Raw genomic sequence first — 70,116 nt, 5'->3', positions numbered from 1 at the left:
TACAGATGATAGCTGAGTCACACTTGTTTGTAGGGGATCAAAGAAGGCTTTGGGAGGGAAGTGACGTTAGAGGTGACTTTGAAGGATTAGAGGAATGTTGCAGACAGATGTAGGGATAGAAGTAGGTGTAAGCCGAGTTTCTCGTGAGACAGCTCCAGTTGGGTTACGGAATACCAAGGAGTTTTGTGTGAGCAAAACCTGCAGGGTTATGAGGATGGGCAGAGAGAAGCAGCTGAGGATATGGGGTTTAGTCCATTACAGAAAAAAGAGGAGGCCAGCCCCTACGAAGTTCCCAGTATTGGGCATGTACAGAACACTGAGGTACCAGTAGCTGCTCTAGGTGCTACAGATGTAGTGGGGGCCAGCACAAAGGTCTATCTCAGGGAGCTAACATTCTAATTGGGGAAACGAGCAATAAACAAGGAAACCAATGAACAAGAAGATTGTGGAGGGTGCTAAGTGCTGTTAGGAAAACCTCACAGGGTGCTGAGATCAGCATGACTGGGAGGCTGGGGGCTCTTTTCATTGTGGAGTCCTGAGGACAAGAAGCCAGACACAGAAGGTCCAGAGGGAAAGAGAGCAACACAGAAAGAAAGCAAGTGCAAGGCTGCCAAGGGACAGAGAAGCTGGGTGTGTTTGAGGAACTCAGAGGAGACTGGAGGACCTGACTCCAGAAGAGGCCGGGAGAGAAAGCAGGTGAGGCCAAGGATGCTGGCGGGGGCTGTGCAACAGGACCTGGAGACCAAGCCATGAGTTTGAATTTTATTATGAGAGTAATGGAAGACCCCAAAAGAATGTAAGCAGGATGAGACATGACTTTCATTGCTTTTGACTACTCTGCTGGCTAGATGGAGAGTGGGTTGGAGGAGAGGGAGCAAAGATGGAAACAGGGACACCAGTCTGGAGGCGACTGCAGTCATCCAGGAGAGAGCCCTGCATGAGGGCGGGAGTGGCGCAGGTGGGAGAGGTGCATGGATTCTGACTGGACTTTGAAAACTTATGCAGACAGGGTATTTTCTGGCTGATTGGATGCAGTGGATGAAGAAAGGAGAGGGATCCAGGATTACATCAGGGGCTTTGGCCTGAGCAACCTGAAGGACAGACGTGCCATTACCAACATGGGAAGATGAGCAGGTTCTCTAGGAAACACCAAGGGGTGAGTTATGGTGGTGTTACTTTTCAAATAGCATGGTGGCATCAAGTAGGTATTTGGCTAAATGTACACAATCATCTGTGTACCACCTTCATGTGACACTGGAACAATTATTTATATAAGAATTTTATTTATGTCAATTTTAAGTAGGCTGACATTAGCTCCATGCTAACCAATCTTATCTATAACATCAAGGGTTTTTCAGACTTCTAGTATTTTTTTTTTCTGAATACAATAAGTAATGACAACCATAGTGCTCAAGTCTGCCTGTAATTCCACCCTGACATTCTCTCCTTCCCCAATCTGCAGCAGAGTCTGGGTACCTAGCATGGACAAACTTGTACTGGGCATTGGCTTTGGCACCCAGGAACCTCTGAGGGCCTTCAAAGGGACCACAGTGGGGCACAATGGGAAAGAGACCTTGTCCAATAGCTCTGCAAGGCCCCGGGGGACAGCCACCTAACTGCCTCAACCGGCCCTGCTCAGCCCTCTGCTGGGTGGAGGGTTCACAGAGTGGAGCCCACCACCCTTTCCTGAGGTTCATGCGCCCTCTGGTGGTAGGGTTCCCCATCTCTGTGCACTGGGGGCTTCCTTGTTTCCAGGCTAAACAGAAGACAGAGACCCTCTGCCTCGGATTCACCGAAGGGAGGGGATAAATGGTCAGACTAACTTTAAGCTCCAGACCAAGGAATAGATGCTTCTGAGGCTTGGACTCAGGCTGGACTGGCCAGGCAAGGACCACCACAGGTCACACCAAAAGAAGAAGGAGTGTGGTGCGCAGGAGAGGGGACTTTTGTTTTGTATAGAAGGTCACCAATGCAGAGAAAAGCAAATTCATGGCCATATGCAAATAGAGCAATTTACCTTCAATGGGTATTTTCAAATGAAAATAAAAAACATTCCAATTTAAACATTTTAAAATCAAGAGCAGGAAACATCAGGCTGTGCTGAATAAATCCAACACATAATGGAAAATGTACTTCAGTTCTTATATTATAGCCAGTTATAGGAGAGAGGTGGGGGCGGCGGCCAGCAACAGACAGGAGAGTCACGCTCTTACAGAGAAAGCAACCCAAGAGAGGGTGGGTGAGGGGCTGGCCAGAGACAGACACTGCCTAGGCTGACATCCAGGTCCTCACACAGGCATACACACACACACACACACACACACACACACACACACACACACGACAAGCTGCACAGATATTCCTTCTGTTGTTCCTTCATCCTTTTCTCAATGAACAAACTGTCTTTAGATGAGAATATATTATTGCTAAACAGACACTTGCAGACCAATGTGCAAGGGAGTCTCACATAGAAAAGCTGTGGTAGGACTCGGAGAAGGGGCCTGTGAATTTAATCTCAGAAGAAAAAGTGGCAGAAAAGGGTAATCCAGGCAGAGGGAACAGCATGAGAAAACACCTGAAAGCATTCCAAGACCTTAACACTAACTTCTCAAAAAAGAAGTTTTCATCACCTCTAAAAATGAATTCAATGTAATTTTATTAAGAGCAGGAAATCTAGACCTTCCTCTAATGGCAATCCAATAGTCCACTCTCGCTGTCGTCAAAAAAGAAAAAAGTTCAACCCCAAAATTAACAGTAATTAGCCTGAGACATTGTAAATGTGGCTCTACAGTCTGAAATTTAATGGCATCTTTTGTCAAAAATAGTCTTTTTTCCACTTTAGTCTCATGACTACAACACTAGAGTGCTATCCCTATAGTATTTACTACAATACAGTCATCAAAAATATCTGAAAAAAATTCTTAGACCTTGTGAAATACTGCATCCATCCACTTCTATAAAAATATGAGCCACACAAAGATCTAAAAGAGTGCTGCTTGCCCAGATCCAGAACAGAGAAAGTTAGTGTTAAGGTCTTGGAATGTGAACATATTGTTTGTAGTGCTATCCATTCCTCTCCTGAGATTTTCATTTACTACTGGAAATCCTTAACCAATTATAATAGCTTTTTCCTCTTTATTTTCAAAATGACTTCCTTTGCTTTGCTTAGACACTCTGTGCTCTCTTTTTTTTGGGAGGGGGGGCGGGTGACCATAGTTCATCTAAATGCAGCTTTTTCTGAACCTTAAAGATAGAATCCTGTTTTTAATGAACTGAAGTAGCAAAATCACCTTTTTCATTATTTTAGGAAATAGCTATTGCCAAAGCGAAGGTGTAGATAATGCCTAGTCTTGTTACATAATGGGGATGTGGTTTGCAGAATTTTCTTTATAAAATTGTAGTTTCAAGGGATGTCAGTGTTTATGCCACTTTTCCAGTTCCAAAATGATTCCATTCCATTGTAGAAATTTGAAGTATGTAACTTGAAATCCTTAATAAAATTTGGATTTAATTTTATTAAAAAAAAAAAGAAAGAAAATACCTGAAAGCTGAAGAGAACATAGACATTCGAGACACGGCAAAAAGTTGTGAGAGATTGGACCCAAGGATATCTGGGGAAAAGAAAACTGGAAGAGGGTGGGAGCTGAGCCCTGGAGTCTGTGTCTTGAACCAATGAGCTCCCCATGCAGTCCAGAGAAGGTGCCTGCCTTGCCCTGGGGAAAACCAAATCCAAGACACAATGTCCATCCCATGATGTGGGCTGGAAATCAGGCACCTGTTGGGGCTGGGCTGATGGTGAACCAGGCTCCAGGGAGAACACTGCAGATTTCTTGCTGAAATCAAGGCAAAAAATTTCAGTGCAGTCATCCCCCTGCTTCTGGCCGCAGTATCATCTTACGCCTGCAAAAATTACATTTTGTCCTGGTTCCAAGACACGGTAAAAACCGAACTCAGTGCAACCTTAGCAATGAGGTTACTGGCAAGGAGCTGGCTGGGTCTCCAAAGACTCTTCCTGTTGCGTGGGGTTCTCTTGAGGCAAAGGGGTTTAGAGCTTTTTCTCCAAGCCCAATACCCAAAGGGGGGGATGTACACAAAGCACTGCTCCATCATGAATGCAGCTCTCTCCTGCTGCAACTTTCAGGGACCAGGACCTAGGCATGTGTCATGTTGCAGATCTGTCCAGGTGAGTCTTCCCCTGGTTAAGATTTCTTCCTCTAAGCTAGGGAAGAGGTCAAGAGACTACACTAAATGTAAAAGAAGCCTGGCCAGAAGGATGAATTCACATAAAAAGGAATGGTAATGCCAAAAGCACAGGCAACAGAAGCAAAAGCAGATGAATTGAATTACAACAAAATTAAACACTTCTGCATACCAAAGGACACAATCCACATGGTCACACGGTAAAAAAGCAACGTAGAGAATAAGGAAAATAGTTGCAAATCATATCTGATAAGGGTTTAATATCCAGAATATATAAAGAACTTCTACACCTTGACACTCCAATTAAAAAATAGCCAAAGAATTTGAATAGACATTTCTCCAAAAAAGACATACAAATGGCCAATAAGCTTGTGAAAATATGCTCAAAATCACCGCTCATTAGAGAAATGAAAATCAAAACTACAATAAGATTCACCTGACACTCATTAGGATAGCTACAAAAAACAAAGAAACTAAGTGATGGTGAGAATGTAGAGAAATTGGAAGCCCTGTGCATTGCTGGTAGGAATGTAAAATAATGTCACTGTTTTGGTGACACACAAAAAAGAAAATGGTTCTTCAAAAAATTAAAAATAGAATTACTAAGTGATCCAGCAATTTCATTTCTGAGTATATGCCCAAAAAACTGAAAACGGGGTCTCAAAGAGCTATTTGTATACCCATGTATACAGGAATATTCACCATAGCCAAATGGTGGAAACAACTCAGGTGTTCATCAAGAAATGAATGACTAAGCAAAATGTGGTGATCTGTACAATCAAATATTATTTGGCCTTAAAAAGGAAAGAAATTCTGACACATACTACAACATGGATGAGTATTGAGGATGTTATGCTGAGTAAAATAAGCCAGACACAAAGGACAAATACTGTATGATAGCACTTATATGAGGTCCCTAGAGAAGTTAAATTTATAGAGACAGAAAGTAGAATGGTTGCTTCCAGGGGCTGGGTAGAAGGAGCAATGGGGAATTTTTATTGGGGACAAAGTTTCAGTTGTGCAAGGTGAAAAATTCTCAAGATTGTTTTCACAAAAATGTGAATATACTTAACACTACTGAACTGTACACTTAAAAGTGATTACGATGGTAAATTTTATGTGTATTTCACCACAAGAAATACATGAATAAATAAGTGGTGTGCATGTGAACAGGAAGGCCTCTGAGTCTGCACCTAGATTTTCTTGCCCCCTAATTAGTACTTTTCCTTTAGGCCCCTGATCATGTTATAATGCCCAGCTGAAAGACCTGATACTCCAGGAGATCTTTCCCAACTCCCCCAGCAGAGCCAATGCTTCTGTCAAGGCATGACTGCTGTCAGGGAGAAGCATGAGAGTTTTGGTCAGCTGTGTTTCTTTGCTCATTCATCCATTCATTCACTCATTCATGTGTTCACTTACTCCCCCAATGAATAAATGTTCTCTGAATGCTCCTCAGTGCCAGCTATGTCACTGAGGCTGCAAATAGACACATGAGGGAGACTGTCTTGGCCTTGTCCACAGTCAGGAGGGGAAACCAAGTCCACTAAAACTGACCGCACATTACAAAACCAGGACAGAGAGGCTCTGCGCTGTGGGAGCCTACAGAGGAGATAATTGACTAGTGTGGGAGTGGTTGCCGTCAAGTGGGCCTTCTGCGAGAAGGTGGTGCCTGAGCTAAGCCCTGAAGGACCCATAAGGCTTAGGCAGGCAGGGAGAGGTGGGAGAGTGTATTTCAGACCGAAAGAGTTCTGGATAGGGGCGAAGAAAAGTAGTCTTTCCTTCATATCCTTGCGTTTCACATCTGCAGGTTCAACCAATGGCAGATTAAACATATTCAGGAAAAAAAAAACAGATCAAAATAATACAAAGAAAAGATACAATATAACAGCTATTTACATAGCACTGACATTGTATTAGGTGTTACAAATAATCGAGAGATGACTTAAAGTATGGGAGGATGTGCATAGGTTATATTCAAATACTACGTCATTTTCTATCAGGGACTTGAACATCCACAAATTTTGGTATCCATGGGGACTCCTGAAAGCAATCCCTGATGAACACTGAGGGACAACCATATAGCGAAAAGAGAGGGATTAATGGAGGGAGGGAGAGAATGTGAACAGCAGAGTTGAGCAATAACCACAGATAGCTCAAAGGAATTTGTTAACTCATAGGTGCCTCTAATGCAGATATTAACTTGAAGAGTCTCCCCACCACCAGCAGTTTTCAGGGCCTCTTTAGGAATGCTCTTCGTAGGGGAGGGATGGCCAGAGCTGCCAGCTACCTCTGTCTCCAGGTGGACAAATGCCAGTTGCCTTGCTCCTCACTCCCTGCCCTGGAATGGACCAGAAGCCGGGTCTATCTCCTTGGTCCACAGAAGACTGCAGAGATCCCATCCTGGCTAGCAGACAGACAGATCAATCTACAGAACAGGAGCTGGAGTATCTGATGGGGAGGAATAACCCTGAGTGGGCACCCTTCTACCCCCTCCCAACAACACTATCACATCCCTTGGCCTGTCTTGGGAGACAGACACTGGGTACCTGATCTAAATGTCTATAGTCGGTGCTCGAAGTACATGCATGCGCAGGGAAAAAGGGAGTATTCAGAACACATGTTAGAAAAAGTGGGGGCCAGAACCAAGGGAGGAGTCACTATGTGCAAAAGAGCCAGAGGGGGGCAGTACTGCAGCAAGGTGTATGTCATTTTGCAAGTGGCCTTCTTCAGAGCAGATCATTGCCCAGGCTCCCAGTCCCAGGACAGACTCCTGGAAGACAGCTGCTCCCTTCTCCCTTCCTCAGACTTAGGCAGGCGGAAGCTCTCAGAAGCCCAGCCAACACAATCTGTACTCTCCACAAACTTGGGCTAAATTTGGAGGTGGAATTTTGGATGTTTAGGCCAAAAACCCGGGGTCAGAGAGGCTTTTGGGAGAATTCAGGGAACATGAGGGTAATGCATGTAAATCCAGAGATCTAAATAGCTCCTCTAGCTTCTGGGATCAAGGCCAAGGATGGAGAGGCAGTTGGGCCCCAGGTCTTATGGGTTGTCAGCAGCAGCCAGCTCGGGGCTGTTCATCCCATCAGACAGGTAGTCATCTTCATTGTTCTGTTTCATCTTGGTTTCCAGAACTGTGATGCGCTGCTTGAGCTTCTGCTGGGCCCCCGTGTACTCAGCCAGCAGGCGGCCAAAGCGAGTGTACAGGGTTTCCATGTTGGTCTCCAGCTGCCCTAGCTTCTCCTGCATGTCGACCTCCATGCTGGTTGCCACTTCGTTCTCATCCAGCAGTCCCTCCTTCATGAGAATCTCCCGACCCCTCTCTTCTAGGACTTTCTTGGCATCAGGGTACTCAGTCACAGCTTCCATAAGATCATCCTTGGACAAGCAGAAGAGATCTGAGTAGCCCAGGCTGCGGATATTAGCTGTGCGTCGATTGCCCATTTTACTGCCCTTAATGTTAAGGATACTGATCTCGCCAAAGCAGCTTCCAGCCGAGAGCAGAGCATACTGAGTCACACCATCATCCGCCACCACTGCCAGTTTGCCCTCCTTAATGATGTACATCTCCTTGCCGATGTCCCCTTTGTGGCAAATGTAATCCCCAGGACTGAAGACCTGAGGACGGAGTTTCAGTACCAGCTCTACCAGCAGGCCAGCCTCACAATCATGGAAGATGCGTACTTTCTTGAGTGTGGACAAGTGGACATTGATGGCTATCTCAGCCCTGAGCTTGGCTGGCAGATTCTTGAGAATTTCTCGCTCATCCACTGTCTTCTTATTGGTCCACAAGTAGTCAAACCACCTAATGACCTTGGCTTCCATCTCCTTGCTGACCTTTCGGAACTGCATGTAGTGTTTCACAGCATCGATCTTAGCCTGGAACTCTGCCCGGGTGGCATTCATGTTGGAGATCATGGAGCCCACATTTCCCACGATGGTGGCAAAGATGAGGACGCCAATCAGGAAGTCAAAGATGACAAATAAGTACTCCTCATCCTTTACAGGGGGTGGTGTCTCCCCAATGGTAGTGAGAGTCAGTGTGGACCAGTAAAGGCAATAGATGTATTCCCTAGCCAGGTAGCCATACTCGGGGTCAGTGATGTTCGGGTAAACCCAGGTGTCGACCCCAAAGCCTATGGATTTGGAGATGGCATAATAGATGCAGGCATTCCAGTGGATGATGACCAAGATGTAGAGGACAAGGTTGCTGATGCGGAAGATGTTAGGGTAGCTGGTGCGTGTCTCTGTCCGGTCAAAGAACTCAAACATGCGGGCAAAGTGCAGCAGGCGGTTGAAGCGCACCTCAGGGCTGTGGATGTCCACAGCAAAATAGATCAGGTCAGTGGGGATGATAGAAGCCACATCCAGCTTGAACTGCAGGGTGTGGATATAGTTGTCTCGCAGTTTCTTGGTATCTTTGACCAGCAGCCCCTGCTCCAGAAAACCTAGTAGAGATGAAAGCCAGCATGTCATCTCTGCCCTCAGGGTATATATATATATATATATCTCCTTCCCTATAGGCTAATATCTCTAGGCAAGGAAACTACTGCTCACTGAAACTTCGTTCCCAAGGAAGGATATAGCTCACATACCAGGGCTGGCCAGAAGGACTCTAAGAGAACACCCCCAGATCAAAACCTCTCTATGCATGTGGGACCATGAGGTTCAAAGAAGGGTACTCACCTACCAGAGTCCCATCCAAGCAATTTAGTCCAACACCATGTCCAGTGGGCTTCCTAAAAATTTGGACTCAGGCTTTCAGATTTACCTGCATCCCAGTTGCTCACTGACCTGTGCGCAATCGGATGAAGAGGTCCACAATGTAGACCACATCTGAGACATAATCCAGCACCAGCCACACCAGGTAGTAGCCTTTCTGTAGGTCACTGAAGCAGGCTCTGTGGGAGGACAGGGCTAAGCTTCACCCCCAAAGCCAGCCAAAGGTCCCTTGGAGGCCCCAAACTGAGTGTTCACTGTGTGCAGGGCTTGGGATGGCTACCAGGGGCATCATTTAGTCACAGTCAGCCTGATGCCAAGAGATACTTATCTACAAGTAACTTCTGCCCCACCCCTCCTCATTACATAACATCACTACATAGACAGCACCACTAACCATTAATTTTCTGTCTCACCCTCTGAACTGTGAGCTCCAGGAAGGCAGGGACCCCTCTTAGTCATTACGGCATGCCCCATGCCTGACCTAGGGCAACAGGATTTGAGCGCTCAATGGCTGTGAGTTGAATGAATGAACAAGTCATTGGAAGAACAAACTACAGCACACAACTGAACCATCTCCATGCTCATCTCTTCAACATACATCTTATTCAACACCCAATAAACAGCACTAGCCAATACACATGAGAGGGAGAATAGTAGTGGGAATGGAGAAAGGTTGGAGGTTGCAGAACTTTTTAAAAGGAAGTGGCAGGATTCAGCAACTGAGTAGGGAGAGGACTGGGGAGAGAGCAGAGTCAGGGACACAGCCCAGGATGATTGTCCAGTGAGTGTACTAGTCAAAGGGGAGAGCCGTTAACTCTGACTACTTGGTCACATTTAGACTCAAACTCCAGCCCCCTCCCCTTCCCACTGAGACTGCAGAGCTGGCCCATGCCAGTGATGTCTCACTCACAGCCTCCAGCCACACTAGGCTATCCCGAGACAGGGTTTTCATACTTGCTGTTTCTTCTGCCCAGAATGCTCCCTCCACCATCCTCAAGTATCTAATTAGCTGCCTCCCTCCCACGAGCTAAGGAATCACCTCCTCAGAGATGCTGATCCTGACTGCCCTTTCTCTAGCCACCAGTCCCTGGCATCATCCTGGTCATTTGTTTCATTTCAGGTTTACAGTCACTGTCCGCCACTAGCCTGGGAGCTCCAGGAGAGCAGAGACCATGGTTGTTGTGCTCACCACATTATCCCCAGCACTGAGCACACATGAGGTTCTCAGTCAAATCCTTGCTGAATGAATGACTGGGATTGGCATGGAGTAGGATGGGGAATGCTGCCAAGGAAAGCTACATGTAGATAGTGGCTTTTGAACTTAGCCTGCAAGGAGAAGAATCTCCATAGGTGGAAAATGGAAGGGAAAGGGAATTTTCTCTAGAGGAAACAGCGTGTTCTGATCCAAGAGTGGTGAATGCTGGGGCTAGGGTGTATCCAGAAGGTGTAGCAAGAGAAAAAGGTCAGGTCCAGAGGAGTTTGAAGGCCATGCTTAGGCCTGGAACTTCATCCTGTGGACAATGGGGAACCACTTAAGGGTTTGTGAGGAGGGAATGGCATCACCAAATCCTAGTTTTCTATCAAGCATGTTTGTTGCAAATGTGGAGGATGCACCCTAGGTGTGTGGAACCACTGTAGTTGTCCCAGACACAGGACAGACAAGAAATCTTCATGGCATATTAAATGGGGAGAGGGTTGGGGTTAACAGAGAAGTTGGAGGTGCCATTGGTACCCAGGGACTGCTGCGCTGTCAATCCCGGAGTCTGAAGACTGGGTTCCTTTGGCCACCCCTCCTGGGCCCTACCCTGCTCACCTGGCCACCAGCAGGCACCAGTTGTAAAGGACGGGCATGGCAATGACAAATAGCCAGCAGTAGTACCAATCCCCAGCTGGGTCCAAGACAAATAGTTCAAATTTCTTCCTGAGAAGACAGACAAAGGCAAGGCTTGGGGATCAGGTCCCCCAGTGTGATAGCACCCCAGCTCCCAGAAACCAGAGGTGCCTGAGAAAGCAAAAGCACTGCCGAAGGGTATATGTGGGGTGAAAGATGGGTTGGCCGAGGGCCACATTTTTCAGGGAACTACAACCTGGTACTGGGCATCTGAGTGGAACTCAGATGGGCGGGGCACCCATCTTCTCATTCTGAACCTAGATAGGTCCATTGCTTCCCATGCACCTTACAGGCCCCTTGCCCAGAGGACATGTCAAGGGGCAGATCTTTCAGTAGCGGTGGGTCTCAGGTCCTGGGAAGGGATTTCCACAGGATGATAATTGGGGCTTAGGCCTATTACCACATCCCTCCCTAAAGAGAGGTGCTCCAGGTGAGTGAGCACCAAGAGCTTCCTGCCCACCTCACCCTCCCTTTTTGGTCATTGGCCTCCAGCCTCCAAATCACTTCCCCAGATGTTGTGTTCTGCTTTGACAAGGGATGTTGTGTCCTGCTTTCTCTCCACTAGCCAGAGGTGGGCAATGTCAGCTTGGCCAGACATCTGCAGTTGCCTTCTCATTCCTCAAAGGACAGACCCTCCAGCTCTGCCTTCTCTGCCCTCCCCATGCTATCCTGCTGCATCATCCAGCCCTTCTCCTCCAGCCCTCTACATGATGTCTTCAAAGATCCACTTCCTCACCCACAGTGGAGCTGAGATTGGCATCCCCTCCAGGGCACTCCCTGAATGCCCCCTCTCAGTATTTCCTGACAACTGGAACTGGGCTATACATTCATGTGCAGCAAGAGGCAACTAAGGCGAGAAAAGACACCAGAAGTTCTCATGGCAAGTAGGCCACTGGCTGTTGGGGAAACAATGGAAACATTCTGGAGGTGAAAACATTGCAAGTCACCCTTGCCCACCACTCTTTACTACAGCAGGGCTTGTCATAGCCCCTGGCAGTAGCATAGAAACCCCAGTGAGCTCTTCCATTGCATGCTTAAAGCCCATTTGAGCCCCATAGGCTGAACAGCTGTACTTGGTGCCTTTGTCCTCGCCATCCTTGTCGCCTTTGCCATCCCCCTGCTGTGTGGTCACAGTCTGGAGTTCAGGCCCACGAAAACGCTCGAGGAATGAGTCAGGCCTAGGTTCCTCCTCTCGGAAATTCTTGTTGGCCCACTCTCTGATGATCCCCACCAGGCGAACTATCCTAGAGGTGAGAGAAAAAGAGCATGAGCCAGAGCCAAGACTCATGCTGTTCAGAGAGCACCAGTCCCCAAGAGCTCACTGTCTGCTAAGGAAGATGAAAGAAGGACAGTGAAACCTACAAACAGGCCAGACCATGATTTCCCGTGTGCTAAAAGCTCGGGTAGAGGCCATAGGGCAGGGGCTGGGGCTCAGGCATGACCCTGAATGCAGTCCAGGGGGAGACTGCTGTCCTGGGAAGACTTCCTATAGGAAGTGCCATCTCAGTTGATGGTGAGAAGAGCAAGCAGGAGGTCTTCGGGGCAAGTTGGAGGTTGTGTTAAGGCAGGAACTATCAGGAGTAAAGATTGCCCTGAGCTTCCTGCTTTCCCTATGGAGCCTCTGACTCTGGGACAGAGAGGCCTTGGGTCCTCTACCTAGGCCTCTCTACTGGGAAGGATATTGCTCTCTGATGCTGAGACAGCCAAATGTGAAGGGAGGCCTCTTCTGGCCCCTCTGAGCTTGCCTGTGTTGGGGTTTGCCCAGACCTCAGGAGGAAATAATTAAGTTTGGCTACCAGTGACAGTGCTCCTTGGAGGTCTTGGTAGACAGGACTAGTGGGACCGTGAAGAGGAGGGCAGTGGTAGCCACCCTGACAGGCCCCATGCATAGGAAGGGGAAGCAGCAGGGTAGTGGTGGGACCCACCTGCGGAAGCCACTCCTTCCCTGCTGTGGGGCATCCACGTCTGCCAGCCTCTGCAGTTCTGAGGAGGTGTCATCGTCAGCTGCAGAGTGTGGCCTGCAGAAAAAAGAGCAGGGTTGACCCAGGGTTCTCAGGGCATGACTTGTCTCCCCTCCTGGGTCATGCTTAGAAATCCCATGTTCTTTTTAGAGGCTGTCCTGAAGACAAAGATTGCTTGCTCTGTGACAATGAGGCAGAGATGGGAAGAAGTAGCAGCCTCTGTACCTTCCCTGATACCATGCAGACTCACCTGCTGCTTATCCTGTGGTCATCTTTGCCATTGGCCTTGATGGCAGGAGGTGCATGATGGTTGTGATTATTGGCTGGGGAGCTCTTCACACCATTGGTTTTTTCGGTCATCCTCCATGTACAACCAGAGCACTTATCTGCCAGGAAGAGGGCCAAGAAGAAGGTCACAGAGGACCCTGACACCCACAGAGAGTGGGAGAGTGGCAAGTGAACAGGATGGATTAGAACCCAGGCCCACTTGGCCAACCTCAGCACCCTCAGGCACTGTTATGGCAGTCAGGGCAGTGGGATTCAGCATTCCCTAAGTGCCAGGCGCCAGGGGCCAAGAAAATGAGGGTACTCCCTCAACCCTAATATGTAATTGTAAATGGAAACAGTGCTAAACTACAAAAAGCGTTTGCTTTTCTATTTTACCCCAGTATTTTTTTTACATATAAACTATCAAAGCTAACACAAAACATAACTAACAAAAACTATTTAAGCCATCTTCCTGTGCCTTCACTTTGCAGATGCCTGGCACATACTTAAGCTGCTGAGCAGCTCCAAGGCAGCCACTGCCCCAAAGCCCTGGCCCAAGCAAGGAAGTGCATCTCCCTGACCCAGAGTAGCTTCCCTCTTCCCTAAGGAGCATGAGCTCTGAGGTGGTCTCCAGTGAGGAGAACTGGAAAGCTGGGTGGCTTGGGGAGGTGTGGGGTAGAGAGCAGCTGCTCTGGGCCAGGGAGACGCACCTCCTCCCTTGGGCCAGGGCTTTGGGGCAGTGGCTGCCTTAAAGCTGCTCGGCAGCTTAAGCCTGTGCCAGGCATCTGCAAAGCAAAGGCACAGGAAGATGGCTTAAACAGTTTTTGTTCGTTTTGTTTTGTTTTAGCTTTGATAGTTTGATAGTGAGGGCTCTCTCCTCTGCGCAGAGCAGGAGAGGGACAAGCGCAGCATTCTGTGCCAGAAAAATCCCTCTGGCTGCTCTGTGGAGCCTGCATTAGAGGGAGAACAAGGGTGAAGGTTGGAGCGGGGAGGAGGCAGGACAAGAGTACCAATGGAGCCCAAGACAAGAGGGCAGAGTGCAGAACTATCTAGGAAGGAGAATGAATGGGACTCAGAGGAGTGGATGTGGGGAGAAATGGAGAGAGTGGGTGGGATCACAAAGAAAGAGGAGACAGAGTGAGGGTCTGGGGCAGAGTTGTGGAGAACCCCAATATTTAAGAGTTGAACAGAGGATGAGGTGTCCACAAAATAGATGGAGAAGGAACAGCCAAGGAGGTAACAATCTAGAGGAGGGACAGGAAATTGTGTCCCACAGTGTCTCTTGCCACAGAGTCAGGAGATACTTGGAGGAGCTCTTCCCTGCCAGGGCTGGTTGGCATGCCCTACCAGGTGTGGGCAGAAATGGTCAGCATGACCCCCAGATTTCCCACAGCCCATGCTGCTGGACCCACAGTCCGGAAGCTGTCCGTGGAGCTCCCTCAACCCCCGCCCAAGCTTGTTCCGGCCTCTGAAGCTGTCACCATGGCGATGGCAGGCATGTCAAACAGCCTCAGAGATGCTCACCTGGTGCTCTCTGCGGGACTGTGGCACCAGGATAGTAACGAGGGCACTTGAGGGAAAGGAACCTGCATCACTGAGTCCCTGCTTGGACCCTGGAGGCAGCAGACCATGGAGACAAAAAGTTTCAGGCAACGCAAACAAAGCTGGAGCCATTCGCACCAGAGTTTCAGGGCTGGCCTCCTGGAAAAGCTGGTGTTGAAGATGAAGCTAGCAGATCAAAAGGGCTGTAATCCAGGGCCAGGCCAGTGCTGGGGGCACAGCATATGTTTACACCCTCTCTAAGGTTCTGTCACAAAGGCAGATTCCCCCACCCCATGACCCTTGCTCCTTCTGTACCAGGAAACAGACCCGTCCCTGAGCCTGACTGCCTGCACACCCTCCCCTTTGTCAGAAACTGGCCCCTCATGCTGCTTGCTAGAAACAAGGCAGTTGGGCTGGTGGGTCTCATGTATACACCCTCTCCAGGAAACCTCAAGTCCCAAGGCTCCAGCTACCATCATGTCAAATCAGCTCCTCCTCAAAGTCACCCACCTCTGAAAGGGGCCTGCCCTCTTCCCAGTCACTCAAGCTGGAAGCCTGGTGTCAACCGTAACTCCTTGTTTCCTTTATCACATCCAAGCAGCCTCTGCCCTGAGTAGATTGCCCCCACAAAAAGCATCAAAGTTCTGTCCACCCATTGCCCTCCATCCCCAAGGCCCTGGACTGGTCTCAAGCCTTCAACATGGCTCTCCAGGCCTGCTGCAGTGGACTCCGGATGGCTCAGTGTTCACTGGGGTCTGGACTGGAGGGGGCGCATGAACACCAGGGTTTACATTACAGGTAAAGCTCTCAGGGGGATGTATCCATCCCCATATCATGAGAACAGAGAAAAAAGCTAAGGGTAGAGCTCTGGGGAGCTGCAACCATGAAAGACAGCTGAGGGGCTGGGTGAGTGAAGGAGAATGAGGCTGGGGATGTGAGAAACATCAGGGAGTTCCCAGGGAAGGCAGACTTTCAGGAAGGGAGATGTCTGCAAGGCCAATGCCCCCCTCCCATATCAGGAAGATAAGTGCTCTATGCCGGGTACTTCTTCCCCCTGAGATGAGAGCTGGAGCGGGCACTGGGTGGAACAATAGGGGCCTCGCTGGGGACCTTATCAAGGGTAGCGTCGAGGAGTGGTGGTCAAAGAGAGCTTGTTTCATGAAGTTTCAAGCGAGGAGTAGGAGGGGACAGACAAGAGATAGAGCACATAGCTCAGTCTTTCTAAGAGAGGAGTAGGAGGGGACAGACAAGAGATAGAGCACATAGCTCAGTCTTTCTAAGAGACTGACCAAGAAAAAGAGGAAAGATAGAGTGGGAACTGGAGGAGGATATGGAGCTGACAAAGGTTCTCTGTCTTGCTGTTGCTGTTATTTTCTATGTCAAGAAGATAATAAAGCAAGCTTAAAGGTTTTGAGGAGGAATTCAGTAGATAATAAAAATATGTGTGCTTGTGAGCCACTCCAGTTGAGGCTGTAGCCCATGAAACATGGGTGGAATGGGAAGGTTCAGGTACCAGAGGAAGTGACAGGAGACAGATCCAGGACAATGGGAAAGGGTTGCTGAGAAACAGGCTACAAGACAGTTGAAGGGATTCACTCTTGCAAAACCCCAGTGTTCTAAGTGAAATGGGAGGGATGGGGGGATCTCATCTTCAGAGACACCAGGCAGCAGTAGGTGCAGACTTTGGAGGTCAGAACGTTTGCAATAGCTGCTGCAAGGACAGACAGGGGATACCAAACAAGTGCGAGGACAAGAAAATGCTTGGCAAGGAAGATGACAGACCATGTACCTACCAAAGAGAACAGAGATGGGCAACAGATCTTAGATGAGCAGTGGGATTCTCAAGGAGGGTGGTTTAACAACCTAGAGTAAGGCATGATTATTTGGTAAAAAGTCCAAACACAGTCAAGGTGGAGTTGTAGGCCTCTTTTCTCCTTATCCACAAGTTGAGCAGCCAGCCCAAGACTTTAAAGAAAAACCAGCCTAGTCAAGGAGTTTATTGAAAGAATTTTGAGGAAAATTCCTTCCTAGACAAGTCAAGTCAGAGAGAGAAGGAACAAGTTTGTCATATAGCCAAGATTAGAAGTTTCAGTTCATGGCCCATTCATTCACTCATCTATCTCACACACATCCCCAAGACACCTACTATGTGCCAGGTCCTTTGCTGGGTGCTGAGTTTAGAAAGAAGAGTCTGGCAGTCTCGATCTCAGTGGTGCTCCCAGAGTAAGAGATAGACAGGAACACAATTTATCCCAAGTCACTTCTCTGTTCATGTTCTATTCTGTTTCTGAGCAGCATTTAACAGTTTATCCACGCCATCTTTCTTGAAATAATAGAGTCTACTCTCCAAGTTCTCCTCCTCCTCACTGGCCACTTCTCAGTGTTCTTTGAAGAGGCCTCCTCTTCTCCAACTCTAAATGTCGGAGTGTCCCAAACTCAGTCCTTCAATGGACTTCTTGTCTTTTCTCTCTTCATCACCTCCTTCTCCAGTCTCATGGCTTTAAATACATCTGTATGTTGATGACTTGCAAACTCTTAACACCAGTTCAACCTATCCCATGGATGGCAATTTACCTCCCTCACATAACTACTTGGATTTTGAATAGGCATCTCAGGCTCCGTATGTCCAAAAGTGAGTTATCTTCCCCTCAAAAGCTTATCCTTCCATAATCATCTGCATCTCAGTAAAGGGAAAGCCATACTCCCAGTTACTCAGGTCACAAACCTTAGCATCATCCTTGACTCCTCTTTTTTTCGTACCCCATGGACTCTATATATATGCAAATCATATGGGCTCTACCTTCAAAACATACCTCTTATCCAATCACTTTTTATCTCCACCATTACCACGTTAATCAAAGCTACCACCTTTTCTCAGTGCCTGGAACATAGTAGGTGCTCAATAAATAAGTTTTAAATGAGTAGTCTATGCATGGTCCCTGCATTTTTCCCAGTCCATTACTCCCTCTCTTTTTACTTTCATTGTACAGCATAAGATTCTGCTATATCAATTATTTGATTTTAAAGGAACATGCAACGCTTTTCCTCTTAGCCAACATGGGGTAACAGGGATCAGATTTTTCCTCCAGAATGAAATAACCAGACATAGAAAAAATATGCGACACAACAATTTTCAAGACTATAAACGTTAGGCAACAAAAGATAGCCATTCCTAAGAGACAGGAGCCAAATGTGAATCTGGTGACTGCCCCAGATTACTCCTTTGTGAGAGTTTCCAGAGGATGGCACAGGGGAATGCAGGTGGAACATGATGGATGACTCCCTGGGTTAGGGACACAGAGAAGAGAATGAAAGGAGACCAAAGCAGCTAAAGTTTGCAGAACAGAGTACTGCAGAGGAGAGAGCTGCACAGAGAGAGCTCTGGAGACCTGCAAAGAGTCTTTCCAAAGTATTCATCTGAGTGCTTATTTGCACACACCGATGAGGGGGTTATCCACGGCTTAGGAAAGAACCATCCCCCCAAATTAGGCATTACAGTTCTCACCTCTCACACAGGGCCTGGAATAGTGCCTCATTCCACCAGTCAAACTGGAAACCTAGTGGTTCATGGGCTATTGGGTAGAGTACCTAGAAGGGGCTTGCCTCACTCATGAGGAATAACTGGTACTTTCACTGAGCACTGTTCTAGTCCTACTGAAAAATCTTAAAAGCAAGACCCAAAAAGATCAAACTCTTTCCATTGAGTTAACTTCACACCAAAACAAGCCTCAAGAATGTTTCTAGAAATACAAAAACACACAGCACCCAACAAAGTAAAAATCACAATGTGTGGCATCCACTCAGAAATTATCAGCCATGCAAATCAATTCTCAATAATGAGGAGGCAACAATCTATCAATTGAAATAAGCCAGAATTGACATAGATGTACAATTAGTACACAAGAATATGAAAACAGCTAATACAACTATATTCTATATGTTCAAAATGTTAAGCAGGGCCATGAAATATATAAAAAGATCCAAGTCAAATTTCTAAAGATGAAAACTACAATTTTTGAGACGAAAATTACACTATATGGGATTAACAGATGATCAGATATTGCAGAAGAAGGAATTAGTGAACATACAGACAAACTTATTTTAAAATGAATTTACAGTATTTATTTAGACAATAAAACTATCCACAATGTAGCACAGAGAGAAAAGACAATCAGAAAACAACAATAGCAGCAACAGCAACAATAAAAAGCAAAGCGTCAGTGGAAACTACACCAAGGCATATGAGTATCAAAGTGCCCACATCCACTGATAATAGGGAAATCGTAAAAGTTGCCCAAGAAATAAGACACATTATGCACTGAATCACAAAAGTATGGATGGCATCTAATATCCACTAACAAAGGTACAGGTGACAACAAGACCTCTCTGCTAAGCTTCAGGCTTTCCTTCCAACTTCCAACTGGACATTACTCTCTGGCTGCCCTTGGAAAGCTGCAGCTCATCTTGCCTCAAGTCACACTATTTATCGCCACCATCAGCCGTTTGACAGATAGACATTTGTGACTGACTGGGCCTTCAGACCCTCAACTGCTGGCTTCCAGGGTGACTTGGCATTCTAACTTCTCCCTGAAGAGCATGCCCAGGCTCCTTCTCCCTGTCCACAGCTTTCTGCCAAGTTTCCCAGGTCCTAGGGTGGAGCCTGTATTCAGACTATGCCACCATTCTTGCCAATACTGCCTGCACTAGAATGTGTACTGCCTGAGGGCAGGCATCGGTGTCTGTGTTCTTGTCCACTACATCCCTGCACTGCACTGAGGCTGGCTCCTGAAAAGCATTGCATACATGTTGCTGGAAGGAAGGAAGAGAGAGAGAGAGAAGGAAAAAAACATAAAGGCTAGATCTTGGTGAAGTTCTGAGGAATCTCAGAAGACAGAGCTCAGAAAAGGGAACTGCTGAACCTGAAGCAGTGAGCAGGGGAGAACAGACGCAGGAGGTCTTCCTGGGGAGCAGGGTTGGTGAGGGAGTGGCTCATGAAACAGGTTTCTCTAAGTAACCAGACGTCCCAGCTTCTCATACAACCCAGCCCATCCTTGACAGAAAAGCAGAAGAAGCTCAATAAGGACTTAAAGGATTCAATCAATATAATTAGAATACTTGATCTAGTTAAAGCAGAAAAAAATTACATCACCCCAATTGGTATAGAAAAAATATTGAACAAAATTCAGAACTTATTTACTTTTTTTTTCTTGTGCAATTTTCTAAAGCTATAAAGGGAGAGTTTTCTTTTTTTATACTTTAAGTTTTAGGGTACATGTGCACAACGTGCAGGTTTGTTACATATGTGTACATTAAATATCTTAGGAAATTAGAAATAGAAAGGACCTTCTTTCTATTCCTAATATGTACATAGAAATATATATATAATATATAAATATATATTATATATACATTATACTCTATTTCAATACTAAGAAATTGTTTTCCTTTTTCATGGGATTAGGAATTCTAGGTAGGGCACGGTGGCTCACACCTCTAATCCCAGCACTTTGGGAGGCTGAGACAGATGGATCACTTGAGGCCAGCAGTTCGAGACCAGCCTGGCCAATGTGGCAAAACCTCATCTCTACTAAAAATACAAAAATTAGCTGGGCGTGGTGGCAGGTGTCTGTAATCCCAGCTACTCGGGAGGCTAAGGCACGAGAATCGCTTGAACATGGGAGGTGGAGGTTGCAGTGAGCTGAGATCACGCCACTGTGATCTCTTTTAAAAGGAATTTTAAAAAGTATGTAAACTATCACCATTTCTAAACACTACTGTGCTGGATTTCTCAGTCAGTGCAATAAGCAAGAAAAATAAATGAAGTGCGTAAGTGCTGGGAATAAAAATAAATGTTTTAAATAGACTATGGTTAATAATTCATAGTATATTTCAAAACTGCTAAAAGAGAAGATTTGAAATAGTCCAGACACAAGAAATTATAAATGTTTGAGATTATGAGTATCCCAGTTACCCAGATTTGATTATTACACATTGTATGCATGCACCAAAATATCACGTGTACCACATAAATATTTATAATCTCTATGTATCAACAAAAAAATTTAATGTAAACAACAAAACTATGATGATGAAACAGTAGGAAACATTTTATATAATATTGAGTTAGAAAGACAATATCATGAAAGAAAACATTGAACATAAATGCACATTAAACCCAACATTTAAAAGAATACAATAAACTAAAAACAAATTTGACAGAGAAAGAAAAAGATTGATTTTTTTTATAAACAGAGATCTTACAAATCAATATATTGAAAAAATAAAAACAGTAAAATCACAAAAATACAGGTGCAAGGATGCTAGTCACAGTGACGTATACCTTAATGAACTAATCAATTAACCGAGTGAACCAAGACCATAGGGCGGAATGCTATGCAGCCCTTAAAATGGTATTGCTATTGTAAAAGACTACTTCTTGTCAGGGGAAACCAGGTTTCAAAATGGAAGGTTCTGTTATGTTAATAATTTCCATGCATGCGTGTGTGATATATATTCACACATAGATACATAAACTCACAAGACCAAGAATTTATTTCTCAATTCTGAGGGTGTGGGGCAATTGTTTTCTTTTGTATATTTTTTATAGTGTCCAATATTCTGTATTGTAATGTGTGATGTCTGTAGTCGGGAAGGGAGGTTATAGGGCTATATAATAAAATAAAATATTACTTTAAACTTTAATTTAAAACAACAACAGCAACAAAAATCCACCCCATTTTGGTTTCAGGTTCAACTTAATACCGGGTCAAGCCAAAGTTTTTCCACTGATACTGGGAAGGGATCTTTTCCGTGGTTGACAGCCTAGAGAGTCAGACTACTACACGTCTTAGCCAGAAACTAGTCCTGCAGATAGTCAATATCTGATATGTTTTAATATCAGATATTTTCCATTGCAGTGGCAAAAGTCTTGGGTGGCAGGCAGAGAATGGTACAGGGGAGAGTCATAGACATCATGGGGGGCAGGGTGGTAGGGCAGACAGGCAGAGAAGCAGGGAGGTGTGTGGGTGAGCAGCAATAGCGAAGTCCCAGAGGAAGCAGTGGGTATCCCTGACAGGAAGCTGGAATCTGGTGATTCAGGGGCAGGTTCTCATTCATGGAGCAGCTACCTTGTGCTAAGTACTTGACATAAGTTAATTCATTTAAACCTCATGACAACCTGACAAAGTCGACACTATTCTTATCCCCGTTGCACAGATTCATACCTAAGCAATTTGGCTCCAAAAAGCACACTGAGTCACCGGGCCAGCTTGGAAGGTAAAATGAGCCAGGAAGCGCACAAGTACTAAAAAGAGAGGTATGGTCAGAACTGCACTGGAAGTAGCAGGCTCCTGGGCTGACTTTTGAGTGTGGAGCTGAAGCTGCCATGACCCCCCTGTGCCCAGGCTCAGGAGGGACAGTGGGAGGGGGCCCAGCTGTGATAAGGTGAGCTGCAGGAGCTGGAGGTGGAGAGCATGCCGGGCACTCACTAGGCAGGTAGTGGGCCTTTGAGTCTGAGCTGCCTCAGCCTCCCTGAGTTCAGGCTCCAGCACAGCAGCTTCATGAACTAGGTCCTTGAGAACTACTTGTTGAATGAATAAAATCTCCAGAAGGATACACAAGAGGCAGGGCTTTGCCCAAGAGGCTTGGCAGGCCAGCATGGTTGACCACTACTTTGACAAGGGGCTACAATCTCTAGTGTGGACACCACTATGACAAACTTACCATGGTTGGGCTGCTTTGCCAAGGGAGGCTTCGTCTCTTTATAGACAAAGATGGGGCTGGAGCAATATACCTGGCATCAGCCACATACAGTCCATACCCCAGGGGAGGCTCCTCCTAGAAGGCCGCCCAAGACAGGCTGGACCCTAGTGATTGTAGCTCATCTCCCTAAATGCTCCTGACCTCACTGGGAAGCCCCTCCTGAGCGCCATATCTTCAGGTGCCCATGGGCCAACTCTGTCTCTTAGAGGAAGACACTGGGCCCCTGGAACCAATATGTTCAAACTGACATGAACTTCTGCCCCTCCACCCAGCTTCTCTGTCCCCAGCGCCTTATCTGGAGAAAGGCACATCTTGCCCCACATATGCTTAATTCAGAAACCTAGGAGTCATCCTTGATACCTCGCACCCGCTCCCCAAATCATATTTGTTGTTCTGCTGGAATCTCTCTCCAGCACCTTCTTCTTCATCCATTCTGACTGCTGCTGCCCTGGGCCTTGCCCAGACTCTGTCACAGTCTCACTGTTTCTCTATTTCCAGATCCCAGCTCTTCCTTTCCTTTATCTTCCACACCACCAGGGTGAGTTCATAGGACTACACCTGGTCCTGTCTGTTGCTCCTCTGAAAACCCATGGAAAGAAGACCGCACTCTAGAAATAAACTTTATGTGGCAAGGACTTATCTAATTTTTTTAGTCGTTAATCTGCAGAGCCGAGCCCAATGGTAAGCACGTAATAAGTGCTTGATACATGTTTGGCAAGTAAATGAATGAATGAATGATTCTCCCAAATCTACCTTGTTTCATGTTCACTTTTCCCCCATTTTATTTGTATCATAGATTTATCATCTTCTGACAATGAACTACAGATTTTCTTGTTCCCTGCTGCATCCCAGGATTAGGGCTCATGTCCAGTATTTGTTGGATGAATGGAAGGATCATCTAAATAATACATTCCAAACTCTGCACTCAGGCTTTCAAACTCTTTCAGGTTGTCACTAGACCCCTCTCTGCAGCCTCATCTCCTGTGGGGCCATTTTGTGTTGGAGCTTAGTCGGGGTGTGGCCAGGGCTGGTCTTGGCAGTTTTGTGGCCACCATGACACCTGCAGATCAACCAGGTACATGCATGTGTCCAGTCCAAGCACTAGTGTCTCTCCCTCTGGAGAAGGTGATCTCTGATGAGTGGTACTAAGGAGCAGTTGGAGGGGGCCCAGCTATGCAGAAAGAGGCGCCCAGGGACCCAGCTACTGGCAGGATGTCTAGAGATGAGGCTACTCCAATACTAGCTGCCTCCTATGGCCACAGTCTCACATGGACGGAGCTTACACTTGCCACTCTGGGCTCAAGCTGAGATGGATGAAAGCTCAGCTTGGGGACCCAAACGGGGTACCAGGCCTGAAGCAGCCCTGGAAGCCTATCTCTGCCCCAGGCCTGCTGCCTGGCTCCAGAATCTTCCCTCAGCCAGAAGCTCCAAGGGCTTCACCCCACATGCATTTCCCCTAATGGCAGAGTGGCTGGCTCCCAAGCCTGAGAGGCCTGAAGTGGGTGCTCCCCTCTAAGGATCTGCGAAAGAGGTCAGGGTGCAGTTCAAAGAGCCAAAAGCAAAGGCTGCAATCCCAGCATGGTTCCTGGGAGAAGCCCACATAACCCACACCTCTACCTCCACTGCTACTCATATGCAGAGAGCCACAGGCTCCAAGTGAACACTGCCTGTGCTCTGAAGCTGAGGGGCCCAGAAATGCTCGGAGTCAGGCAGACAGTGAAGGCCCATGGGTTCCCCTCTTCCTCCCACTGAAGCTTGCCTGTCGGGCAGGCCGTCAGTCCCTCTGCTCCAAATCTTCTCCAGCGACCCTCCCTGCCACTCTCCTGGGAAAGGACAAAGTCCCAGCTGCTTCAGGACAAGCTTTGTGTGGTACTCAGGGCCTCCACCCTCCTAGAGCCCCAAATAATTTCTTTGGCTGCTTTAACAGGGGACAAAGTTTCCCAACACAGCCACTTTCCTCAGCTCTCTCGGCAGATCACGCATATGAAGACCCATGTCAAGCCAGGTTCTAGGGCCCACACACTTTTCACGGACTCCAGTTCTGTACCCCCATGGAGGCAACTGGCCTGTGGTCACAGAAAGGTATCAGGCCAAGGTCAGCCGCTTTCCTCACCAATCAGATGGCTTCAGAGGCAGGGGCTCTCCTGGCCAGTCAGCATCTGTTGGTCCTTCTGCACAACCTCCAGTCAGAGACAAACCACTGGGGGCTCATCAGCATCTGGAGCTAACAGAGATCTCCTGCCATTCCTGCCCCTCAGGCCAGCGGGGCCCTTGAGCCCCTGACAACTTAGCTGCAGCCTCAGGGTCAGAGAGCTGCCCCACCCTGCCCGAGGCCAACAGGGGAAGCTGGCAGAGGCCGAGAAGAGCTCATGCTCATGGCTAAGGCAAACTCAAGACGCTGCCACAGGGTGTCACCTGCCCACTGGAGAAGCTGGCCTGTCTGTGAGCACTGTACACCCCAGGCTGTTGGCAGGCGAGGGCTGGATGCTGGGCTGCCTGGCTGTAGAAGCTGCTTGCCTGCCCAGATCCTGAAGCCAGCCCCTCCCAAGCTCCCTGAGGAGCCCTCCCTTGCACGGAGCATGCTCGGAGCTTTGTGTCTGGGGATTTAACCCCACCAGCTCACAGCCCTGGTGTACTTGCCTCCAGGCCTTGGCACAATCTCAGCCAGTCCACCTGTGACCTGAGGTCAAGCCAGGGAGAAATCTGAGAGAAGAGGTACCTGGGGTAGGGCTGGCCTGAGGGGAAAATCCATACCTTCTCTGCCAGGTCCCCTGGACTTGGCCTCCAAGAAGGGTTGGGGTTAGGGAAGGGAAACAAGGCAAGACCTTTGGGGCAGTGAGTTTTGGGTTCCTTTCCAAGAAGCCAGGATTTCAGGCTGCTCCTGGGTACACCAGAGTCCCCTCCATGCACACTCATGTACCCCTCCTCACACGCCCACCTTCCTCTTCCCACCTTCGACCAGCTGCCAGGAAGCCAGCCTGTGACAAAAGAACTGGAATATTGAGTTTCAGCTTTTGACCAGGACTGGCGGGGGACCAGGGGCCCACTTGGCAGGGCAGGGAACTACATAAATGGAGGATTAAAGCTTTGCCCACCTGCGCAGCCAGCTGGGAAGACAAGCCACTCCCTCAGGGGGCTGCTAGGAGGGGCTTAAATGACATCCTGTGTGCAAAGCCTGGGGTACATACAGGTGTGCATAATCTGCATGGAACAGCATAGAGAGTTCGCAAGGATACACACCGACCAAACCATGGGAAATAATTCAGTGGAGGGACTTGGCATTTGGGGTGCAAGGGACTGTGTTAGCTAGGCCTGCAATGTTTGCCTTTTTGGGGAGAATGTGTTCATGCACAACTTGTATAATTAAATATTTTTAAGATGCAACGTGCATGGCACAGAGTAGGTGTGCCCTAGGAAGCAAAGAATAGAATTGGGTCCCTTTGGTGGGGAAAGGTTTTCAACAGAAGGCATACCCTAAAGGCCAGGAGGGGAAGACCAGGGCTAGAATCAATCTCTGGGGACCCTAATCAGAGGCCATCCTGCCAGTACTTTACTTGTTCCAGGAGTGCAGAAGACAATGCAGGCTACCTTGTGCCCTCAAGAAGCTACTGATCCAGTGGAGGACTGATGTGTACCCCTCTAATACTAAGCCTGGGCAGCCCCTGGGAAGCTTCAAAGACTAGAGAGAAACAGCATGCCAGGAGAATCCCCTCCCCCACTCCCAAGTAAGAATGAGTTCCTTCTCTCCTTCATTCACCGACAGCGTCCTGCTTCGCCATGGGAAAGTTCATGGCTTGCTGGAGGAAGGACTGGGCTCAGGGTGGAGAGGTTAGGCAAGGCAAGGACAGGTTGGCAGAGAAATGCAATCAGATGGGCAAATGCTCTAGGTGGGTCAGAGCCAGAGGGCCAGGCGGGAGGTGCCAACTTGCCTCCTAGCACTCTACCCCCGAGCCTCCCTGGGTCTCCCAGGGGCTTGGGAATCACAGATGTGCCAGCCCCCACAATATGGTCCCCATGCCCCTTAAGGAACACTGCAGAGGGGCCCAGACTGGGCAGCTCTGACTCCAGTTCCTCTCAGGAGCTTCCTGAGGTCTTCTAGGTGGGGCAGGGAGTTCTAGAGGTAGAGCAGGAATGCCCTTCTAGGAACTGGCCCCCAGCCCTGCTGGGAACCAGCCAAATGGTCACACAGAAAGGCAGGGTGGAGGCCCAGCCACGGGCTCCTTATGAGCTCACCTGGCTCAGGAGACGTTCCTCCAGGGCACTGCCATGCTGTTTGTTTGCAACTCAACTAAATTGCTCCCAAGGGTGAACCTTTGTTTCACAACATATTTTCAGCCAGACTTTTTCTGCAAACACGTCCATGTCTGTGCAGGCTCACAAACACTCAGGTCCCAAAGGGCAGACCCAGCCCTTCCCAGCTGCAGCCTCCTCTTCCTCTGAGCTTCCCTGTGGCACCTGACTGGTGCAGGAGAAAGGGGCAGCCCGCGGTAGACAGTGTGAAGGCTGGACTCATGGCAGTTGGAGCACTGGGCTGATGGCAAGAAGCTGCACGTGCTGCCCCTGCTCCATCTCCCTGCTTCCCTCAATATTCCTCTGTATCTTGGGTCCTGGTCTGTCCTGAAGCTGCAGGAAGGGGAGGGGCGGCCTTCAAGGAGGTCCCCCAGTCTTCCATCTAGCCCATGGTGACTCCTGGGGCCCCAGGGCCCATTTGCAGAGGACAGGGAACAACCCTGGTACTCCCTGGCCCTCTTGGCTCTCCTGGCCAGAAGTACTCATATCTGGGTGCTGCTGTTTCCCCATTCTGCAGAGGGGCTTCCTGTGGCACTTGATTACCTTTGTGCTCTGGGACCAGAGAGAGAATCTCCCAACTGTTTCTTTCCTGGGTGTCCTTTTCTCTGCTTTGATAGGGGCCCAGGCTCCAGGGGCCACGTGCCTCGTGTCCCACAGGGCTGACAGGAGGCCCTGCATCCCCATCTTAGAAGTATTGCAAGCCCTAGAGTGTCAGGCGTGAAAGAACCCCCTCATTGTATAGGAGCCCACTGAGGACCAGAGAGAAAGAGGTGGAGCAGGGGCAGAGCAGGCTCTGGGACTCAAGCTTCTCTCTCTCTCTACTCTAACTTCCCTCCCTCTGCCGCTCTGTATCTCTGACTGTATCTCTCTCTCTGCCTCTCCCTTCCTCCATCTGTCCTCGCCCCCCCTCCTGTCCCTGTCTCTTCTCTGTCTCTCTGTCTCTCACATACACAGACACACACGTTCATTTCATACCTAGTGACTAACACGCTTCCCAGTCTTTATACATGGAGAATCCTTGACAGATTTGGGGGATTAGGGAAGGTGCACTTAGCAACTAAAGCCAATGAGAAAGTTCTGGGTCAGAGACATGTGTGTTGAGCCCTTGGTCCCAGGGAAAGGGGTTGCAGCTCTTCCACAAGCCTCCTGCAGCCAGGCACATCTGCACTGTGGTCAGGCCCCCACATGGCAGGAAACATTCTCCACCTCTCAGGCTCAGCCCCACTGGACAGCCCAGCTATTCACCGTGTCTGAGGTGTGCTTCATGGGCTGTGGACCCAGAGTGTGTGGTGGGTAGGGTGAGGGGTATGTGTAGCTCTTGTTCAGCCTCCAGAGCTGAGGCAGGACCTCATCTCCAGTGAGTCTGTCTGCAGGAGGCAGGCCAAGCTCTAGCGTAGGACTCAGGAGAACTCACGCCAGAGAACTCACATCCAGGCCCTGTCTCACTGGATGACCCAGGGACATGTTTCCTCTCTCTGGAATTCAATTTCCTCTTGCGCAAGTGAGGTTTCTGGTCCCTTTCAGGAGATTTCCTCTGATTGCTTCCCTGCAACACAGCGCAGACATGCTCTCAGAACCACACCCCCACAAGCACTGGTTTGCATGAGCCCAAGAGGAAGAACTTTGCAAAGCTGGGGTTGGGGACAGTGAGGCCGGGGAGGTGAAAGGGAGGAGGGAACCAGGGCCCCTGGGGCAATGGCAGAGGCTCAGTCCCAGCCACAAGGTCTTTGTGAAGAGGAGCTGTTGTTTCCCAGTGCACCCCACCCCCACTGTTGCCCCAAATGAGTGCTGGACACAGGAACCTCAGCCACAGGGTTTTGCTGCTATGGCTAAACTTTTATTGAGCATGCTGTCTCTGCGGAGCGCTGCGCACGAGGTGGAAGCAAACGAGGGAGGAAAACAAAGCCACACCCCTGCCCACAGAGGATGGAACAGAAGGGCCGCCGAGGTCAGGAAGGCAAGGTGTTACTGTGGGGCCCAGACGCCGCCATGCTTTTCACCCTTCAAAGGGTGGCATCTCAGCCCATGCAGTCCTCCTCCACCTTCGCAGCAGCCAGGACCTCCCAATGCAGTGACCTGGCCTCCCCAGGTAGGAGGCCTAACCAGAGTTGAAAATGATCCTGACGCTCCTGAGGGCTGCTGGGAGATGAAAGGGGCATGGGCAATGGCGGCCTGGGGAAAGAGGAAAGAAAGAAGGGGAAGCAGGGAGGGCTCCAATACGGAGGCCGCGCTGGGGCGATCACTGGTTCATCCACAGCCACAGGTTGACAATGCTAGCCGACACCAGCACGGCGATGATCAGGGTCTCCCTCTGGCGCCAGGTGGCGCCCTGCTCCTCCAGGGCGCGCAGACGCCGGTTGACTGCATACAGCTGCAGAGGAGTCAAAGGCAGGGCTGCTGAGCGAGGCTCTTTTCCGGAAGCCCACAGCACAGCCATGGGAAAAGCATAAAGTTAGAGCAAGAAGGGGCTTGATTGCCCTTTGGCGGTGGAGCGGGGAGCGCCCCTAGTGAGAAGCAGGGGGCTGGGCCAGGTCCGCGGGACCAAAGACGTGGCTGCTACGTCTGCAGGCCCCGCTTTTGCCTTCTCCCTTGATGTTCACTTCCCTTCTCTGGAAGAGACCAGCCCATTCCAGCTGCGCCGGGGAGCCGAGGAAGAAAGGGTCTCCTCCTAAGAAGGTCTGGATTTGGTTTGAACAAAGGCAACCCCTCTCTCAGACCCTTAGGTATCACTCTCTCTCTCTGGACATAGAACCCTTATCCTTGTGTGTTCCCTCTTCCTCCACCTTTTATCTGCCCCTATTCCCTACCAGCATCTCAGGGACAGCAGTAGGTTTGAGATTGGACATCTACACGGGGTGTCAGAGCCATGGGCATGAGGAGGAAGAGGAAGGGAATCTGCCCCACCTCCAGCGCTGAAGGGAAAGATGACTGTAAGGGACTACAGGACCCCAGCTGTCGAGCCCTGCCTACTCCAAGGCACTCTGATCCTGCTTGCACCCACCAATTGGGTCCCTCCTCACCTGTCTTCTCATGACTTCCATCTCCAGTACATTGAGCTCTTCCAGGCTAGTCTGCGCCACTGCATCTGTCCCTGGGTTGCTGGGAGAGAAAAAAGACAGACGGTCAAAGCTGCTGGTGGTTCCTGGCAGGACCTGGCAGGGAGCACAAGAAGGCAGTGAGGTCAAGCAGGTAAGGTCGTGATCTTGGACAGTGACTCTATCAGCCTCCAGTCCTCTTCCATGGTAAAGAGGGCCTAGGGCCTTGAGGGCTGGGAGTCAGCCTGAGCTAGCCTGAGCCAGCCTGGCCCATCCCAGTCCAGCCCAACTCGGCTAGGCTGCAGAGCACTGGGATGCCCCAAATGGGCAGGGAGCCAGGGTACTCATGGTCTCTGACAGGGAGGCTTTCCAGGCCCTCATGACTCCATCCTGGCCAGGCTGCTCACCAGCCCCTCTGCCCCACTCTGGGCCCCGTCTGAGCAGCCAGGGCCCACAGACCCTCAGCTCTTACCGATCATAATGGAAACGTATGCCTTGGAAATTGCCAGCGTACTCCTGGAGATGAGCATCCCCATGGACTGATTCTCTCAGCATTCTGGGCTTTGGCAGCTGGGACCCCTGAAGAAAGGAATGATCAGTAAAGTAGCCTGCCCAACCCCACATAAGTGGCTTCTCCAGTTTGCCCAGAACCAATGGTGCACCCCATGGGGAGTCACATGGTGCCTGGTCTCTGGAATCAAGGGCTGGCAGCTTCAGGCCACTAGGAAAGCTTGAGAACCCCACATAGGCTGCTGGCCACCACCCCACCCACACCATGCTCCTCGGTAGCTCTTGGTCATCCAGGCAGGCTGTGGCAAAAGAGGAGCAGTAACAGGGGTCCCTGTCCTCTGCAAGAACTTTCACATGCAGGTATTAGCTGAGAGGCTGAGCAACCTGCTGAAGGAGAATGTAAAACCTTGATTGGCAGCCCAGGCCATTGAGGCCTGGCGAGATGCCTTTACTTTCCGAGGATGCACGGTAAATGTCAGGGCTAAGGCTAGAACCCTGGCTACTGGGAAACCATCAACTCCTCTGGGTAAGCCCAGCCAGCCATCCCTGTGGCTTTCATTTTTATCCATCTGCCAACAACTCCCTAGCGTGTACATCTCTGGCCCAGAGCCCTTGGGCCAGGGCTATCTGATGCCTTTGAAGAGTCAGTGGGGGATAGAGGAAAAGAGCGTGGCTTTTGGTGCCAGAACTGCCTGGGCTCAAATCATAGTTCTAGGTTTCCAGTTCAAGATGAAATGTTTCACAAGCTGCTTATTTAACACACACCGCATGCCAGGGACCATGCCATTCTCTAAGCCCTTACCAATACTAAGTGATTGATTCCTCATCACAGCCCTGTGAAATGGTATCATTATCATCCCATTTTGAAAGTAGGGGAAACTGAAACACAGAGAGGTTAATTAACTTGTCCAAGTCACACAGCTAGGAAGTAGCAGAGAAGTAATTTGAACCCAGGACATTTCAGTCCAGAGGTTATACTCTTAGCCATTACACTATGATGTCCCTCATATTTAACACTCCTTCCTGTTAAGGCTCCACTAAGTGCCAGTGAAGACAGTAAAATAGTATAAACCCATAAGAAAGAAGACAACACAAGAGGCATCAGCTAATGAAAGAATTCAATAAAATTCTGGAATCCAGGAGGTGTCCATGGAGGAACTAGGCCTCAGTGTGGTTGGGAAGCAGATGGGACTCAGCTGACAAAGGAGGCCTCCGCCAGCAGCATCCAGAGAGGACTTAGACCTGCAAGGACAATGGCGGCATATCACAAGAAAGGAGGGGAGGGAGGAAAACAGGGCCTTTAACTAATGATCTATGTATGAAGCAGTCGTCCACACTTCTCACTCCTGGTTGGCAACCAGGCACTTACCGCCAAGCCAAAACCTGAACCAAATGAATAAGAAAGCTGGGGTGAAAGTGACACAAAATAAAACCGTCTTCATTCTGGCAGGGTTCAGGGTGCCCCACATGACAGCCAGTTCCTTACCCACTCACCCTGCTGAAGTAGAGCCTGTCATTTGAGAGGCCTGACTGAGGCACGCAGAGTACTGGGTTAGCTCTTCTATTTGCCTCATTCTTACAAAAAAATAGACAACCAAGGCTCACTTGTCACCTGAGAAATATCTGCAGCCCTCTTCTGTTCCGAAGTAACAACATCAAACTGAAGGTGGATTAATTTCTGTGTAAAGAATTTTCACAAGAACTTTGCCACTGCACTCTGTTTGTTGCAATAATGCATAACTAATCTTTCTCAAGAGGAGCACACAGATATTGGTGGAACTTTTTTATGAACCGTAGTTCATGGTCACAATATTTTATTTTCTTAAGATACTTCCAAAATTGCATTAAAAAGATAATGGGTATTAGGGAGACCCCGTGACTATAATTTGATCAATGATGTCTCTTAGAAGAATTTTCAGACCATTGCTTGATTTTCCTATAAATTGGAATCAGAAGGACAAAAAAAATTTTGAGAGATTTGAAGGCAAAAAATAAGGATGAATGGCTGATGGCTGGAATTTGTTTGTTTGTTTCAGATAACATAGTTTGTTGTTAACACACCAAGTCCCAACTTCTCTCTGTTAATCATTTCAAAAAATGTTATTTTAATTTCCATGCAATTTTAAAGGCACACTACTTTTTTCCAAGTCAGCAGGATAGCATTATTAACTTTTCTCACCCTTGCATATTATGGTTCTCCTAGAAGCAGTTCCATTAACTGTTTTCTTCAAAAATAAAGGAATGAATGAGTTAATAAATAAATAGAATTAGTAAATTAGATTTCCTAATTCTAAATTTCTAAATTTAATTTATAAATTCAATATAATGTCTATATTTTCAAACAGTCTACCTCTAGCCCTTGTAGTCAACTTTAATTAAACCAGAGATTGTATCCCCCCTAGTCTCAGGGACGTTAGTGGTTTGCAGGAGCCTGACCTCCTGGAGCAACTTGATTTGGCTTCTGTCTTTGGACACAAAAAGTCAACTTAATATTTGACTTATTTTTATTCCCAGGAAACCTCTAAGCTGGAAGCTTTTTTTCTCATTCTTCACTGGGGCCACCCAATAAATCATTTCAGCAATCAAGTCTCCCTCCCTCTCCAACCTTATTGCCCCCCAGTAACTTTCAAACTTCACTGTGGTAACAGTAAAACCACCATTTTCTAAAATTTTCCCTCATCCATCTGAATGTGGTGAAAAGCATTGGCTACAGAATGATGGGATTCGTGATTCCCTAAAACAGTAAGGTCTACCTCCTCTCCAAAATGGCTCAGTATGCTTTGCAACAATGTGGCCAGCATTTTTCTAGAACATTCAACACCCACAATGAATGTAGCTTAAAGTACAGAACTGTGGGACTCACATGATTTCCTGGAGCAGTCAGGCCTCCCTCCCTCTCCAATCCTGTTGCCTTTTCCCAGCAGCCTTTGCAACAGCATAACAACAATTTTTCTAAAACTTTCCCTTACCTACAGTGAATGTAGCTAGCTAAAATGATTGGATACAGAACTGTGGGACTCACTTAATTCTGTAGAATAGTCAGGTTTCCTCCCTCTCCAAAATGACTGTGTTTTCCCAATATCATTTGCAACAGTACAGCCACTATTTGTTCTAGAACATTCCTTCACCCATATTGAATGTAGCTTAAAAGGATTGGCTACAAAATAGTCAGATTCACTTGCCTGGATTTCTTTCTTCTTTTTCTTTCTTGCTTTCTCTCTCTCTCTCTTTCTTTCTTTCTTCCTTCCTTCCTTCCTTTCTTTCCTTTTCCTTTCTTTTCCTCTTCCTTCCTTTCTTTCTTTCCTTTTCCTTTCTTTTCCCCTTCCTTCCTTCCTTCCCTCCTTCCTTCCTTCCTTCCTTCCTCTCTCTCTCTCTCTTTCTTTCTTTCTTGACAGAGTCTCACTCTGTTGCCCAGGCTGGAGTGCAGTGACATGATCTCAGCTCACTGCAACCTCTGCCTGCTAGGTTCAAGCGATTCTCATGCCTCAGCCTCCTGAGTAGCTGGGATTACAGGCATGTGCCACCATGCCCAGCTAATTTTTGTATTTTTAGTAGGGACGGGGTTTCACCATGCTGGCCAGACTGTTCTCGAACTCCTGGCCTCAAGTGATCCGTCCGCCTCCTCCTCTCAGAGTGCTGAGATTACGAGCATGAGCCACCATGCCAGGCCACTTGACTGGATTTCTTAACAGCGAGAAAGCATAGGAGCCTCACCTGACTTATTGTGTGTATATATGCACACACACACACACACACACACACGTACCACACACATAATTTTAAATACAGGAAAGCGTTATTTCACACAATAGATTTACAGAGTAAAGTATTTATGTACTCCCCTTGCACTATTTGTTTCAGGCATTCTGAACTCCCGAGGTTGAACCCGCAGCATAGGAAAGGATGACCCTGACCTTTAATTGGACCTTGCTGTCCTCATTTGCCAGCTTGGAACACAGGAGCTTCCTCCTCCTCACAAGTAAACGTCTAGCCCTGCCTGAACTGGTCAGGCTAGAGCCCCTACAACCAGTACTCCCAAACCCAACCTGGCCACCATGTGCTAAGGACCCCATACAGTACCATTTTCTTGGGTCGGGTGACAGTCATATTCCAAACTCGTTTGGCTGAAGCAGAGCCAGCAGCTTTTTGTTCCAACTTCTGCCTCTTCTGGGAGGCACCCCGGGACCGAGATCCAAGCTCCATCATTTCTAGAGAGAAGAACAGAGGCCCCAGGAGCACCCATAGAAGTTGTACCAGGGTTTCTTGGGCACAAAACACACCAAAAAGAAGACAGAGTCTCCAGCTTTCTTGGGAATCACTCAGCACCCATTAACCACTGTCCATCAGCTGATCCCAGCTGACCTGGGAACAGTTTGTTCATCTGTTCAAAAGTTAAACAAGAATTTCCTGAGGGCTGAGCTCGAGACTAGGTTACTCTGCAGTAACCTAGAGAGCAATGACCAAGAACAAGATTCCAGCTATCAAGGAACTAACCATCTGTTTGTGTATAAGGGGGCATGACAGGTGTAAAACAGAAAGTAATCTATCCTTGCAAATGCAGACAGAGAGATGCAGGCTCCATAAATGATCAAAACGGGTAACATAGTGGAAGGAAAGGGCTCCTCCTAGAAAAGTAGGAGACAGCAATTGAGGTGGGGACCTGAAGGAAAAAAAGGACCCAACCCTGGGAAATTGAGGGAAAGAGCATTCCAGGCAGAGGAAACAGCAAATGCAAGGTCTTTGGGGGAAGAAGCAGGCTTGGAGCATTGTAAGAACAAACATAAATGCAATGTGATCTGGATCCCTTTGTGTGCTATACAAATGGTATTTTCTGTCTATATCATAGCATGAAATGTTTTGGGGAGGCCGATACAATCTTATAGATCATGGAATTTGGATTTTCCTCCAAATGGCAGGAAAATGAATTAGAGGATTGGGAGAGAGAATTGATCTCTGGTCTCATAATTTGAGCCCTCTGAGTATTTTGCAACAGAGACTGTGGTGGCTTGGATAAGGGGGAGACAGAGGGACTACACATGTTGCTCCCATCCTCCTCCCTCCCAGGGCAAAATGCTCACATCATCTATCCCTTTTCCCCTAGCTCCCTTACCATCAACCCACAAATCCTCGAAGCCCGCCCAACGCACAGATGTGCAAACACTTCCATGCACACATGCACCTTTTCCAACACACACATGCACAGGTATAGACACGTATCTACACAGTTGGCTGTAGCCTAGGGGTATTTTAGGGGATCCTCACCTGCTATCACCAGGTGCTCTTGGTTTTGCCCTTGGCGTCCATGATTCAGTTCTTCTGTCAGGGACATTTCCATCTCCGCCTTGGTGTCGGGAGGGCCTCCTGCCATCACAACCAGCTGTTCTCTTGTAAGCTATGGCTAAGGATGCACAGGGTGCCAGGAACAGAGGAGTCACACTCAGAAAATCACCTCTTCCGGAAACAGGAGCTCAAGGAAGATATAGTCAGGTCTGGGGGTGGAGTGAGACTCCCTCTCTAGGCTGAGGCCTTGGACACAGTACTTTCTGTTTCTATTGTATCTTGCTGGCTAGGTCCGTGGCCTTCTCCTCTGCTACTCTGTAAGCAACTTAGGAGAAGAGATAAAATTCCGTGCCTTTGCCTGTGAGAACTGCTCTGGCTCATGAATCTCCATATTTAGCCCATGGGGAGAAGGGTGGGGTCCACCCTCCATCATTTCTATGAAGAAACAGGGATTGGCACAGGGTCCGAGAGCCAGCAGTGGCCGCAACAGAGTTAGGTCCTAGCAATCCAGGCCATACCACACCTTCAGAAGGGATTCTCTGGAGAGTGTATCCTACCTCCCCCATCCAGAGTCCCCAGACACGGGAGGCAGCCTTTTCCCGAAGTAGGTCAGCCTAGGCAGGAGCCGTGAGAACAAAGGGAGAGAAGAGTAAGAGAGGTGGGACCTGACTGCAGCCACTAGAACCCCCAGGGGCCTCAGGCCCTGCACCTTCTAAGTCCCAATTCTCCCTCAGCTTCCCTACTGATTAGACCACTGTGATGGTCAAGTTTATGTGTCACCTGGCCAGGTTCTAGTCCCCAGTGACTCCATCAAACACTAATCTAGGTGTTGCTGTGAAGGCATTTTGTAGCTGTGGTTGGCATCTACAACCAGTGGACTTGAAATAAAATAGAGACCCATCCTCGATGATGTGAGTTGGCCTCACACAATCAGCTGAGAGGCCTGAAGAGCAAAGACTGAGGTTTCCCAAAGTAGAGGTAATTCTACCCCAGGACTGCAATGTCAACTCTTCCTTTAGTTGCCAGCCTGCTGGGCTGCCTTGCACATTTCAGACTTGTCAGCCCCACAATCGCATAAGCCAGTTTCTTAAAATAAATTTCTATATACTTGTGCATATGCAGATACATGCATACATACATACATATATACATCCTATCAGTTCTGTTTCTCTGGAAAACCCTGATTGCTACAACTACCTGTGGTGAACCCTTCATTCTAGGAAACAACCCCAGAGCCCCTGGGGGAATAGGACGCTATTTGTAAAAGGAATCAGGACAGGTTTATATAAGGTTCCTTTTACAAATAGCCTCTTCTTCCCCCAGAGCCCCTGGGCCAGGCGGGAGGAAGAGGAGGAAGGAAGGAGGAAAAGAAGAAGGGAGGAAGGGAGGAAGGAAGGAAGGAGAGAGAGTGGAAAGGAAGGGGCCAGGAGTAGCTGAGATAGGGCGGCATGGTCTGAGGCTGCCTGCCCCCTGCCCCCACCTCACCTGTCCAGCGCTGGGGCCGAGCTCTTGGGAACCAGAGCTGATATAGGCCCTGCCTGCATTCCTGGGGGCCCCAAAGAAGCCCTTCCCAGATCGAGTGGAGCAGCTGTGATGAAATTTGAGCTTTCTGGAGGGCCACCTTGGGAGCAGAGAAACTGCTGAGTGTGCTCAGCTCAGTGGGATTCAGGAGCCTGGGAAGCCCAGCCAGATTGAGCAAATGAAAATACAGGTACGAAGTACATTTAAATTTCAGATAAACAACACATCTGTACTTATACTACATTTGTAGTGTAAGTATTCTCTCTTGTACACTAACTTTTGGGACATATTTACACTAAAAAATGATTCATGGATTGATTTGACATTGAAATTTAGCTGCATATCCTGTATTCTATCTGACAATCTTATCTCACTATGACCTCAAGATTTTACCTTGGGCAAGTTTCTCGCTTCTTTTGGTGTCAGTCTCCCCCATGGACAAGCCTCCCTACAGGGTGGCTGGATTGTGAGGAACACTCAGAAGTCAGCAAAGCTAGAGCAGTGTGGGCACTGGCTTGCCACAGGGCCTCGGGCTATGGAGGCCAGATTTCTGTCTAGCTATCAACTGGCCCTGGTGGGGCTTCTTGGGCACAGGAGCACAGGGTCCAGGTGCATGCGGAGGCACTGCCCCCTGGTGGCATAGGAATCCACCACCTAAAGCCAAGCAAAGAGGCAAAGAGGGTGGGAGAATTCCTTCCCAGTCCCTGAACCCCCAATGCCACTCAAAAACCCCAGCATCTCACCCCCTTAGCATGCCTTCCTTTCTTGGATTGAGTGCCAAGGACAACTTGGAGGTGACCAGAGTTTGCTGTGTGCCTTTGAACTTGTCTCTTAGCATGCTAGCTAATTATAATTTCATAATTATCATCTACATGGTAATCTCCTTTTGAAATGGCCCTAAATTCGTACTCCAACCATTCTGAAAAGCCTCCTACCCTAACGTCTAGGTGCTAACCTCAGGGGCCCGAAGGACTAGAGCACCTGGGATACAGAGGGAGACCTTTCAAGTCTTACACGGTGCCTGGGTCCAGGAAGATGGCGCATGGCCAAGTGTACATAACAGGCTGCAGAGCCCTAACACTCCAGTGGAAGGCTCTGCTCACCCAAAGGTTCGACAGATGCTTCTTCATAGGGGAAGGAAGGGTCCAGAACATACCTGGCTTGTATGTGTGTCTATATGTTTTCAGTGTTCAGTGTTTTACACAAATGAGATCTTACATCTGAGGTGTGTGCCATATTATGCAACTTATTTTTTCAAGTGAACCACGTGCTTTGGGGAATCTCTCCATGTGAGAAGAAATCTACCTCATTTCTTCTCAGCCCAGCATAGCATTTCCCTACACAGCTGCCTCCTCTTGCTCCTCTATTGACTTGCTCATGGATATTTTGGGTGTCTAGAGCTTTCATACTTTTAGAAACAATGTAGCACTGAGCATTCCTGAACATGTCTCTCTGCACACATAGGTAAATGTGTTTGCACAGCAGATGCCTATAAGTGGAATTGTGGGGTTCTAGGGTATGTGTGTTGATGATTTTGACCTATATGGACCAATATTGTCAAAGGAGCCTCCAAAGAGGCTGCACAAAGTGAAGCCTCACCTAGAAAAAAGTCCGTGTTTCTTCCCAGTCTGATCAACAGAAATATTATGGAACTATTTAAAAGGCATAATGGGTGAAAAATGATATCTATCTCATTGTTGCTTTAATTTATATTATTTTAATTATGAATCATCCTGAGCAATTTTTCATATGTTTATTGATCTTCTGTATTTCTTTCCCATGAACTGTCTGCTGGAGGGTTTGGATCTTTATTAAAATAAGAGCTATTTTATTAACAGAAAAGAATAAGACAAAAACTCTCTCTCCTTTCAAGCTAAGTATCTCCAAAGGAAATGTATCATCTTTTTCCCGAAGGGGGATCGTGAGCACAGAGCCTCCACTGGGGACCAAACAAAGTTAATTGCATCCAAGCTTTTGCTGAAACCTAGAGGGCATCCAGCCACCCACGGAGCAGGTGTCCAACTCAGGCTGCTGCCTGCCTACCTGTCCATCTGCCCTTGTATCTGTCTGTCTTCTCTGCCTGCCCCCAGCCAGCCGGATCATCTGCCTCCAACAGTGCCTTCCAACCACTAGCTTCTTCCAGCTGTTCAGTCAGCTGAGCACTCTGCTGCAGTTCCCAGCGGCTCAGGGTCCCAGCTCTGTCTGCCGCCTGCTCCCACCTCCCTTGCAAGCTGCAGCAGGAGATGGCAGGAACCTAGCCCAAAGTAAGCACATCTGTGAGTACCTCAGAACCCTGCCACTGGGACATCTTAGGCAAGTTGCTTCACCTGCTTGGAGCCTCAGTTTCCCATGTTCACGTGGAAGTTTCAGGGAGATGTGTGAGGGCTGCCTGGGCTTCAAGGCAGACTCTACTGTTCTTCATCCAGAGCAGCTGAGCTCTTACCACTTTCTTATATTGGGGCTTTATGTAAGAGGTCGTTGAAGCCAAATGTCTTGAAGGAAAGTAAAAAAAGCCATTGGGTGTGATGACTTCCTATCTCCCAGCCCTGCTGAGAGCCCAGTCTCAGGCAGCTACAGCCCCAAACCCAAGCAAATGGGTGCACCTGGATCTTCCAGGCAGCTGAGAGCTTCCTCTTGGCTTGTTAATGAACCTTATGGACCTGTAAACAATTCTCCATCCTGCTCCTGGAAGCAGCTGGTACTGAGGTCATCCCTGGAGCCACAAAGCCCTCCCTACGCCAGAGAGGAAGGGGAAAGGGGACTAGCAGAGTCTTGCATCTCTCCCGCCTCTCCTTAAAGAGGCAGGAAGGACAGACAGAAGGACACAGGGTCAAACTGCAGGGACCATAGCTGGCCCAGGGAAGGAAGGCCACCTTGTGAGCAGACAGAGGGAAATAAAAAGTAGCAGGGCCACTTAGGGCAACCCTTAGGACCCACTCCCATGGGGACAGAGCCACCTTGATTTCTAGCTTTCTGCCTTGAATCAGGATTGACTGTGTGCTAGACACTGGGGATGGAGATGAGCTCCCTGTCCTCACGAAGTTCATGCTCTAGTGAACAGAGAATCAAATGGACAGGAAAGAAGTCCATCTGTCTGTGGGGACAGTAGCAGGCAGTTGTTTGTGTGGCAGCCATGCCCTTAACCCTGCTGCACTCTGCCTGTCTGGGAGTGTGGTGGGTGCTCACTATAGCTTGGCAAACCTAAGAAGGAGGGGCACAAGGGAGATCTGTCCCAAGCAATGTCCCTGGCCTCTGTAGCCGCTGACTGCACACCCCCTGGGGCAGCTCGCTACCTCCCAAGGGGGCTCAGATCAGTAGAAACGCCTTCCCTGCATGGGTGGAAACTCTGGCACAGTCTGGGGGGTGGGGGAGGAGCAGCTTCAGCAGAAGGAAGTTAAAGATGCAGACACAGAGTCAGCCTTGGCTTTCAAACTAGCAGGTAGGACTGCAGTTGCTGAGATGCTAAGTGGTTCCCAAACAACCCAGTCCTCCAGGCTTAGGTGTCCAGAGACCATCCTGCTGTGCCTCTGAGTCCCTTCAGAACAGCACCTTGAGATTCCCCCCGAGAAGGGAAGCCTCTCTCAGCAGCTCAGGTGGAGCTGCAAAGAGCTCAGGGTAATTGTTGTTGGTTGACTGCCCTAGAAACAACTCAGGACCACCCTGCATGTGACAAAGAACAGCACCCAGAAAGAGGGGAAATTCGCCTCCCAGCGCAGCCAGTTGCTGTCACTGCCTGTTCCTTCTTCTGCCTTCTCCTTTTCTCTTCACTGGCCCAAGAAATCCTTCCCCCCAAAAGCTGGCAGTAGGTTCAGAGACCCAGAGGGGTTTGTTTCCTGCCTATCTGTCACACTGTGGCCCAGTGTCACCCTGCCCCCAGCTGAGAGGCTAGGGCACTTTGCTTTTGTGTCCAGAGATCCCTGGGAGCTGGTGGGAAAGAGTCTCTTTCCTGATCCTCAGGAAGGGGGGTTGAGCAAGGTGACCTCACAAAATCCTTGGCCTCGGCTGTGTGGTGACTCCTCAGATCAAAATGCATCTGCTTTTAATTGTTTCTGTGCCCAGTGACTGAATTGTGATGCGTATGTAAAAATCAGGAGAATCAGAGGCCAAAGGAAGAGGTAGAAAATGTGGTACAAAACCTCAGAAAATGACCTGCTCAAAACACAAGCAGCAGCTGCCCCTCCAAGCTGGAGAAAGATGTTGGAGAGGAGGAAGAAGACCCAAGGTGGGAAGCACAGCCCTGAGAAGCTGCATGGGTTTTTTTTCAGACAGGAAGCTAATGACAGGTGTTCCCATCTATGAAGTGGTTACTATTCCCAGTACGCCCCCATTTTACAGATGGAAAAGCTGGACGGTGGCGGGAAGAGAGGGCTGAGATATGACCCAGTTCACTGATTCAGTGATAAACCAAGGCCATCACATTAACACTCCAGGGTCCTCGCTAAACCAAGAGGAAGTCCCAAGGAGGTGTCTCCAGAGAATTTCAGAAAACATCCTCCGGCCCCTATTCTACTCTGACCTGCCCTTCACTCTTAGAAGATAGAGACCAAGCAAGGCCTTGTCTGCTTTGTTTGCTGGCTCCTCAGCACTTAGCATGCTTCCTGGCATATTAGAAGATCACTAAATAGTGGTTGGATTGGAATGACCTGAATGTTAAAAAACAAAACAATCCCCCCTTAGCATCTTGTCTTTTGCCACTAAACTTTCTCAACTCCTGGAAAGTGTTGCCTCCATCGTAGGCACTGTCTCCACTTGTTACCTCCCAGGCATCCCACTGCTCATTCTAGTCTGGCTTCTTCAGTCACCATGGAACTGAAACCACCCCTTGCCAAGGTCACCAATGACCCCCTGATGGCTCCATACAATGAGTTCACTTTGGCTGTCATCTTCCTTGGCTTCTTGAAAGCATTTCACATCATTGTCCACTGTCTCCTTCTAGAAACACTCTAGTCCTTTGGTTTTCAGGGCTCCATACTCCAGTGCTTTTCCTCCCACCTGTCTGGCCTCCCTCCTGGGCCATGAGGTCCACACTCAAGACCACTTGTTGTCTTTCTGGGACCTCAAGCAATTCTGATCTCTCCTGCTGCAGCCAAGCCCTCCCTCCTCAACTACACTCAAGTGCACTATACACCACACATGCAACACGTCAACTCAAACCTGTGGTCTTTTGCTCCCCTAAACCTGCTCCTCCTCAACTGTGACCCTTTCCAGGGAATGGCCCTACCATCTACTCTACTGTCTGAGCCCCTAAACCTGAAAGTCATCTGGGATTATTCACTACCCCTTCCCAACGCAATCAGTCACCATGCATGGTTCTGCCTCCTGAATAGAGAATTCAGTGTTTTCTTCCAATGCGACCCAAAGATCCCCTACAGAAGAATCAACTGAGTGATTTGGCCACAATGCACATGCCTGGCCCAACCCTGGACTCAAGGTATCAGACTCTGAGGGTGGGGTCTGGAGATCTACATTCTAAACAATCAGATAGTCTTGTGCCCATCAAAGTTTGCATAAAAACCTCCTCAACAGTCTATTTCTCTCTGTCTCTTCCGTCACCAGCCTCATCCATCCCAGCGCTGTCTCTTGCCTGGGTGATGGCAATAACCTGACCTCCCTGACTTCTCTTATTCTTTAGCTCCTGCAGCCTGTTTTCCACATGGCTGGCAGAGCAGGCCTGGCCACGCCCGCTTGCTCCTTAAGGCACCCCTTGGTGGCCTCCCCTTATCACTAGGGTAAAGACTACAGCTCTGAATACTGTCTAAAGGGCCTCACATAGGCTGACCTCCATGTATCTTGCAAATCTCATCTTGCACAGGTCTTTCCCCTCATGCTACCCTGTCTTCTGTTTCCTTAAAACCAAGATGGACTTGCTGAACTCCAGGCCTCTTCACATGCTGCCCCTCTGCCTGTCTGAATTGTCTTCCATGGTCTTTGCTTGGCTGATTCCTACCCATCCTTCACTGTGGTTGGCCATGGCTTCCTCAGGAAGACTTTCTCTGGAAGCCCCCAGCCCCACCCCCTTGGACTTCCCCTAGCATAAAGTTCATCATGCACTATTGCTACAGCTGTTCTGATGTTTCCCCCACCCAGCTGTGCCCAGAGCTCCAGGCAGCCAGGACCTGCATGCCCCAGCTTGTGGAGCACCATGCTCTGCCAGCACCCACCCCTATATGTCCTATCAGCCCAAGGACCCAGCAGTGCCACCACCAATTGCCCACCCACTGGGCTCCTGTGATCCCATGCAACCAGCCTGATATGAAATGTTACCCTGTCTCTATTTTTATAGCTCAGAAATCCTAGTGAAACTGAACCCATCACACAGTTTGAGCTCTTCAGAGAAAATGCTGAAAGTTAATGTCATTGGAGCTGGCGGTACTGTGATTCCCCAAAACGATATATTTTGTCTATAAAAACAACCTGTGGGGCACCAACGTTGTGTCTATTCTTCAGGCTTTGGGTTCTCACATCACTTCCCACAGAAGAACCCTGGAAGAAGCATTCCGAAGCCCACTTCTCCTTTCCCAACTCACCTGCCCTGTGGAGACTTTTGGCAGCTGTCCCAAGTCTGTCCAGCTTGGCAGGGAAGAAACTGCTTTGGGGCCTGGTTGGAGGCTGACAAGGTGCCCCTCTGTTTTTGCCAGCATCTCAGAGAAGCTATGATGTTCACCCTTCAAGATTTTCCAGAGTGTGCATCATGTGCTTAGGTTGCAGGAAGGAGCAACAGGGTCTTCCTGTCATGAGCGGAGCATTATGAGCCAAAATTTGTCCCCCTAAAATTCATATGTTGAAATTGTAAACCCCCAGGACTTCAACATGTGGCTGTAGGAGTAATTAAGGAGTAATTAAGTGGAAATGAGGTCAGTGGGGTAGGACCTAATCCAATCTGACTGGCATCCTTATAGGAAGAGGAGATTAGGAGCACCGAAAAGAACAGAGGGACAATACTGTGAAGCTGCAGGGAGAAGATGGCCATCGGCAAACCAAGGAAACAAGCCTCAAGAGAAATCAACCCTGCCAGCACCTTGATCTCAGACTTCCAGCCTCTAGAACCTTGAGAAAATCTTCTGTGGTTTAAACCCCCAGCCTGTAGTATTTTGTTTTGGTTGCCCAAGCAAACTAATGCGTGGAGCTTGGGCTCCGATTGTAGAACACAATCAGTCAACACGTTTTTTAAAATTGAACACTTACTGTGATCCAGGCACTGTGCTGTGTTCTAGGGCAGAAGTGGTGAGAAAAGTTATATATGGTCCCTGCCCAAATGGGGTTACCAGTAGGGCAGGGAGAGGAAGAGGGCATTCTGGAGGGATCTATAGTCAACACAAAACCAACGCAAAGTCACCCTTCCCCAAAAGGGACCAGCAGTGCCAGGTGCATGGCCTGGGGTGGGGCCATCAGGACAGACCCGGATTCACATGATGGATCCAGGACTTCCTCTCTGAGATCTTCGTCAAATGACATGCCTTTGCTGGCTTTGCTTCCCTCTGCTATAAACTAGGGTTAGTTATAAACCCCATATCGCAAGTTTCTCGAGAGGATTGTGTCAGTCAATGCATGTACAAGGCCTGGCATACACTAAGAGCTCAATAAATGCTGGTTATGATCATTTATAATCACAATTCAGGCATCTTCCCCACTGCCCTTCCATCCTGTCACTCCTTGTAGCCTCAGGTCAGCTACTATGAGGGAGTGGCACTGGTGCAGGATGGGAGGCTGGGGAGAGGGCAAGGAGGGGGACCCCACCTTCCCAAGCCACACCCTTGAGGCACAGGGTCTGCCTTTCACCTGATCCCTTGTCTCTAGGGATGGAACCATCTCCCTCCACAGTCACCCCATTAAGTCCCTGGCCCTGACTTGCCCTCATTGTCTATAAGCAATTCAAGTGCCTTGGCCCCAGAACCTGTGACTAGATTAGCAAGGGAGGCCCAATCCATTGGGTGGTGCATACAGGGGACTTTGGAAGCTCAGGGAATCCTTCATGTATTAGCTTCCTTGCATGGGCTGGCCTGGGACCCTAAGTCACTGCCTAGAACATTTGTCTCTGGCAAAAGAGCCTAAAGTTCAAAACCCACGTTCAGAATATGACCCCATCTGTGTGCCTGAAGGGCCTTCCTTTGAGTTTCCAGCATCCCCAGAAGGTTAGCATCACTCAAGCCCCAGCTCCCCAAGGCCTCTGGCTGCCATTCCTGGCATTTGGGCTCCTTATTCAGTCCTCTAAGGAGGTCCCAAATTTCATTGCCATTGTCCCATCACTTCCAGGGTCTTCCCGATTAAAGGACGGATTACTTTCATTACTTGGGGTTGGCACAACTAGCACTTGCGACTTCCCGTGGCTATATCTCTCTGCATACCCACAGCTGGGAATCTCTGGGAGCTAAGACCATGTTTCCTCTGTGCAGAGGCTGGGCATTATTGCCCTCTGAACAGTCCCTGACCCTTGCCATCTTTAGAACTTAGGAAGCCCAGCCAGGGCAAAGCCTGAGTATTGTATACCTTCTGCTTCTCTCCCAGCTCTGAAACCAAGCAGGGTATCCTTCCAGCAAAGGACACCTGTTAGTAAGCAGGGATCATGTGACTAGGAAGTTTCTAACTGTGATTTCTGACAGATCTTACCAACCTCATCCCAGAAGGATGGCTCAGGAGATCATCTTACACACTGGGGACAAACTTTAGGACCCAGGACATGTCTGCTTCCTGCTCCTGGACTGGTTTGGGCTTCTTCCTTATCTACAGTCTGACTCACAACCACGCATACCCCTTGGAAGTTTGGGAGTCAGTAGGGATCCAAGATGGATGAGGACAGGATTCAAGTGGATGCCATTTGCTCTTTATTATTATTGTTTTCTTGTAAAGAAGGAGACAAAATGTAACAGCCAAATTCAACAATTATAAAAAGAAAGAGAGAGAGAGAGAGAAATCAGAAGCAAGTTTGTCTCTTGCCCCCAGGCTCCAGTGAAATGCTGACATATACTGAATGTACAGATTTCCCAGCTGACAAGGGTCAACACATGAATACAAGCACAGTTTAAAGTGGTATCAAAATTAATCCATTTCACAGTAATTATTTCTATAAGCTCAGTTGCACATATCAGGGTTTCCACTGTCACAAATTCACAATGTCAGAGCAAAATAACAGGTGTGTTCAGGCCTGGGAAAGTGGTATCTATGAGGGGAGATGGATTGAGAGGCAAAAGCAGCTGGGGGATTTGTCCCAATCCTGAAGATCTGTGTTAATGCTCGGGCTGGGGGTGGGTGAAGGGCAGGCACTATTCAGCAGTCAGATATCAGTACAGTGAAACAACTGTTGAGGCATTGAGCTTGAGAGGGTGTGCTATTTGGGTATGTTTGTCAGAGAATTCTTGCTAGAGAGAGACTCGCTGCCCACAGTCTGAAAGGAAAAGCTCCCACGTTTGAATATTTGGAGGCGAATGATGGAGCGGCCAGTCTGATAGCGAAGCATCTGCTTTACAGAATATTTAGAAAGATACATCATGTGTATTAGTTTAAATTGCAGTCTAGTTCACAAACTATGTTATTCACAGGATAAATAAAGGAGTAGAGTGAAAGGCTGCAGTATCCAACATCCCTGTGATGGAGAGAGAACAAGAGATCACCCTGTACATACGAGAAGTGCTGAACTGCAAAGCTGAAGGCACGGTGAAGGGATCCTTAATATCTTGAGCCTTTTCTTTGAAAAGGGTACTCATTTTAAACTGGATTTCTCTTACACAAAAGACCCTGAACGTTGACTAAAGGGAAGAATATTTCAAATATTTTTATGTAGCCAGAATCACAGCTACTGTGAATTGTCTTAAGTTGTGATTTTCTCGAAGTTCTGAAGTAGTGGGCTTCAAATTAATGGGCTTTTACTATAGTTGCAAGCAGTCTGATTACCGTACTTTTAAATTAGCTAATTATAGTGATCAGTATTAGTAGAGTTCCGTGGCAGGGGGTGGGCGGCTGTGCTTGTTTCGGAATCGGTGAAGTCCTGAAATGGAGCTTCATTACTTGTCAAGCTGAAAAGCCACCTAGACCAGCAGCTCTGCTGCCAAGATATCCATCTCAGCCTCAACTGTGAGTGTCCACACATGAAACAGCACACACACATGCTCCTAGAAAGACAGAGCCTCCGTGAGCGAGAGAGACTCTCTCCATGACCTCTCTCAGACAAAATAACAATCTAGAGGCAGGGCTGACTTTTTCTTCTTCCTTCTCATGGGACGTCATTGGGTTGTCAAAAGATCAACTCTGGCTGGGGGTTGCGATGCTCCACCCACTGGGAGAGGAGAAGCATCCGGCTCTGACTACTTGACAAAAAGACACTTTCCTATCCTGAATTCCTCATATTCGGGCTACCAAAAAGGCAATGTCCGACAGATCAGGCAGACTCCTGTTTTTGGAAGCACCCTAAGGAATTCACATTCATGGCAGTGGGATTGGAAGCTGAAAAAGAGGTCTCCCGGGGCTGACTGCTCAGCACTGCGTCTCCCTCAGCCAGAGCTGGATGCAGCTGTGTGGGTGGTGTGTACATGCCAGGCACCTGTGCACCCCACTCTTGCACTTGTGCTTTCATTTTGAAAACCGGAGGCAATGGGAAGCGGAGGAGGGACAGGATTTCGATTTTTCTTTTAAAAAATCTTTAAAAGTTTTTGGTTGAAAACAAGTGACAGTCACATTTCAAGAAAATTTTTAAAGCCTTTTCTTTTTGAAAAATGAAAAACATCTAATTAACTAGTCCCGCCATACCCAAAGTCAATAGTCACACATCTTTCCACAAAAAAAACCAAAAACAACAACAACAAAAAAACCACCATGCCCAGGAGTGCTCAGATTTCTTTCAGCTGCTGACGCCCACAGAACTGGAGCCCAGGCCAGGGGCACCATGCCAAAAGGGCGTGTGAGCGGGGGTTGCATAGGGCGGAGGCCCGCAGAATGGAGCTGCTTTGTCTTCTTCCAAAGCCTTTTTCAAGGAGGCAAACAGTGACAACTTTGGGGGTTGGGTGTCCGATATAGTTAATGCCACTTTTCCTTGCTCAGGGCCCTGTCATCAGGCTAACCAGCCCTGGGAGGGGAGGTGACATTCCTCTTTTCAGACCGGATCCCTCCCGGTACAAATATAGCTGCACACTGGCTATTGTTTCAGATAAGCAATGAGAAAAGGCAATGTGCACACGTAGATACACACACACACACACACACACACACACACATTCACACACACACGCATAGAAGTCCAAAAACAGCAAAAATGTAGCCACGAAAGAGTCAGCATTGTATCAAATCTACCTCCATACAAACACAGAGTTTGAAAAGATATGTACAGGGCATTCATAAAAGCCAAGTGTGCACCACAAGGAGTGATGCCTGCTGTGTGCTGTACAGTCTTTTTTCTACAATGTGCTGCAAAAACCATCCCAGAGACCGTGGTGCAACCCCACCTGGCAGAACACCATGAAGCATCTGAACCGAACACCACAGGCCTTAAGCAACCACCTGTGACTCTTCCCACGGCCTGTCCTCAGCCCCTGAAGGACACATGTTGCCCTCCATGGGCCAGGCCTTGGGCTTCTTCCTGCTCTCTCCCATTATCACCCAGCTGCAACTCAGATGCCAAAGGCAGCGGGGATTTCTTGGCAAACTCCCTTTGGCTCTGATCAGTGGAGCTCATGCCTGGCTCTGTGCTAACTGAGTAGACATATTGGGATAAGTGTCTTCTCACCTGCTCCCAGGTCACACTCTGGCACCTACTTGAAGAAATACTGGGAGAGCCAGGGCTAGCCCCGAGCTTCAGGCTTCCCCAGGTCCCCCAACATGGAAAAAGCAGGGACCTTCTAAGCCAAAAACCCCTTTGTGACGAAGGGCAGGAGTGCAATGCTGAAGACCCGGGGGAGGGAAAGACAAAGTAATGAAAGGTAGAATGTCACCTGCTCAGCATCTCTGGCATCAGGCAGCTCTGGAAAGGGAGGACGAGAGGATGGAAAGGGTCAACTGACGGGAGATTGACTCCCCAAGTGGAGACTCAACATTAGAGGCATATGAGGGCCTCAGCTAAGACTGCTCCCTTATAACCTACACCTTTCTAGAAGACTCTTCCTAAGGCAAACCTCGCTGGCTCCCCGGCAATTCAAGCACTTCGCAGGCATTTGCTCAGTCAGCCTCCAACGGGCCTGTGAGGTAGGGGGAAGGATGGAAAACTCCAGCCACAGGGTGGAGTGGTCCAAGCTGGTGGCCTCACTGGGGTAGGGACACAAGCCTTCTAACTGGAAGCACGTCCCAGGGCAAGTCCTCAGGGCTACAGCAGCCTCCAGAAGTCCTCTGTGACCTGAAGGCAGGGCTGCATTCAAGGAAATGAGTCCCAATGTCTGCCTTAGAGAGATATTTTGACAGAAAAAAGCTTGTCAACTCAGTGGATTTTAAACTGCTGTGGTTGCCAATAGACCCAGGCCATGCATTCTTGCACCACACAAAAATTTGCTACAATTTTTAAAGCACCACAGAGGAGAAATGGTTTGGTGTTGAGGTCAGGAGGATGGAGACGGAAGTAGGGGGAGGTGGTATCAACAGTGTCTAGCATGGTCACTGACAGTTAAAGGGCAGGTGCCTTCTGCCCCACTGCTGTCCAAAGCCTCACTGAAAACAGACTGGCACCTGGCAACAGCAGAGCAAACCCCAAATGGGCCTTCAACCCCAGGCCACGGGCTTCTTCACAAATAAATGTTTTAAAAGGGACACTTTAGGATCTTCTCCCGAGATGCGCACCATCATTAAGGAGAAATCCTCAATCTGAAGTTCAATTTCAATGCACCATTCGCAAAAAGTAGGCTCATGCCAGTGGGTAGTGGTTTGAACACAGCTGATCCACATGTCTGGAGAGACAAGCACACTAGAAACTGAATGGCAGAGTCCACGTGGGCCCCTTGGTCAATGTGCAAGAGGAAACTCTGCCACCCGGCCCTCTGGCCCTCATCCTTCACACACCCTGTCCTCCTTCCAGGAGTGTGGGGACAGGTTCTAGGGGAGGCGGACATCACAGATCCGTGTGATAAATTTCCCTTGGCCTCCTATGAACGACCCGGGTGCTAGAGTTTTGTTCTATTGTGTTAATTATTTATTTGTCATGATTTTTTCATTTTGTTTTTGCTCAGTCCTTGTCCCTGTCCTCCAAATGTAATCAAGGACAGAAAGCACAGAACTGTGGAGGGTAAGGGGTGCTGAAAGGCTGGCTTCCCTCCCTTACCCCTGAGGCCCAGAGCTCTAGACACAGGCAGGCCTCCAGCCAGTCCCACAGCCCCCGGGCCAGGCCTGTGGACATTCTGGCCACAATCAACTCAATGGGGTTATTCCTTTGGCATAAGAGAAGCCAGTTCCTGATGGAAAGACAGGATGTTGGAGGCTTGGGGGTCATCCCAAAGAGTTGGGCACTTTGGCCTTTGGCTCTTCCCGGGGGCTTCAACTCATGCGTGGTCCCTACCCCCACCCTCCCCACCTGTCTCTGACAACTGACTTCCTAAAACTCCACAGTTAGGGAATTATTTGGCAACAAGGAGGCTAAGGCTGTTTTGTGGTGGCACAGTCTTTAAAAAGTTAAAAAGAAAATAGGAGACCTCGGAAAGAGGCGTTCATCCAGGACAGGGCACAAACGTCCCACTACTTGTCAGCGCCAGGGTTGGCGGCTACTATCTCCTCGTACTTTGGGGGTGGGTCGCTGTAAGACACGCTGGCCTCCTCACTGCTGCTCTCTTGGGGCGCAGTCACCTCCTCGTAGGAGGGGGGAGGGGTGGTGCTGGACAGTCTGGAGAGAGAGAGCTCAGGGAGGTAGAGGGTGCTCTCGAGCCGGACTGTGGTCCTGCCCCCCCGACTGGGCCCCAGCACCACCTGGGGGCTGCTCGCTGCCTCTCGGTGCCCAGAAGGCTCCCCTTGGCTATGCACAGTACCCCGGTACACCATGACCCGGGGGAGGGTGTGCCCGGCGCGACTGGCTAGGTACCGGTTCTGAGCATAGGAGGGGTGGTGACGGGTCGCTTTCTGCAGCTGGCACCTCCAGATGATGAACAAGGCGATGACGATCAGCAGTGCCATCCCCAGAAGGGGTACCACCACGTACATGGCATCTGAGCTCTGCGAGGGGTCTCGGACAGAGTAGACTGCATTTGGGTACCCCTTCCAGAACTCCATCTGCAAAAGAAAAAGTGGTACTTAAGAGCAGCTCAAGCTCCAGGTGGGCTCAGAGGCCTTCAGTAAGTCTGGTGCTTCCTACCCTTCCCCAACTGACTTATCTCAGGGAGTTACCAGAGAGGCAGCAGAATGTACCAAGGGCAAAGGACAATGCTCCCAAGTGAGGAGGACCCCAAAAGAGTCAGGCAATGGGACTGCCCGTACTTTATCTGCTCCTTGACGGCCCTAGTGGCTATGCCTTAGGCTGGGTGTCTTTCCTTGCTTCTGATTGGTCTGCATTACCAGGGCCTGTTCTTGCTATTCCTGAGGCTACTCCTACTCCCAGAGCCAGCCCCAGGGTGGTACATGCCGTTTTCTCTTTGTTCTCAAACACTTCCTTGACCTCCTCGTAGCTGCAGATCTCCTCCATGCACTCTCGCTCGATGGTGCCCTGGCGCAGCTCCTCCAGGAACTCATTGGCACGAGGGAATCGTTTCAGGACCGAATGGGCATTCTTGGCCTCCAGAAACACTGAGGAGAGAGCCCTACTGAGGCCTGGAATGGGGAGATGCCCAGGGGCTCCTTCAAACCAGGCCCAGCCCAGCAACTGAAGCATAATTATGCAGGGAAACAAGGCCGAGTGAGCAGGCAAGACACCAGGCTTCTGATCAAAGGACATGGCCGGCCCTTTGGGAAAGGGATGGAAGGGCTGACATTCTATGATGCCATGATATACCTGTCTAGAGTACCACGACCCCAACAAGTCTTAGGCCCCTGGCTACATGGAAGAAAATGGTAGCCAACTACAAGGAAAGTGCACGTTGCACAGGAACAAGAAAGAATAAGAATTGTAAGTAGGCAAATCTTCAGTGACTAAATCTCCAGTATCTCCTGCATCACCTTGAAAAGTAAAAGTTGGAGCCCTTGCAATGAGAATGTATTCCTCTTTAAGGCTGATACTGGTGGAACTAATACCAGATAATCCTGGAAGACTACCAGGGTGGCGTTCCTCCACCTGAACATCCACCTGTGCCACCAGGTGGTCTGGCATCAATAGTCTTGTTCAAGAAAGTCTAATGCAAAGCCAGCCTAGCCTAGATCAGACAAGTGGGCATACACGAGCCTAAGAGCACCTCTGGGGATGGGAAGTAGCAGGGTTCAGATGGAGAGTCTAAGCCTTTACAGACGGGGCACAGACTCCCCCTACAATACCATCTTTGGATGGTGGGCATACCTACTTATTCCAGAGAGAGAGAGACCCAGCTACAACCAGGCTGACCAGAATAGCTTGAGCTCTGCGCCCACATAAGCCTAAGTTGAGACTGTGAAGGATGAAAGAAGAGGTGACGTTTGCTCCTGTTGTTCACCTAGAGGTGGGACTTCCTGGTTCTCATGTAAAGCAACTCCCCCTGGATGCCCAAGCTGGCATGTCTTTGCCAGCAGGCAGGCACCCTTCCCCAGGCCCTATGGCCTGTCACATTAGTGTCACTCAGGGAAGCCTGGGCAGGTACACATCTACAAGTGACATATGCTCCAGAAGGGAGCCAAAGAATTGAGAGGGCAAAACTGCTGCTCAGCCATTTGGAAAATGGCTACAGGCCCACTTGGGGGGTGGGGGGCAGGGAAGCTGGGAAGGACTTGAAACCTGACTCATGAACCCCTAGGCATGGCCCTCCACGGCTCTACCCGGGCCTGGAAAAACTCACCTGCCATGATGCTCCCTCAGCTGCAGGGTCTCACTTCTCTGGAGTAAGAGAAAAGCAAAGTTGCAGTGAAACCACATCTAGAAATTTACAGGGCACACTCTTGGCTCTGGGATGTGCCCCCCTCCCACTGGCCTGGTCAAAAGGTTGAAGCAGCACCTTGTGGGGTGCATTGTCCTCCATGCAGCCACCCATGGCTTCCGCTGCTTCTCATTCTGCCCCAAGCTCTTCTCCAGAGACCTCCCCAGGCCCAGTAGGGCCCAAAGCAAACCTTTCAGCATTTTCCCCCAAGAAAATGTTCTGAGCATCCATAAGAACCAAGGGTTGACCTTTTTCTTTAAAAAAGGAAAGCTCCTACAGGCTGAGGCTCCTCCTTCCTTGCTTCCCTCAATGAATCTTTGCAACTTCCAATTGGAAAGGACCTCAGAGATAGATGAGGAAATAAAGCCCAGAGAGACGGGCTCAGACAAGGTTAAGCAAATCAACAGTGACAGTGGCAGGACCAGAATTCATAACTAATTTTGATCACGATGGTGAGTCACAGATACCTCCAATGACAAGCATGTTCCCTGAAAACAAAGCTTAACACAGCATCAACCATCTCAAAAGTCACTGCCCTGCTGGGACTAGCCTATAGCAACCTTCAGCGGACACATCTTCTACAGGGTCTCCTCCTCCATGCACAACAATGCTGCATTCTTCATATTCCCAGGCATAATTAGAAGGCCCAAACCCAGGTGACCCGCTGTGTTCATCTTCACCAGACAAAGAGGCAAGATACCTGGAATCTTCTGGAACCAGGCCTCTCTTCTCTCTTTGCATTAAAGCCCATAGCAGTAGAGTACCAAGACATGAATTTAGATACCCAACACTGAGGTGCTAACTAGAAGAGTTGCCCCTAATGTGAGCTATTGTCAGAAAGCCTTTCTCCTGCTAAGGAGCTATCCAGCCAGTACTTAAACCATGGTCACAGCACACTGCTCCCTCTGTCCCTCCCCACAATACACACGCCCACTCATACACACATTCTGGAGCCCTTGCTGAGCTGTCCACATCTGGGAGCAATCACCCCACTGCTCCCCTCCCCAAGCAGAAGCTCTGGTTTTATGACTAACTGGATGCAAGACACGTGAACTGTGGAATCCACTGAGCCCTCCTTTTTGCCTAGGCTGCCAGAAGTTCAGCGTCACTATTGCCAGTCAAGCACAGGCACCCTGGAAGCCCAGCTGTTAAGCACATATGCTTCTATCCTGCGATGTGGTATACAGCTTTCTATTTATGTTTCCAGTGTCCTATTGTGCATTTATAATATGCCACCTAATCCTTTTGGCAAACAGTTAGAATATAAATCAATAATTTAGGCTGGTCGCGGTGGCTCATGCCTGTAATCCCAACACTTTGGGAGGCTGAGGCGGGCGGATCACCTCAGGTCAGGAGTTTGGGACCAGCTTGACCAAAAAATGGTGAAACCCCATCTCTACTAAAAATACAAAAATTAGTTAGGCATGCTGCGGTGCATGCCTTTAGTCCCAGCTACTCCGGAGGCTGAGACAGGGGAATCGCTTGAACCAGGGAGGCGGAGATTGCAGTGAGCTGAGATTACGCCACTGCACTCCAGCCTGGGCTACAAAGCCAGAAAGAAAGAAAGAGAGAAAGTGAGAAAGAGAGAAAGAGAAGGAGAGAGGGAGAGAGGGAGAGAGGGAGGGAGGGAGGTAGGAAGGAAGGAAGGAAGGAGAAGGGAAGGGAAGGAGGAAAGAAAGAAGGAGAAGGGAAGGGAAGAGAGGAAGGAAGGAAGAAAGAAAGAAAGAGAAAGAGAGAAAGAGAGAAAAGAAAGAAAAGAAAATTAAAGGTAAAACAGCAAATCTGACATCTACTTGTGGAAACACCACATCAAGGGGCTTTCTCTTCTGAACCCTGCAACAATCTCCCTCAAAACTATCAACATGTGAATTTGTCAACAGATGGGCCTGCCTTGTGAGATAGTTGGCCCTCAGTGTTTGTCAGAACCAAGATGGAATATGATCTCAAAATTCTGCTTGCATTATGGATACCTGAGCTTTATGTGGTGAGGGTGTGGATATAGTATGCCTCATGGCAAGGATTTTTTGATTGAAGAAAAGTGGAGCTGTTGTATCTGAGTTTGAGAAGAATGCATATAGTCTTAATAAGGGAAGAGAGAAAAATATGTTGCATTGCTTATCAAAGGAAACTGCAGTGGTTTTTTTAAAAAAAATGGGGACAAATTTACATAATAGATTACATATATCCATCTTTTGTCCCCCACACACCTAGCCTTGGTCAAAGGTGGCTATATGTCACACCTATCATAGACCCTAATACATGTTATCCTGACGCACCTGCTAAAGTCATCAGTTCATTTTTAAGCTTCAGTCGAGCCAGGAACGCCCTCAAAACAGTTCCCATGGCATGGGCCACTCCATTAGCAATTCTGTAGCCACCTTCACTGCTGCTGCTGCCTGCCATGAGGCCTCTTCCCCCTCCCTCCCCAAAATGTAGCGCCTGCTTCTTCCCCTATAAATACACCATCAATAGACAGTTACTATGGCAACAATAAGGAAGCAATCGTGAGGGCTCCACGACAGAGAATGATGCTGCAGCCACACATGTATATGTCCCTCCTGCCCCGGTGGATACTGTAAAGCTGACTGTAGGCGGAAGGAATTTTTAACCCACTCCCCGCAGGAACACAGCTGAATCCTGACAGCCTGGAAAGGAAGGAAGGCAGGGAACTGGCCACCACAAAGACCTTGCTTAACTCCACCCCAGACTGAAGCTTCTGAATCTCAGCCCTCTGGGACACAACTCCCAAAGTCCCTCACATGAAGCCTGGTGACCACCAGAGCACCTGGTGTCCCAAGACATGGCCTCCAAACCACTTCTCCAAACCCTAGACTTTATTTCCATCCCTCAGAACTGATCGCCAGGAAAGGGCTCTCCAAATCGCATGACTCATCGACCCACCCAGTGACACGACAACTCCCAAATTATGCTCAAACTCAAACTCTGGGGCCCCCTTGTCCCTTTCCACTCAGGCCAGCCCTGAAAGTGCCTGTGCTCGCCCACCTTCGCTGGACACCAGCGCCCTGACCCAGCAACACTCTTCTCCTGGGGCTGCTCAAGACCCCCCATCACCGTGACCCCGCCGGACCTCTAGATCTTCCCTCCCCAACAATGCCCTGCACCCAGCTCGTTGGCCCTGGATACCGAACCGTGCCCTCGGGACTGGGACACCCAACCCAAATGGCCTCACCGTTCTCCGGGCCCAGAAGGCGGCCGCCCTGTTTGCGCACGCAGCCCGCCACCTCGCTGCTGCGCCTCTTCCAGCAGGGGCCCTGTCCCCGCCCACCTGCTCCCCGTCGGCCAAGCCCCCCGGTCCGGCCCAGCCGTCTCCTCCCTCCCTTCCTCCTCTCCCCGCTGCCCTCCCACCGCCCCGGGCACCCTGTCGCCCGCCCCTCCAGGGCCGAAGTGCGCCTGGAACCCCCGCCCCTCGCAGCCGGGCGCCCAGGCCCTGCCCATTACCTCGGCATCCCCCTGCCTGCCCCTGCTCTCCTCTGGGGGCTCCGCAGCTGCCCGCCCCCCACACCCCGCCGCGCCAGGGCTGGCCTCGCGCCCCGCGCCTCGCGCGCCACGACCGCAGTGCCCCGATCGCCAGGCCGCAATCGTCGCGCTGCCCCGCGCACCGGGCCGCCGGCCGCCTGGCCGAGTGGAGGAAGGAGGGGTGGGGGCGACGGAGTGGGCCGAGGGGGTTGGGAGAGCGGGCGGGCAAGCTGGGCCGGAGGGGCGGCGGCGCGCACCGAGCACCGCGCGCCCGCGCCCCACTCTGCCGGCGCCGCCCCTGCCCCCGCCCGTGCCGCCGGGGGGCGGGGCCTGACTGGCGGGCCTGGGGCACACAGAGGACCCTTGGTCAAAGCCTTGGTCCAGTCGTGACCCAAGGCGTGGGCCCTCGGAAGATACGGCGCAGCAGGGAGCTCGGGCGGCCGCTCCCAAGGCCCGCGCGCCAGGCATCCCTGCGCAGCCCAACGCGCGTCCTGTCCCCACCCCGGGCTCACCTGCCATTCAGGCCCGCCGGGCTCCTGGGGCCGCCGAAAAGAGAGGGGGCTAGCCTGCAACCTAGGCCTGCCTTGCCAGGGATCCACAGGGCCCTCAGAAGGAGGACCGAGTCGAGGCCGCGTTCCGCCAATGACTGGGTGACCTTGGCTTCCTCACTTACCTACCCCCACCCTGCCCCGGGAAGGCAGGCTTCTCTCCTGCAAAGTCCGAGAAATGGGGAGAATTCTGCCTCCCTCGCGAGGCTGCAGCGAGTTGAAGGAGGAAATGGGTTTTGAAAACTCTAAGGCTCAGTAAGGGGAAAAGCAATCTTCTGCGACTGCAAGGAGCGCTAGATGGGGGCTCCTTCGGAGGCCGCACTGTGAGAGGTTTAGCACGGCAGGACAAGACGCATAGCAGAGATTACACTAGTCCAGGAGGAACCACATGACAGGTCCACTGCCAAGAGAGGGGCAAGGGGGTTCCGGGTGGGCTGAGGTTCTGGGTCTAGGAAAGCCTCCCTCCGAGAAGGGGATGCTGGGTTTTCAGGGTTCCTTTCTGTTCTCTACATATCTAGAACCCGGCCAGGCACTGGGGTTGGCGTCCTCTTCCTCCCTCCACCCCAAGTGTTGCTTTTGATGAAACTGAGTCTCAGAAGGCAGTTCCAGAACCACTCCCACCCCTATCCCAGGGCGGATATTAGCAACCTGCCTTGCCAGGGGGCGGAAGAGGGGTGAGAGAAGGCTTTCATTGCCACCGGCCGCCTCCCCTCCAACCCCCAGGGCCTGGCTCCCCTAGCTCCCCCGATGCCTGCCTCTACACTTCTCTCCCCGCATGGTGCTTTCCCTTCCATTTCTGCCTCCTGTTAGAGTTCTTCTCTAGCTTGCTTGCTATTTCACGGCTGCAGGAATCTTCCTTACCCACGACAGCTCTTCTATGGCCTTCCCCCCATGCCTCCGGAGCCTGTGGGGCAGAATTCCACAAACTCTTCTGGAACTAACCTCTTGAGTTTCCTAGCCCACCAGCATGTTCCCATCCTGATCTTAACACCTCATAGACCCTTGTACACCTGACTGTTAAAAAAGCAGCTCTTCCAATATGTGCACAAGGGTCTATGGCTTCTGCCCTCCTTCTGGCACTCCCACTTTAGCTTCTGGCTCCAGCAACATGAGGCTACTTCTACTTCCCACTGCCCGGAATGCCTTTCCTCCCACTGTGGACCTGGAGCACTTGCATTCATTCTTCCCACACAGTGTGCATGACATCTCTACTGTGAGGTCTTGCAGGATCCTCCCTGCACCCCAGTCCGCCATTCCACTCTCAGGACTATCTGCAGAGACTATGAACATGGGGTCCTCGGTGGATAGCAAGGTGGGGGAGGAGGAATAGCAGTGCCTCTGGAGCGTATTGCCTGCTGCACCTCTTGGTAGTACTACATAATAGGCTCTATTATCTCCAGCAAGTGTTTGACCTCTCTGCATCTCGGTTTCCTTACCTTTCAGATGAGAATGATGCTAACAGTGCCTGCCTCAAAGCGTTGCTAAGCGGGTAATGGAGCTAATCACATAGAATGTGCCTGGCGCTTAAGTGTGAGCTTAATGCACATCAGCTGGCGTGCATCCAGCTACCTTGTGTTCATTTGGTAGCTCACTTAGGTGCACACTTGCCTCCTCTCTTGGGGCCAGGGACCTTGTCTCTTCCTGTGTCCCTAGCATCTCGCACAGAGCCTCATCCACAGCTGGTGCTCTCTAGAGACTTGTAAAGCTGAGGCTGGAGGGGCTGGGGCTGAGAAGGCCTTCATTGCCTTCTTACCTGCCCCCATTTCTGTTCCGGCAGAGCCGGAATTGTGGGTGTATGACCCATGGAGTCAGACAGGGCTCTGTGCTTAAGAGGGCTCTGGACACTTGGCTCAAGGCTGTGCTATCGCCATCTTGAAATTCTAATGCTGTTTGAGCAAGAGGCCTTCATTTTCACTTTCACTGGGTCCCACAAAGTATGTAAGCCATCGTGCCTACGGGTGGCATTTCCAATATCCCCGATCCTATCCCAGGGAACAGAATTTTCAATCACCCACCACTTGTGATTCCTCACTTTCTCCCCTTTGCAAGTTGGTGTGTGGGTCAGCCTTCAACTTAGCACCATGATGGCTTCTATTTTCCTAGTGGACACCAACAGCAGCTCTGGCTCCTGCTTCCTCCCTGTGGGTCGTGGGGTATCAGCTTTGTCCATACTCTGGTTTCCTCAGTGAGAAGGCTTTCTAACTCCCCTCAGGATGGCTCCACACACTGCTGAGGACTGATGATTTTAGATTGTGATGATTGCGGATGATTTTAGATTGTGGTCTCAACGGTGCTCCCTGCACCAGTATGTGGAAGGCTTGTCCACTGGCTTCACTACCTGGCCAGGCACCAGACACTTTGATGCCCTCAAGTGGCTTTCCTTTTCCACTCAAATTGCAATGATGTTAGCCTCCCCTAGGCTACTGGCACAGCTCTGACCTTCACTATGTAAATGAACCTTCACTTCCCGCTCCCGACCTCCATCACATTCAGCGTTCACCCTCCTCTTCCCCCTGCATTGCTGAGCAGTTTTCTGAATGCCTATCATGTGTAAGGCACTGCATTAAGGGTTGTGGGAGGACACAGCTCCAGTAAGTGGGAAAAGGTAGATCATAATTCAGTAAAAATTCCTAACACAGTGCAAGAGGACAGACCTTCCATCCCAGATTTGACCTACCTTCTTACCTGCCCCCATTTCTGTTCCAAATCCCATCTGGCAGAGCTGGAATTGTGGGTGTATGACCCATGGAGTCTGACAGGGCCCCGTGCTTAAGAGGGCTCTGGACACTGGGCTCAAGGCTCTGCTATCACCATCTTGAAATTCTAATGCTTTTTGAACAAGAGGCCTTCATTTTCACTTTCACTGGGTCCCACAAATTATGTAAGCCATCATGCCTATGGGTGGCATTTCCAATATCCCCGATCCTATCCCAGGTGACAGAATTCTCAGTCACCCACCACTTGTGACTCCTCACCTTCTCCCCTCTGCAAACCTTGACCAGTTGCCTCTTTCCTCATGTCTCATCACCACCAATTCCATTACCTTCCTCCACATTGCCCCTCCCCAGCCCCATCCCTGTGCCTCACCCTTTGGCTAAGAGGAGCACTCTCTGACAACCTCATCTACTCCCAGACTTTCACTCTTTCCCCAACACTCATCCATTCCAGAATTGAATGGATAACTTTATCTGAGCTCTGCTGCTCCCATCCTTTTATGTCCTGACTGAGCCTAGCACTGATCCTTACCCTGTAAGAGACTCATTCCATCTCTGCAAACCGATCAACAAGTTAATCAGGTGTCATGAATTGAGTTGTGTCCCTCTGCAAATTCATGTTGAAGTCCTAATCCCCAGTACTCCAGAATGTGATCATACTTCGAAATAGGGCCTTTAAAGAGGTTATTAAGGTAAAATAGGGTTATTAGGCTGGGCCCTAATCTAGTGTGACTAGAGTCCTTATAAGAAGAGGAAATTAGGACACAGGCACGTACAGAGGAATGACTATGTGGAGACACAGGGAGAGTGTGGCCATCCACAAGCCACCAAGAGAGGTTCAGGAGAAACTAACCCTGCCCACACCTTGATCTCAGACTTCCAGCCTCCAGAACTGGAAGACAATACATTTCTATTGTTCAAGCCACCCAGTCCACAGTACCTACTTTGTTAAGACAGACTGAACCAACTCCTACATCAAGTATTTACTCAGTGATACTACGTGCTATCCACTGTCCTAGGACTTGGGATTACGGAAGCCAAAAAATTAAATAAAAACTCCTAACCTCATGGATATAAGACACAAAAAAAAGAAAAACGAGTCAGAGATACAGGATGCTAGATGATGATTGGTGCCATGAAGAAAAAGTGAAGTAGAGATTTCAAATAAGGTAGTCAGGGAATGTCCCACTGAGAAGATGGCATTTGAACCAATATTTGAAAGTTGAGGGGCCATCCTATTCCAGGTTGGGAAATTCACAAGTGCAAGAGCCCTAGGAGCAGAAGCTTAGCATATTCTAGGGTTAGGCAGGAGGCTAGTGTGCTGAAGTGAAGCAAGCCAGAGAGCAGGATGGTAGGTGACTAGGTCAGAGTAGTTAAGATAGGGGTAGCGAGAGATCATGCAGGGCCTAGTAGACCACTGTCAGGACTTTGGCTACTAGTCAGAGTCATGTGGAGAGACAGTGAGAATTCTGAGTCAATGGTTACCACGATCTGATTTCTATTTTACAACAGGCAATGCAGTGGAGGTGGTAAGAAGCAAGCAGATTCAAGATTGATTTCGATGGAAGAGTCATTAGGGTTTGATGCCAGTTTGGAGTTGAGCTAGGACAGAGACAGAAATCAATTATGGCACTAAGGTTCTCAGTCAAGGGAACAGGAAGAATGGAGGCCCTTTAACTGAGATAAGAAAAACAGTGATGGAATGGGTTATATAGACGTGTGTGAAGTTCAGGGGCAATATCAAGGCTGGAGATATAATCACAGAATGAGTAACATTTCGTTCATATTACAAGTCGTGAGACTGGAACGGATCCACAGGATAGTGAATGTAGAGATAGCAAACCAGCCCCAGAACGAAGCCCCAGGCAATCCTACATTTAGAGGAGGAAAAGCCAGCAAGGGACCCAGTAAGGAGTGATGGGTGAGGCAGGAGGGGTGCAGCAAGACGTAGAGACAACTGCAGAAAGTGTATCAGGAAAGAGGCAGTGAGCAGCTATTCCAATCCTATGGACTGGACAAATAAGAAGAGGACAAAGAATTGAGCATTATGTCTGTCAATGTGGAGGTCGTGAATGTCTTTACAGGGGCCATTTCCAGGAAAATGTGGAGGGACAAGAGTAGGAAAAAAGGAATTGGAAACAGCGAGTACCCAATGATTGACAAGTATTGTAAGGAGTTTTGTTGTAAAGGAGAACAGAGAAGCTGGGGTTGGGGGTGGTAGGGATATGAGAGGACAAGATAAAAGTATTTTTAAAATATGAGATAAATTCCAGCCCGATAACATGTTTGTATGCTAATGAGCCAGTAACGTGGGAAAAATTGGTGGTGATGCAGGAGGGAGAGACACAGATGTAGGTAGGTGGGAGAGGCGATGGCAGAGCTTGGAAAAGTTCCCTTCTGATGGCTTTTATTTTCCCAGTGACACAGAAAGCCAAGCGACCAGTTGGGAGTTGGGGTGAGGGATGTCAGTGGTTTGAGGAGAGAAGGCTTGAAATAGTCTTCTTCTGGGAGCCAGGAGAGTGGATGTTCTGTGGAACTGTAGCGTGATTTCTGGGCTGCATGGAGGGCCCACTTGAGGGTTGATGGTCATTATTTTAAAGTGAAACTACTCAACATATGTGCATGGCTTTCTCCAACCGTATTCAATTGTTCTTGTGGAGATTTAGAGTAGGTAGAGTTGGATTTCATCAGGGTTGAGGTTTTGCCAGATGAGTACAAGGATATAATGGAGGGACACAGTAGTTTTATGTGGATTCAAGGGAGAAATGGTAATGATTGACCATGGATTTTAGGCTGGGTAAGGAGAGAGGTAAGGACAGAATCAGGGTTTGGTGAAGGAGAGTGAAATCAACAGTAGAATCTTTGGTTTGAGGGTCCCCATAGGGGTCAGAGGACTGTCATAATATTAAAAGGAGTGAGCCAGTGGTTGGAGAGCTGAATGCATGAAATGGAGGTTCTGGAGAGATGGTGGTTATAGATGTCAACCAGGTCTTAGGATGAGTGTAGAAGGAAGTGGCTGAGGCAGAGAACAGGGCAAGAGCACCAGTGGAGAGTAGGTCAAGGGAGTAGGAGATCAGAGAGTAGAATTATCTACGCAGATATTGAAATTACCAAAAACTTTGCCATCCTCCCACCCACACACACCCTGGATCCCAACCTACACATAAGCACGTGCTTATTCTTTTTACTTTTGTCTCCTCTGACTGTGTGTTTTCAAATAGCCTATCTTCAAGCTCACTATTTCTTTCTTCTGCTTGATCAATTGTGCTATTAAAGAGCAATGATGCATTCTCTGGTATGCCAGTTGCATTTTTTAGCTCCAGATTTTCTGCTTGATTCTTTTAAATTATTTCAGTCTCTTAAAGCCTATCTGGTAGGATTCCGAATTCCTTCTCTGTGTTATCTTGAATTTCTTTGAGTTTCCTCAAAACAGTTATTTGGAATTCTCAATCTGAGAAGTCACATATCTCTGTCTCTCTGGGATTGATCCCTGGTGCCTTATTTAGTTCATTTGGTGAAGTCATGTTTTCCTGGAAGGTCTTGATGCTTATGGATGTTAGTCAGTGTCTGGGCATTGAAGAGTTAAGTATTTATTCTAGTCTTTGCAATCTGGGCTTGTTTGTACCCATCCTTCTTGGGAAGGGTTTCCAGGTATTCAAAGGCATTTGGGTATTATGATCTAAGTGTTTGGTTACTGCAGCCATATCTGCATCGGGGGCACCTCAAGCCCAGTAACACTGTGGCTCTTTCAGACTTGTAAAGGTACCACCTTGGTGGTCTTGGGTAAGATCCAAAAGAATTCTCTGGATAAGCAGGCAGAGACTCTTGTTTTCTTTCCTTAATTTCTCCTAAAGATATGAAGTCTCTCTCTCTCTCTCTCTCTCTCTCTCTCTCTGTGTGTGTGTGTGTGTGTGTGTGTGTGTGTGTGGCGGAGGGGCGGGGGGAGATACGTATCTGTGCTGAGCTGCCTGGAACTGAGGGAGAGATGACATAAGCACCCCTGTGTCCACCACAATTGGGACTGCACTGGATCACACCTGAAGCCAGAATGGCACTGGTGCCTCACTCAAGGCTTGTGATAACCACTGTCTGTCTACTGCCTATGTTTGCTCAAAGCCCTAGGACTCTGCAATCAGCAGGTGGTGAAGCCAGCCAGGCTTGTATCCTTCCCTTCAGGGCAGCAAGTCCCCACAGTCCCAGGTGGGTCCAGAGATGCCATCAGAGAGCCAGGGCCTGGACTCAGAAACTTTAGGAATCTACCTGGTGCTCTATTCTACTGTGGATGAGCTGGCACCCAAGCCACAAGACAAAGTCCTTCCCATTCTTGCCTCCTCTTTCCCCAAGCAGAGGTCATGCCTTCCCCATGGCTACCACCACCCAAGGCCCACGACAAGTACAGTCTGGCTGCCACTGATGTTTCTTCAAGGCCCAAGTGCTGTTTAATCATCTGAAGTTGAATACTGCCAGGCCTGGGACTCTCCCTTCAGGGCAGTGGGCTCCCCTGTGGCTCAGGGCAGATCCAGAAATGCTGTCCAACAACTAAGGCCTGAAATTGGTAATCTCATGAGCCTCCTTGGTGCTCTAACCCATTGGGGCTGAGTTGGTACATAAGCTGCAAAACAAAGTCCCCTTTACTCTTCCCTCTCCTTTTCTCAAGCGAAAGTAGTCCCTCCTCATAGTCACCACAGCTGGGGATGTTCTGGGTCACACCTGAAGCCAGCATGGTACTGTTTTGCCAAAGGTCTGTGGTGACTGCTGCCTGGCTGCTGTTGATGTTTATTCAAGGACCAAGGGCTATTTAGTCAGAAGCTGTTGAATTCTGCCAGGACTGGGTCCTTCCCTTCAGGGCAGTGGGTTCCCTTCTAGCCCAGGGTGGGTCTAGAAATGTTGTCCAGGAGCTATGGCCCACAGGGGCTTCAGGACTCTGCTTGGCACTTTAATTGGCTGTGGCTGAGCTGGTATACCAGTTTCAAGACAAAGTCCTCTTTACTCTTCCCTCTCCTCCTGGAGCTGCAAGCTGTGCTGCCTGGGGTTAGTGGAGGGATGACGTAAGCACTCCTTAGGCCACATCAGCTGGCATCTAACTAGGTCATGTGCACTTCAAGTTCACTGATTCTGGGCCTGGTTCAGCACCAGGCCTTGCCCAAGAATTGCAGTCCCTGTGGCCTAGACTGCCTTTCAAGTTTATTTAGAACCCCAGAGCGTGTTAGCCCAGAGTAGTGGGGCTTGCCAGAACTCAGGTTCTAACTGTTGGGATGGGTTATTCCCCTCTGGCTAGGGCTGGTCTAAATGCTCTTTACATAAGTGCCAGCTGAGCTGTGCCTGGTGTTGCTTTCCACTTGACAAGGCAGCACTGAGTTTCAATGTAAAATCTCACAATCACTGCACTCTCCCTCCACCAGGTCCGGAGATTCTTTCTCCATGCCAGACTATTGGCCACTGCCAGGGGATGGGAGAGAAGTGGCATTCGTGACTCAAGACTGTCTTTCCTACCCTCTTCAGTGCCTCTTTCAGTGATATCAAGTTAAAACTAGGAACAGTAATTACTCACATGATTTTTGGTTCTTATCAAACCAGGAACTGTGATTGCTCACCTGATTTTCAGTTATTATGAAGGTGCTTTTTTTTGTGTGGACAGTTGTTCAATTCAGTGTTCCTGCAGAGAGGATGATCAGTAGAGTTTTCTATTTGGCCATCTTGCTTTGCCTCTGGATTGCAGTTTTAAACTAGTTGGTCAGGGAAGGACTCACTGAGAAGTAACATTCGAGAAGCATTTAAAGGAATAAGTGTGATAGCTGTGTAGATAACTGGGAGAAGAGTATTCTTGTAAAAGGAAATGGCATGTGCAAAGGCCCTGGGAAAAAAGTGTGGTTGGCATGTATGAGGCACAAAGAGTGGAGGGAAAGATTTCACACAGGCCAGAGGCAAGGCTCAACCACAGTCTGAGTCCAGTCTTGGCAGAGTGCCTGATGATCCTCCCGGGAATGTCAGAAGATGGGAAGTCCTGTGAGGAGCTGCCACAAGACCCTTTTCCACTCTCCTCTCTATTATGCAAGGCTACCATGAAGCAATTCTTCAGCCACTTCCCTGGTTCTAGTGACGGATGGGACTTTCCACCTAGCCCCCTGCTTTGATCTGAATATTTATGTCCCTCAGAAAATTCATATGTTGAAACCTGATTAACAATGTGATGTGATAGTACTAAGAGGTGGGACTTTAAGGGATGATCAGGCCATGAAAACAGAGCCATCCGAAGACAGCCCTCACCAGACACTGAATCTGCTGGTGCCTTGATCTTGGGTTTTCCAGCCCCCAGAACTGTGAGCAATAAATCTGTGCTGTGTACAAGTTACCCAGTCTAAGGTGTTTTGTTACAGCAGCCCAAATGGACTAAGACACCTCCCTCCCTACCTTATAGTTTTTAGCATGGTATTGGCTCCTTAGCAACAAAGCACCCACCTCTTGTGTTGCCCATAATCTGATCTTTGGTTTGGCACTGTCCTGTGGAACTAGGGACACAGGAATCTGACGGAAGCTCAGTGTGTCTACATCAAATATCACCAGAAAAGAGTGGTAGGAGATTAGCTCAGATGATTCGCCCTTAAATTTTCCATAGCTGGCTCCTTCTTTCCTTTTAGCTTTTTGCTCTAATGTCACAACCTCAAAGAAGCCTTCCCAGATATACTCTGCAAATAGCTCATCCCCTTCTACATTGTATCTCAGCTCCTGTTTTCTTTCCTCCAGAGCATTTGCCCTCTGACATTTTTCTGATTCACTCCTATTTCCTTGTGATCGGTCTGTCTTTCCCACCAGATTATTGGTCTCATGAGGGCAGGGACATTTCTGTCTTGTACATTTCTGTAACCTCAGCTCCCTCCTGCCTTTCTCATATCATTCCACACCATGTAGCATGGGAATTATATATGTATCCTTTTGTTCTGATTCTAAAAATAATATGCTCTCATGGTGAGCTCACAATTCCATCAGCCAGAGAAAGCCATTATTAAAATGTTTACATATCACCTTCTTATTTTTCACTCTACAAATTCAATTTTATATCATTTACTTCATACACTGTAAAAAAGTTTTTTAATTTCCTTTGTTTTTTTATCTAATTATAAAATTCATAAAATATACATTATAAAATATTCAGGCAAAACACAAATACATGAAATAGAAAGTTAAAATTCACCCATAATCCCCTGATCTGTTGAGAATCACTTTAGTACTTTCCTATTTATCCTTCTGTGTGTTTTCTACCCTTCTGTATGTTTTCTTTCACATACATTTTTTTTCACACACACAAAGGAATTATGAACTGCCTTTTTGCCCTTAACAATATCTTGAGATCTCATGGGCATCTCTCTTTGTCAAGGCAGTACAGAGAATGGCTGAACTAATACTTCTTTACCTATTTCCTTTTTTTTTTTTTTTTTTACCATTGTAGACAATGCTGTTATGGCCCTGCTTGTACATGCATCTTGGACATTTGACCATTTTCTCCCTTTGCTTTCATGCTTTGGTTTTCTCCACTTCCAACACTTAAAATATTTGTTATTTTCACCTACCCTTTTATGTTTTCATTAGATAATGTGTAAATTTTTAATCCCCGTATGAAATTGAATTTGGCTTAAGATTTAAGCTAGGGATTAACTGTATTTTTCTAAGTGTTTACTCTGTTTGGGAACTGTTATTTCTCCACCACTGTTGGAGAGAAGGGGTAGCTTAGGAGACTTAATATCCATTAACCACCTTCTCAGTGTCTCTTTCATATGGACAATTAATATTTCCTCAGCCTTTAAGAATCTTTTCCCCTCCCTACTGACCAGAGAGCCACCATTCAGATGTGTCTTTAAAGCTATTTTGGAGCCACAATTCTTCCACACTGATGGAAGCACTAGTTTTACCAGGTGTTTCTTTTTTGTATATTATTGGTTCTGTTTCTGGTCTAGTCCATTGCTATAGCCCGTCTCTTCCTATGTCAGTAATACACTGTTGAAACCAGTGTAGCTTTAGCACAACTTTTATTATCTAGTGGATCAATTACCTTCTCTCCTCTTGTCCCTAATCATTTCTGCTTCTTTCCCTCCAATTTTCTTGTTCATTATTGCTTATTTATTCTGTTATCTAACCTCTAGAATAGTTTCATCAAGTTACAAAAGAAGAAATACCATTGATATCTTGGTTGCAATTGTATTAAATTTTTGGATTACAATTGGGAAAACTGGTATCTTTACAATATAAATCTTTTCAATCAATCTCTTGGTGTTCTTAATATTTTCATATATCTTGTTTAATATTCCTAGGTAAGTTTTCTAGTTTTCTTCTTATAGATTAGATGCTGCACATTTTAAAATATTTCACGCATAGTTGTTTTATATATATATATATGTGTATATATATATATATATATATATTTGTTGCAATTGTGATTTCCATTATAGTTGCCAACTGGTTATTGCTAGTTTGTGAGAAAGATGTTGATTTTTGTAAAATTACCTGTGTCCATCAGCTTTGCTTAAAATGTTTCTTAGTTAAATATGTTTAGTTTTCCAAACTATGAGCATACAATTTGCAAATAATGATGAATGTGTCTCCTCCATTTCAGTATGTATGCTATTTGTTTCTTGACATAATCTTACTACAAGATCCTGTCCCTAGCTTTCAGAGCAATGCCTCTTGTAATTCGATTTACACCAACATTTACCGTTGGTTATGATACACTGAATGCATCATATTGAGAAAGAATCATTTGATTCGTAGTTCACTACTATTTGTCATTTTAATCAGAAATAGAAGTTAAATTTTATTAAATGACTTTTGTTTATTTGCAGTATTTTTAATGGATGCAAAGTATTCCATTTTACGGAGGTTTCAAAATTTATCTAAGAATTCCTCAGGTAATTGGAGGCTCATGCTGTTTCTACTTTTTATTACTGTAATTGATGCTGAAAATGAATATCTTTTTATAAATATTTACCCACTTTTAAAAGCAGAATTATAGATCTCTAGCAATAAAATTACTGGTTTAAAGAATATGAGCCTTTAAGAGGCTTTACTCTGTAGATCTGATTTGCTATACAACAAGGTTGTACCACATCCCAGTGCATAAAAGTGTTCATTTCACTTCACCCTTGCCAGCAGGAAATATCGTAATTTAATAGTCCTTGCAAAATTTATTAATATTTTATTGTTTTAGTTTGCATTTTTAATCAAGCTTATATTTTCTCATGTTCGTTCACCATTTTCCTTTTATTTTCTGTGCATTAACTGTGTGGCCTCATTTTTCTGTTGCAATCTTAGTGTTTTTTAATTAATTCTCATATGTTCTTTGCACATTATATAGCACATATTTATGCTTTGGTTTGCCTCTTATTGGTGCTTATATGTTTGACATGCAGAAGTTTACAATTTTAATGTAGATAAATCTATTGCTTTGTTTTTCCTTTGTGATTCTTTCCATTTCTTTTAAAAGTAGAAAGCCCCATCCACCCATCCACCTATCCATACAGGGATCAGAAAGATAATTCGCACACTTTGTTTCTTAGTTTTCTTGTGGTTTTAGAGTTAGAGGAAACAGGAAATCCAGAGGCCCACAGGTGTGGCAGCCCATCTAGCGAGGTGGGGTTTATAAGGCTTCCATAGCTCCTTGGCCTTTGCCATGGCTGCTTCCTCTCCCTGTAATGTGCACCCAGCTTCTCTACCTGGCAACATCCATTTAGAGTTGAGATCTGGTAGAAACCTGTGCTGACACTCCCCTTTCACCTAGAAATGGTCTTGTTGTCATGTTTTACCTCCACTCAACAAGCCATTACATGCTTCTATTAAAGCATCTTCATTTATTTCCTTCTTTTTTTTTTTCAATAGACATCTAATGACTGTCCACCTTGTTGCCTGAACTCAATCACTGTCCGCACTTTATGATACTTGTAGTTCAGAGGGGAGAGCAAAAGCCACACAGTTACTCATTCAATCTGTTTCAGTGCATGTATTCACTTACCTATTAGACACAACAACATATAACTACAGATTAAGATGTTAAGATGTGCTGTGTTGTTAGGAGCACTTATGACAAGGAAGGGGATCTTACTTAAAACAAGGAAGGGGATCTTACTTAAAGTGATGTAGTAAGATTTGGACAAGAAACAAGATGCAAACCTATTAGAAATGCCCCACTATAAAAATGTATTATTATTTACAAATTATATGATTAGCTGCTTAGAAAGCTAAAGATGATTAACTAAGAACTGTGTTTAGCAAGGCAGATGGAATCAAGCCAATTTTACAAAACTCAGCACCTTTCCTACAAATCAACAATAACCAGTTAGGAAATAAGATGAGAGAAAATCCATTTTTGGATCACACAGTTGCAACTTCCCCTTTAAAGAAGTGACAATTAAGCTGATACCTAAAGGGAAAGAGTCAGTCATGTGAGATCACACTCACACGTGAGTGTGAGGCTCGATGT

At 48.3% G+C, this 70,116-nt stretch overlaps 3 protein-coding genes across 9 annotated transcripts; all 3 read right to left on the bottom strand.

Moving 5' to 3' along the window:
• Window positions 1-7,239: 7,239 nt before the first annotated feature.
• CNGA2 (cyclic nucleotide gated channel subunit alpha 2) lies at window positions 7,240-13,131 on the bottom strand. The gene is made up of 6 exons (XM_054472802.1): window positions 13,022-13,131; window positions 12,736-12,828; window positions 11,884-12,054; window positions 10,733-10,840; window positions 8,992-9,098; window positions 7,240-8,645 (listed from the first exon to the last, which is right to left on the bottom strand). Exons 1-6 carry the CDS (start codon window positions 13,129-13,131, stop codon window positions 7,240-7,242), a joined length of 1,995 nt encoding a protein of 664 aa, XP_054328777.1.
• A 15,315-nt stretch (window positions 13,132-28,446) lies between these two features.
• On the bottom strand, window positions 28,447-35,972 carry FATE1 (fetal and adult testis expressed 1). Its single transcript, XM_054471885.2, has 5 exons — window positions 35,439-35,972; window positions 34,257-34,384; window positions 30,139-30,245; window positions 29,652-29,730; window positions 28,447-29,002 (listed from the first exon to the last, which is right to left on the bottom strand). Exons 1-5 carry the CDS (start codon window positions 35,542-35,544, stop codon window positions 28,871-28,873), a joined length of 552 nt encoding a protein of 183 aa, XP_054327860.1. The 5' UTR covers window positions 35,545-35,972; the 3' UTR covers window positions 28,447-28,870.
• A 9,804-nt stretch (window positions 35,973-45,776) lies between these two features.
• PRRG3 (proline rich and Gla domain 3) lies at window positions 45,777-57,145 on the bottom strand. Of its 7 annotated transcripts, none has more exons than XM_054473019.2 (4): window positions 57,060-57,145; window positions 52,832-52,869; window positions 51,496-51,656; window positions 45,777-51,146 (listed from the first exon to the last, which is right to left on the bottom strand). In XM_054473019.2, exons 2-4 carry the CDS (start codon window positions 52,836-52,838, stop codon window positions 50,619-50,621), a joined length of 696 nt encoding a protein of 231 aa, XP_054328994.1. In that variant the 5' UTR covers window positions 52,839-52,869; window positions 57,060-57,145; the 3' UTR covers window positions 45,777-50,618. The 7 variants fall into 7 exon arrangements, with proteins under 7 accessions (XP_054328994.1, XP_054328993.1, XP_054328991.1 ...); XM_054473018.2 differs by lacking the exon at window positions 57,060-57,145 and adding an exon at window positions 56,899-56,951; XM_054473016.2 differs by lacking the exon at window positions 57,060-57,145 and adding an exon at window positions 56,369-56,497.
• Between the last annotated feature and the right edge of the window lie 12,971 nt (window positions 57,146-70,116).

This window comes from Pongo pygmaeus, chromosome X, assembly GCF_028885625.2.
Source record: "Pongo pygmaeus isolate AG05252 chromosome X, NHGRI_mPonPyg2-v2.0_pri, whole genome shotgun sequence".
NCBI classification, from domain to species: domain Eukaryota; kingdom Metazoa; phylum Chordata; class Mammalia; order Primates; family Hominidae; genus Pongo; species Pongo pygmaeus.
This window is presented reverse-complemented; position numbering and strand designations above follow the sequence as displayed.

Excerpts from the sequence above, each read along its gene's own strand:
- PRRG3 (XM_054473019.2), bottom strand. Across the intron at positions 51,147-51,495 it reads TTGAGAACAAAGAGAAAACG|ATGGAGTTCTGGAAGGGGTA; the intron begins GCATGTACCACC and ends TTTCTTTTGCAG.
- FATE1 (XM_054471885.2), bottom strand. The coding sequence starts at position 35,544 with ATGGCAGGAGGCCCTCCCGACACCAAGGCGGAGATGGAAATGTCCCTG. Across the intron at positions 29,731-30,138 it reads ATACGTTTCCATTATGATCG|CAACCCAGGGACAGATGCAG; the intron begins GTAAGAGCTGAG and ends TTTCTCTCCCAG. Across the intron at positions 29,003-29,651 it reads TGGAAGTCATGAGAAGACAG|CTGTATGCAGTCAACCGGCG; the intron begins GTGAGGAGGGAC and ends ACTCCTCTGCAG.
- CNGA2 (XM_054472802.1), bottom strand. The coding sequence starts at position 13,131 with ATGACCGAAAAAACCAATGGTGTGAAGAGCTCCCCAGCCAATAATCAC. Across the intron at positions 10,841-11,883 it reads GGCGAGGACAAAGGCACCAA|GAAGAAATTTGAACTATTTG; the intron begins GTACAGCTGTTC and ends CTGTCTTCTCAG. Across the intron at positions 9,099-10,732 it reads TGGTGCCTGCTGGTGGCCAG|AGCCTGCTTCAGTGACCTAC; the intron begins GTGAGCAGGGTA and ends GTCCTCCCACAG.